This window comes from Mchenga conophoros, linkage group LG7 (assembly GCF_057382185.1).
Source record: "Mchenga conophoros isolate Kocher_MC1m ecotype Shallow Benthic linkage group LG7, M_conophoros_male_GT1.1, whole genome shotgun sequence".
NCBI classification, from domain to species: Eukaryota; Metazoa; Chordata; class Actinopteri; order Cichliformes; family Cichlidae; genus Mchenga; species Mchenga conophoros.
Window position 1 is genome coordinate 1,312,132 of NC_140532.1, and position 51,907 is coordinate 1,364,038.

Below are 51,907 nucleotides of genomic sequence, written 5' to 3' on the forward strand. Positions count from 1 at the left end.
GAATCACATCTCCTATACACCACAATGAAATCGACAGTAACTGAGAGTAAACATACATACATACACACACATATATATACATATATATGCATATACATATGCATACATACACATCCATATTCACACATCTACATAATAATAATATAAAAAGATGAATAACCAATACAAACATAAATAAGAATTAAAAAAAAAGAAAAACAAGGAACAGAAATAAAGAAGACAAGGGGGATCATAAAATCTCTAAAAGTGAGGTTCCATAAACAAGACTCATAACTTAAATAAGGGGCTAAGAAAAATCAAACTCTTCTAAAAATCTATGCAATTTGATTGCTTGGGGCTTATTTATTAGCTTAAGAGATTTACGGAACAGGGAGAGGTCGTTTTTAGGAGCAGGCCATGAAGGGGGGGATTTAGCATATCGGCATTTATGTATGTAATACTTTGTTATAATAATGAGATTGTTAATTAAAAACTCACTATTTTTGTCCTTAAGGATTACTCCAATTTGAATATTTTGAAAAGACCAAAAATCAATATATCCATACTGGGACAATATTAGGACATGGAGAGATTTCCATAAATTCTGGATTGTCACACATCCATAGAACATGTGCTCTGTTGTTTCCGAAGTTATTTTACAAATATAACAGTTGTCTAACACAAATTTAAATCTTTCTCTCATAAATTCATTGGAGGGGTAAATATTTTTTGTAGTTCTAAAATGGACTTCTTTAAATTTGGGGGGAATTGGAAATGTTAAATATTTGGTTCTGATCAACGAGATCTCAGATTTGTTATAATCTTTAAAGACGAGTGAATGTTTTGTCCTACCTGGATATAAGGTGTTAACCAAATACCTCCTCAAAAACTGATTATTGCATTTTCCATTAACCAATTCAAGACCATCTAGTTTAACTTTATGCAAATTTGGAGTCTGTATATTTGAAAAATTGTTCTTTACCGTATTTACAAGGACTGTTGGGATATTTTGTGAAACCTTTTTATAGAGCTCGAATGAGCAACTCATGTCATATTTCTCATTAAGCCTGTTTAATTCAAGTATATCTCCATTTTCATCCATTATATGTGTCACAGACCAAATTTGTTTTGTCATCCATTCTTCCACAAATATAGATTTCCCCCGATTCAATATCACCCTATTATTCCACAATGGAACATTGTGGGGACTAAAGTTATGTTTAAACATTAATTTCCAATTTAACAAAACTTGTTGATGAAATTTGGAAAGTTTTATGGGTAGTTTAGAAATTTCAAAATCACACACTAAAAGGAATTGGATCCCCCCAACTTTGTTGAAAATAAGAGATGGTATCAAGAACCAGATCTCATTATCATTTTTCAAGAAAGATCGTAGCCAATTAATCTTTAAAATGCCATTCATTATTTCAAAATCGATTGCTTTTAAACCCCCCTCTTCATAATCTTTTATCAAGTCCCTGTTACTGATATAATGATGTTTATTTTTCCATATGAAATTAAAATTCACCTTATTGATGTCTTTTATAATTCTTGGTGGGATGGCTAGGGAATAAGCTGGATAGATTAATCTGGACAAAGATTCAACCTTGGTCAACATTATCCTGCCGAACAACGTTAAATCTCTCTGTAGCCAATGGTTCAGAGTTTTTTTGCATTTGTCAATTGTATTCTGAATATTCTTTTCTTCACTATCAGCCATGCATTTAGTTATCCAGATTCCAAGATATTTGATTTCATTTTTGACAGGTATATCATACAAAGAAGAGTGAGAACAATTGTGGATACTCATGAGTTCACATTTGTCCAGGTTCAGGCGTAGTCCAGAAGCATCAGAGAAGATCTTTATTGTATCTAAGGCCAATGGAATTTGTTCTTTATTTTTTAGAAAGACTGTTGTATCATCGGCAAGCTGACTTATTATTAATTTGTGATTATTTATGTCTAATCCTTTTATGTTTGAGTTTATGACAGTAATAGCAAGTAATTCAGTGGCTACAATGAATAAAAGAGGTGAGATGCTGCAGCCCTGCCTGATACCTCTCTCCACCCTGAACCTGGGACTTGTGCCTTCTGAAAGAGAAACACAACTATTAATATCAGTGTATAACATAGTGATCATATCCAGAAATGTGTCCCAATTTGAAGTGTACTCCAAATGCGCCGTCGATTTCCCCAAATATCAAGCGTGGTCCGGTGCATGCTTCGTGGTCCCATATATCCCACAATTCATAGCGCGGCGGTGGGTGTGGATAATTTTGCCGCAAAATACGACAGAAGGGAGCGGCCGAAGAGTTTTGTTTTTTTTTTATTATTCAAAACTTTATTGAAATTACAAAGCGAACAGTCAGTCATTCCAGTTCAGTTTGTACAGTAGACATACAAGGCAAATAAGAGTAACAATATACAGTACAATGAAATAAGAAGGATAAATAAATAAAGGATAGAAAAGAAAAAAGAAAAAAAAAGGGGGGGGGGAATGTGACAGACTTCACAACAACTTTGTACTTGAAAGTTGTGACAGCTCATTCGTTAAACATTTCTGAATGAATTTCAATCAATGATAAACCTTTTTTATTGGAAGTTAATTTAAGAGAGTTTAAGTAATATTCAATTTCAATCAAAAACACATTAAATGATGGGGTTGAGTTTTGAAATTTACATTTATGTTTGTCAAAAGTACTGAATATGACGTCACTTATTTATGTGCGAATGTTTAATAATTAAAGTCAGTCATATATCCACAAACACAACAAGCTGAAAGTCAGTGATTATTTATATATATATATATATATATATATATATATATATATATATATATATAATATGATCCTGTTACCGACTACGGAACGGAGCAGTTGTCAGCCACCTCCTGTACATGGATGACATCAAGCTGTATGCCAAGAGTGAACGAGACATCGATTCACTGATCCACACTACCAGGCTATACAGCAATGACATTGGAATGTCGTTCGGACTGGAGAAGTGTAGTCGGATGGTAACAAAGAGAGGGAAGGTAGTCAGAACTGAGGGGATTGAACTACCAGAAGGCAACATTGCAGACATAGAGGACAGTTACAAGTACCTGGGGATCCCGCAGGCAAATGGGAACCATGAAGAGGCCGCTAGAAAGGCTGCAACCACCAAGTACCTGCAGAGGGTCAGGCAAGTCCTGAGGAGTCAGCTGAATGGTAAGAACAAGATCCGGGCCATCAACACATACGCCCTGCCCGTGATCAGGTACCCTGCTGGGGTAATAGGCTGGCCAAAGGAGGAGATAGAAGCCACTGACATAAAGACAAGAAAGCTCCTGACCATGCATGGAGGGTTTCACCCCAAGTCCAGCACCCTGAGGCTGTACGCTAAGCGGAAGGAAGGGGGCCGGGGACTGGTGAGTGTCAGCACCACAGTCCAGGATGAGACAACGAACATCCAAGAATACATTGGGAAGATGGCCCCAACTGACCGAGTGCTCAGTGAATACCTCAGGCAGCAGAAACCCAAGAAAGAGGAGGGAGACGAGGAACCATCATGGAAGGACAGGCCCCTGCACGGTATGTACCACCGGCAGATAGAGGAGGTGGCTGATATCCAGAAATCCTACCAGTGGCTGGACAAAGCTGGACTGAAAGACAGCACAGAGGCACTAATCATGGCAGCACAAGAACAAGCTCTGAGCACAAGATCCATAGAGGCTGGGGTCTATCACACCAGGCAAGACCCCAGGTGCAGGCTGTGTAAAGATGCCCCAGAGACAATCCAGCACATAACAGCAGGGTGCAAGATGCTAGCAGGCAAGGCATACATGGAACGCCATAACCAAGTGGCCGGCATAGTGTACAGGAACATCTGTGCCGAGTATAACCTGGAAGTCCCGAGGTCAAAATGGGAGATGCCCCCAAGGGTGGTGGAGAATGACCGAGCTAAGATCCTGTGGGACTTCCAGATACAGACGGACAAAATGGTGGTGGCTAACCAACCGGACATAGTGGTGGTAGACAAACAGAAGAAGACGGCCGTAGTGATCGATGTAGCGGTTCTGAATGACAGCAATATCAGGAAGAAGGAACACGAGAAGCTGGAGAAATACCAAGGGCTCAGAGAAGAGCTGGAGAGGATGTGGAGGGTGAAGGTAACGGTGGTCCCCGTGGTAATCGGAGCACTAGGTGCGGTGACTCCCAAGCTAGGCGAGTGGCTCCAGCAGATCCCGGGAACAACATCGGAGATCTCTGTCCAGAAGAGCGCAGTCCTGGGAACAGCTAAGATACTGCGCAGGACCCTCAAGCTCCCAGGCCTCTGGTAGAGGACCCGAGCTTGAAGGATAAACCGCCCGCAGGGGCGTGCTGGGTGTTTTTTTTTATACATATATAAACACCCAGCACGCCCCTGCGGGCGGTTTATCCTTCAAGCTCGGGTCCTCTACCAGAGGCCTGGGAGCTTGAGGGTCCTGCGCAGTATCTTAGCTGTTCCCAGGACTGCGCTCTTCTGGACAGAGATCTCCGATGTTGTTCCCGGGATCTGCTGGAGCCACTCGCCTAGCTTGGGAGTCACCGCACCTAGTGCTCCGATTACCACGGGGACCACCGTTACCTTCACCCTCCACATCCTCTCCAGCTCTTCTCTGAGCCCTTGGTATTTCTCCAGCTTCTCGTGTTCCTTCTTCCTGATATTGCTGTCATTCAGAACCGCTACATCGATCACTACGGCCGTCTTCTTCTGTTTGTCTACCACCACTATGTCCGGTTGGTTAGCCACCACCATTTTGTCCGTCTGTATCTGGAAGTCCCACAGGATCTTAGCTCGGTCATTCTCCACCACCCTTGGGGGCATCTCCCATTTTGACCTCGGGACTTCCAGGTTATACTCGGCACAGATGTTCCTGTACACTATGCCGGCCACTTGGTTATGGCGTTCCATGTATGCCTTGCCTGCTAGCATCTTGCACCCTGCTGTTATGTGCTGGATTGTCTCTGGGGCATCTTTACACAGCCTGCACCTGGTGTGATGGACCCCAGCCTCTATGGATCTTGTGCTCAGAGCTTGTTCTTGTGCTGCCATGATTAGTGCCTCTGTGCTGTCTTTCAGTCCAGCTTTGTCCAGCCATTGGTAGGATTTCTGGATATCAGCCACCTCCTCTATCTGCCGGTGGTACATACCGTGCAGGGGCCTGTCCTTCCATGATGGTTCCTCGTCTCCCTCCTCTTTCTTGGGTTTCTGCTGCCTGAGGTATTCACTGAGCACTCGGTCAGTTGGGGCCATCTTCCCAATGTATTCTTGGATGTTCGTTGTCTCATCCTGGACTGTGGTGCTGACACTCACCAGTCCCCGGCCCCCTTCCTTCCGCTTAGCGTACAGCCTCAGGGTGCTGGACTTGGGGTGAAACCCTCCATGCATGGTAAGGAGCTTTCTTGTCTTTATGTCAGTGGCTTCTATCTCCTCCTTTGGCCAGCCTATTACCCCAGCAGGGTACCTGATCACGGGCAGGGCGTACGTGTTGATGGCCCGGATCTTGTTCTTACCATTCAGCTGACTCCTCAGGACTTGCCTGACCCTCTGCAGGTACTTGGTGGTTGCAGCTTTTCTAGCGGCCTCTTCATGGTTCCCATTCGCCTGCGGGATCCCCAGGTACTTGTAACTGTCCTCTATGTCTGCAATGTTGCCTTCTGGTAGTTCAATCCCCTCAGTTCTGACTACCTTCCCTCTCTTTGTTACCATCCGACTACACTTCTCCAGTCCGAACGACATTCCAATGTCATTGCTGTATAGCCTGGTAGTGTGGATCAGTGAATCGATGTCTCGTTCACTCTTGGCATACAGCTTGATGTCATCCATGTACAGGAGGTGGCTGACAACTGCTCCATTCCGTAGTCGGTATCCGTAGCCAGTCTTGTTAATGATCTCACTGAGGGGGTTCAGGCCTATGCAGAACAGCAGTGGGGACAGAGCATCTCCTTGGTAGATCCCGCACTTGATGGTGACTTGTGCTATGGGCTTGGAGTTGGGCTCTAGTGTTGTACGCCACATCCCCACTGAGTTCCTGATGAAGGCTCTTAGGGTCCCATTGATCTTGTACAATTCTAGGCATTCCAGTATCCAGCTGTGGGGCATTGAGTCATAGGCCTTCTTGTAATCAATCCAGGCAGTGCACAGGTTGGTCAGTCTGGTCTTGCAGTCTCGGCTGATTGTTCTGTCTACCAGTAGCTGGTGTTTTGCGCCTCTGGTATTCTTGCCAATTCCTTTCTGTGTCCCGCTCATGTATTGACCCATGTGCCTGTTCATCTTAGCCGATATGATGCCTGACAGGAGCTTCCATGTAGTACTGAGGCAGGTTATTGGTCGGTAGTTGGAGGGGACCAGTCCCTTCTTGGGGTCCTTGGGGATCAGGACCGTCCGGCCTTCAGTTAGCCATTCCGGGTGTCTCTCGTTAACTAGCAGCTGGTTCATTTGTGCTGCCAGATGCTCGTGGAGTGCAGTCAGCTTCAGCTTCAGCCAGTAGGCGTGAACCATGTCGGGCCCTGGTGCTGTCCAACTCTTCATACTGGAGACCCTTTCTTGGATATCTGCCACTGTGATGGTTACTGGACCCTGTTCAGGGAGGTCGCTGTGGTCTGCCCTCAGATCCACTAGCCACTGAGCATTGCCGTTATGGGTTGCATCCTTCTCCCATATGCTCTTCCAGTATTGCTCCGTCTCCAGCCTTGGTGGTGCTGTTCTCTTATTGTTCCCTTGCCACTGAGAGTACACCTTTGCTGGTTCTGTGGAGAACAGCTGGTTTATTCTCCTGCCTTCTATCTCTCTGGTGTACCTCCTCAAGCGGCTGGCCAAGGCTGTGAGTCTTTGCTTGGCAGTTTCCAAGGCCTCAGGTATGGACAGCTTGCTGTATTTCTTATGCACCTTCTTTGTCGCACCTTTCTGCAACTCCGTTAGTTGGCTAACCTCCCTCCTGGCTACTTTGATCTTGCCCTCTAGCCTCCTTCTCCATGGAGGGTACTGCCCCTTGTCGCTGTTCAACTTGTAGCCAAGCATCTCACTGATCACTGCTGCCGTATTGTAGATCAGCTTGTTAGTGTCGGTAATCGTGGTTGTAGGTATTGTCCGTAGTGCTGCATTAACATCATCTAGCAGCCCTTCTGAGGGTACTTCACGTAATCTTGGTAACCGGCTACGGGGGATCCAGGTTTCAAGCTTGGCCATGATCCTATTTTTCAGGTCAGTTCCTCTCGCACTCAACGATCCTTCTCCTATCGCACTTGGGGCTATGTACCCAATCTCGGGTGGGGGTGATGATATCGCCCCCCTGACCTGGCGTCCTGACTCCTCCTTGCCGTAGCATTTGTGTTGTACCTCGTCAATCTCTAGCTGTGAGAGCAGTCCCTTCTTTCGAATGTTGGAACACTGAGCTACTAGTTGTTTCGCTGTCATTGTGGATGTTGGGTATCGAAGAATCCATAGGTCCCTCATCCTATTCATGTAGCCCCTTCTGCCGGGGTTACTTGCGTAGTAGCATTCCAACAACGCCCTGTTTTCGTCTCTTGCCCACCGATGCCTTCTTGTTCCAGTAGCCCACTTTTCGTCAGGGTGCCCTGGTTCCTCAACACCTGACGCGGACCTTGTTGATCCGGGCGACATCCGAGCCGGCATGCCTGCGGTATATATATATATATATATATATATATATATAAAAAACACCCAGCACGCCCCTGCGGGCGGTTTATCCTTCAAGCTCGGGTCCTCTACCAGAGGCCTGGGAGCTTGAGGGTCCTGCGCAGTATCTTAGCTGTTCCCAGGACTGCGCTCTTCTGGACAGAGATCTCCGATGTTATTCCCGGGATCTGCTGGAGCCACTCGCCTAGCTTGGGAGTCACCGCACCTAGTGCTCCGATTACCACGGGGACCACCGTTACCTTCACCCTCCACATCCTCTCGAGCTCTTCTCTGAGCCCTTGGTATTTCTCCAGCTTCTCGTGTTCCTTCTTCCTGATATTGCTGTCATTCGGAACCGCTACATCGATCACTACGGCCGTCTTCTTCTGTTTGTCTACCACCACTATGTCCGGTTGGTTAGCCACCACCATTTTGTCCGTCTGTATCTGGAAGTCCCACAGGATCTTAGCTCGGTCATTCTCCACCACCCTTGGGGGCATCTCCCATTTTGACCTCGGGACTTCTAGGTTATACTCGGCACAGATGTTCCTGTACACTATGCCGGCCACTTGGTTATGGCGTTCCATGTATGCCTTGCCTGCTAGCATCTTGCACCCTGCTGTTATGTGCTGGATTGTCTCTGGGGCATCTTTACACAGCCTGCACCTGGGGTCTTGCCTGGTGTGATAGACCCCAGCCTCTATGGATCTTGTACTCAGAGCTTGTTCTTGTGCTGCCATGATTAGTGCCTCTGTGCTGTCTTTCAGTCCAGCTTTGTCCAGCCACTGGTAGGATTTCTGGATATCAGCCACCTCCTCTATCTGCCGGTGGTACATACCGTGCAGGGGCCTGTCCTTCCATGACAGGCCCCTGCGGAAGGGGCTACATGAATAGGATGAGGGACCTATGGATATATATATATATATATATAATATTGGCCATATTATATTTACATTACCACAGTGAGATGACTTTAGTCTCATGAACAACATTAGCTAATTGTTATTTACTAGCTAATCTTAAATGACTGTTCAGCACAGAAATGAAGCCCAACAATCATGTTTTACAGTCCCGTGGTCTCAGCCTCTGATATTCAACTAATCAAAGTGATGTCATGACAGAAATGAATGACCAACAAAACATTTTTTTTCTCCTTCATTTCTGTCACACAAAGCTGTATGTAACGTGTCTCGCGGTTAGTATCATGGTTGCTAGGCAACCTGAACAGCACGACGAAGCGTATACCGTCCCATTTCACAAGCCTCTCAGTTCCGCACTTCTCGTACTTATAGTACGCACCGTACGTAGTACGCGTAGTGCGCGTACTTCAAGTGTGCAGACCCTGGCTGTGTCCCAATTCAGGGGACACAGCCTGGATGTGTCCCACTCACATCCTGGGCCATCTGACCTCAGGAATTCGCATGATAAGGTGGGACCAGGTTTCACAATGAACACACCCGAAACCCTGGCTGATTGGGACCCACACCCAGTTTCACACCTTGGCTCAGGCGATTAGAGGATCATCAGGGGGTCCTTTGTCCCTCTGTGGGGGTTACTCCCACTAGGTTTATATCTGGGACTCTCCACCATTTGACCTTAGAACTGAAGAAGCTTCTCGGATGAGAGGTGAAACGTCTTCAAGCAACTTAAAGAAGTCCAGACGCTTTTCTTTGCAAGCTCCTTTGACTACGATGACCTGGATGACTGAGAACCTTCACAGACATACTGAATATTATGTCACTTATTTATGTGCGAATGTTTAATAACAAAGAACATTAAACATTCCTGTTGGCCACATGTCGGCAAAGTTATGTGACATTAGTGACGTTTGTACTAACTTGGTTTTAGAGCTGGGCGATATGAGATTTTTTCATATCACGATATGTTTTTTTCATTTCAGGCGATAACGATATCTATCACGATATCAGCCAAATAACTATATTTGTAAGATTTAAATGTGCCGTTGCTCACAAGTAAAATGTGAAATAATCAGCAGCTTGTTTTTATTTAAATATTTATTTCCCATAATAAGTTCAACAGGGTAGATGTACTTAAGGAACATGAGACTTTTTCAGATAAATAAAGGCAAATATTGCAAACTACACAAAAGGCAGCCGCTAAAGCGTTTAAGTTTCAAAATAGAACAAACGAAACAGACTAAATTGTCAATTCCACTTAGAAACAAAATATTAATTCTAAAAATAAATCTTAGTTTGTTTTACAGAAGAACAGACAAAACTGACTAACTTTTGTCAATATCAAATAAACTGAGAACTAAAAGGAAATTCTCAATCTCTCCTTGTTGTATAGCTGAGCTTTTCAAACAGTTTTAACAGTTACTTTAGTCTGACAAAAGCCGAATGACGAATTAGCGCTTCCAGTCAGAGACTGAGGCTACGTCCACACGTACACGGGTATTTTTGAAAACGGAGATTTTCGGTTTTCGTTTTAAAAAATAATCCCGTCCACACATAAAGGCAGAAATGAAGGAAAACGCTGCTATGAACATGCCAAAGCAGCAGGTGGCGCTAGATTCCTAACCGTGCAGAAATGTTGGCCAATCAGAAGTCTAGAAGCCTCGGTGGGAAAAAGTAAACAAAGCTGGGGCATAGAAGCAGAACCGAGTCGTATGTGTGGAGGGACAGTAACTGTGTGTATATGTAAGCATTTAAACACTGCAGAGAGTAGAATTAACAGTATTGTAGAAATTCATTTCACCGAAACAATAACGTGGCGCACAGTGTGACGCATGCACCAGTTTATTGTATTTCCAGACTTGCTTTCGGCACAATTTACAGTGCACGCTACTCTGTTTTTTGTCAGACTTGAAATAGCCGAAATACCTTCACACTACGGAACTTCTATGGCTCTTCCGTTCGACAATCTCTCCGGCGTTGGAACCATCATCTGTTTTCTCTTCGGTCACGCTCGGTTGATTTTTCTAGTCGGCACACTCATTTCCTCCATTACGCGCTGGCTCCATTACCCGCTGGCTGCTTCCCAAACAAACACACATGCGGCTTGGCACTTGTGCTGTAAGTTACAAGTCACGCGACGTGACGCTGCGGCTGTGATTGGTTCGGCTCTGCGCTACTTAATTTGGATTGGCTGACCTTTTTTAAAAAAAAAAATTTATTTTAAGAGGACAAGAGCGGCGAAGTTTATCGCGATAGCTTAATTTCTCTATCGAGTAAAAGTTATATCGCGATACATATCGTTATCGTTCTATCGCCTAGCTCTACTTGGTTTTAAAGCCTTTAAAATATACGCCGTCCAATAGCTGAGCTTAATCTCACAGAGAATGATCAAAGCTCATGTAGAAACAAACAAACACATGAACAAAAGATTTTCTCCTTCATTTCTGTCAAACAAAGCTGTATGACACGTTTCCAGCTGTTAGTATCATGGTTGCTAGGCAACCTGGGCAGCGCGACGGCGGCTAGACCGCCCATTTCACAAGCCTCTCACTTCCGGCCTTAGGTCTTTGAGTACGCGGCGCTTGAGGATCGTTGAGGCTGCAGACCCTGAATTGGGATACAGCCGTAGTTACCCCACTCCCATCCTGGGCCAACAAAGCCACGGACTGTGTACAGAAAACATCATCACGGTTCTGCCAACAGTGGGTCACGTAGCTTTAAATGCAGTTGGGAGTCTGAATGCTGTACACGCACTGCAGGATGACTTTTACATTTCCTTCTATACCGTTTTATATCATCACCTTCTCTTGTATTTCCTCTGCTTCACGGTGTGGTGGCAAACCTGCATCAAAAGCTGGACACCATCAAACTTGATGCCACTGAACGTCTCCTTGAGTCTGCTCTGTAGTTGGAGCTCATCTCTAAAATCCCTGGTAGAAAAAAACAAGACCAAAACCATGAACAACACTCCAAGTTTTACTGCATTTTTAAATGTTTTATGCAGTCCCTGGTTTGAATCAGTGGTTAACTCCTCCCTACTGCCGACCAGAGCCACTGCCCACGCTGTCCTGTATTATAGCGACATTTTTACAGAGTTTATTAGGCAAAACCCCCCAAAAAACTTGCATCACTAGCCTGATGTCTTTGCATATGCCCTTTGCTTTTGCCCGGTTTATTGACATATTTCTATACATCTCCTCCCAAAGGCTGTTCGCGTTGATCGTCTACTTTAACTGCGTTTGAAAAGTATCCGTAGAGCGATACTCTACTTTTGAGCTCGTTCAGCCACGCCCACATCGAGTCAGTAACTCACACTTTAACCATTAGCGCTCCAAAAGTAAGACAGGCTAGCGTTTGCCACGGTACACAATGAACACGTGTTATTTCCTACAGCACCTTAACGCAGCATGAGGAGAGCCGTCCTGCGCCAGGTCAGAGAAACACCTTCAGGGTTTTCATCTCGTCTTTGAGCATCTTTCGTACTCATGAAAACAGCACACGGACAGAAGTGCGCTATTTTACTTCCCCTCGCGGTTTTCTACGAACTCTGGAAGTCGGTTTACTTTGTTAGAACAGAAGGAGCCCACGCTGGAGCCCAGATGGTTTTAGTTTGACCCTCTGTCTGCCTCCGCGGGTAAGTCTGAATGAATTGCTTTAACAAGAAAACACTCGATATATTTAAATATGAAAGAAATAAGCAGATGCGTGTTTCTATATTTGTAATATAGCTGATAATCTTCTGTGTTCTTGTTCTAATTTATGCCGTTATGTCTGCTTCAGGGACACAGCGTTCTTAGAAAATAGTTCTCGGTACCTTCGTGTTCCCTTACACAAGACCCAGACACTCCCACTCCTGAACCCAGTGAAGAATTTGGTGTGAGAGGGAAAAACAGTCGCATCAGCTCATAAAAAGCACGAGTGATATTGTTGCGTGGATGTTTATCGGTGATACAGTAAAAAGTGGGTGAAACAGAGGATTGGCCGTGGCATCTAGACTGCAGCTTATTTGTTTGCCCCGGGAAATCTGCTGAACTGATTCCTTCCACAGTGGAAGAAGCGATTGCATCAGATGACCGCGGGTCAGAGCTGAAATAAATATCTGGGACAGTTTAACCCAAAGGGAAGAATAACGGGGCGGTCGTTAAATGATTCTTTGTTTTTTCTTTGATGCTGTCTGTTGCTTTTGCTCCAGGATGTTCTCACGTCACAAGTTTAACAGACTAGTCAGCAAAACCAAATCGAGTCTTCCAGCTCCAAGTACCAGTCAGTCTGCCAGGCTGCTGCAGGACTGACCAATGCATCCCTGCTTGATACTTCACTACAGTCAGCGTCTTCAAACGATGCTGAGAAGGATGTTGGTGACGAGGAGGCTCCTCCATGTGAAGGGAGACGTGATGTGCACAGTTCTGCTGCTGGTGCTGTTCTGTTTCCTGCTGTATGCCCGACACGTAAGGATGGAAGTTGCTCTTTTTGCTGTTCACGTTGTTTCACTGTTGCTTTTTGGATTAAAAGAAAAATCCAACTCAGTTTTCAAACAACACTTGTGTTTCCAGGTTGTGCTCTCCACTGGATGGGATAGACCTGTGTGGAAGCTGCACATCCACGGCTCCACCAGCCCCAGTCGGACCCTGCTGGGAGCCACTGGAGCTAAAGTGGGCCAGGACTTTCAAGGGGTATGACCCGATATAGGTTACACTTGCTGATATGAAGGTGTTGGTATTATAGCAGCGAGCCTAATGGCTTTATTAAAACAGATATTGTTTAAGGGTCTATATTGCCAGCGATATATACAAAAAATCTGTTTTTTGAGATATTCAATAGAAACTGAGATTTAAATAAAAGTGGAGGAGTGGATCAGATTGTGACACAAAGTCATGAAGTTGTTGCACCATGATATTCATTTCTTAGCTCAGTCCTTATTTACAACATTAGTATGAAATACAGAGTCACAAACAAACATTATGCAGGACACTGTGTGAGTATTATATGGCTGTTAAGATTACGTGCCGCTAATGAATGATATTGTCTTCTTTACACATTTTCCCCTAATAGGCGTTCCCGTCCAGGGCTTCAGGGGTCCAGCCACCTCCATGTAAATCCCAGTCCAGGTCGAAACCTCCCCAACACAAATCCAAGTCTAAGGGCAAATCCAAGCCACGAAGGAAGAACGCTGTGCCGACCAAGACTGCGGCCAATCCCCTACCCACGATGCCACAGTTTGACTTTGAGGCTTATCTGAGAGAAAAGGACAACAGAAACTTCAAGCTGCTCATAGACCAGCCAGAAAAATGTCATATCAGAGGAGCAGAGGAACAAGGAGGAGGGTCTAACAATGCCCCTTATATGCTCATTGCAGTGAAATCCATAGCAGCAGATTTTGATAAACGTCAGGTAAAATATTCTGCAAGGACATACACTCAACAAAAATATAAACGCAACACCTTTGTTACTGCTCCCATTCCCCATGGGATGGACGTAGAGACCTAAAATTCATTCCAGATACACAATATAACCATCCCTCCCAAACAGTGGTCACAAATCAGTCCAAATGTGTGGTAGTGGGCACATCTGCTATATTGAGATAATCCATCCCACCTCACAGGTGTGCCACATCAGGATGCTGATCTGACATCATGAGTAGTGCACAGGTGTACCTCAGACTGCCCACAACAAAAGGCCACCCTGGAATGTGCAGTTTTGTCTACAGCAAAATGCCACAGATGCCACAAGCAATGAGGGAGCGTGCAATTGGCATGCTGACAGCAGGAATGTCAACCAGATCTGTCGCCCGTGCATTGAATGTTCATTTCTCAACCATAAGCCGTCTCCACAGGCGTTTCAGAGAATATGGCAGCACATCCAACCGGCCTCACAACCGCAGACCTCGTGTAACCACACCAGCCCAGGACCTCCACATCCAGCAGGTTCACCTCCAAGATCGTCTGAGACCAGCCACCCAGACAGCTGCTGGAAAAATTGGTTTGCACAACCAAACAATTTCTGCACAAACTGTCAGAAACCGTCTCAGGGACGCTCAACTGCATGCCCGTCGTCCTCATCGGGGTCTTGACCTGACTCCAGCTCGTCGCCGTAACAGACTTGTGTGGGCAAATGCTCACATTCGATGGCGTCTGGCACGTTGGAGAGGTGTGCGCTTCACGGATGAATCATGGTTCACATTGTTCAGGGCAGATGGCAGCTGAGAATGTCCCAGTTCTTGCATGGCCAGCATACTCACCGGACATGTCACCCATTGAGCATGTTCGGGATGTGCTTGACCGGCGTATACGACAGCGTGTACCAGTTCCCACGAATATCCAACAACCTCGCACAGCCATTGAAGTGGAGTGGACCAACATTCCACAGGCCACAATTGACAATCTGATAGACTCCATGCGACGATGTGTTGCACTGCATGAGGCAAATGGTGGTCACACCAGATACTGACCGGTTCTGGGTCCCCAGACCCCCAATAGCGCAAAAAACTGCACATTCCAGGGTGGCCTTTTGTTGTGGGCAGTCTGAGGTACACCTGTGCACTACTCATGATGTCAGATCAGCATCCTGATGTGGGACACCTGTGAGGTGGGATGGATTATCTCAATATAGCAGATGTGCCCACTACCACACATTTGGACTGATTTGTGACCACTGTTTGGGAGGGATGGTTATATTGTGTATCTGGAATGAATTTTAGGTCTCTACGTCCATCCCATGGGGAATGGGAGCAGTAACAAAGGTGTTGCGTTTATATTTTTGTTGAGTGTATGTCTCAGTATTTTCTGCGTCTTACTAAACTTGAGGCTCTAATAACCAATTTAGTTCCTTTTCCATGCCACGGCATCACTACTTACGTAATCTGGTTTTCCAGCACCGGTCGATACGGATCAAGCGCATCTTTAAGGCAGGAGTGGATTAAGGAACAAAACTGAGCAAAGAAAGTGACTGAATGTGGGACGCAACTCAATTTATCGACATAAACATGATTCCTAATGAAGAGTATTACCGCTCCTAGTCTATAAAGTGTCTGGGCAGCGTGTTAGGAAAACCTTTACTCTCTTAGTCAAGTTAAACAACCTTTGTGCTTCATTTTTTCTTAGGTAGTACGCCGGACGTGGGGTAAGGAAGGACATTTTGAAAATGACGTGTCCATCCGCACAGTTTTCCTCTTGGGTGTTCCCAAGAATCGAACCGCTCTGCCTCTGTGGGATCAGCTCCTGTCCTACGAGAGTCAAACCTATAAGGACGTCCTGCTGTGGGATTTCGAAGACACCTTTTTCAACCTGACGCTAAAAGAAACACACTTTCTGAACTGGATCAACAGCAGCTGTCCTCGTGTCAAGTCAGTGTCGATTAATCGAGCCGACTTAAGTTTGTTTTCCGGTGCTCAGCTTACGTTTATCTCGTCTTATCCAGGTTCATCTTCAAAGGTGATGCTGATGTGTATGTTAATGTGGAAAACATACTGGAAATGCTACGAGGCCAACAGCCAAACGAGGATCTGTTTATCGGTGATATTATTATCCGTGCTAAACCCATTCGCCGGCGCACTTCCAAATACTATGTGCCAGAGTTTTTGTACGGAGGGGGTCTGTACCCCGATTATGCTGGCGGAGGAGGGTTCGTTATGTCGGGACACACAGCTCAGAGACTGAGCTCCGCCTGTCGACAGGTACTTCAAATTAGAAAGTGAGCATTTTCACACATCTATCAAAAATGCTATGATTTCGAATGACTTTTTTTTCCAGGTGGAATTGTTCCCCATCGACGATGTCTTTCTGGGAATGTGCCTCCAGCTGATCGGCATCAAACCATCGCGACATCAGGGCTTTCGGACCTTTGGAATTCCCCGCCCGTCAGCAGCTCCTCACCTTCAGACGTTCGACCCTTGTTTTTACAGAGAACTCATGGTTGTTCACAGCCTCAGCGTCCCCCAAATCTGGCTCATGTGGAACCTCCTGCACGACCCCAAACTGAGCTGCCACAACAGGACCAACCGGACGCCCAGGCCTTTTAAATGGAGGGGGGGGCTGGGCTCGATGGTGGGGGAGGAGACGGACTACGATGAGAAACGGGTGTTCGTCTCACATTAGTGACCCTACAAAATGGTCATAGCACGAGACTGGAAAGGCTCGTGAGGCGTTCAAAAGCGCAGCTGAGTCATATGAGACTTTATACAAGCTGGCTGGCAGTCGTGGGGGAAATGAACTGACGAAGGCCAAATGTGTTCCAGATTATTGAGAAGAAAGCCCCGAGGGGATTTTAGTTTGACATCAGAGCCCCATTTGTCTTTTCACACTGTGGCTGTGAACAGTTGGGACTTTTAAACCTTAATGTATTTACATTGTTTACGTCCATACAGTTCCACGAGAACAACCAAAGAAAGTGCGGTTAGCTGGTTTAACCCCATTTGCTCGAAGCTGTCACGTTGTTAACATTCAGACTGTGGACAAGACTGGAAATGACTTTGTGTAGTGGGAAGGGAGCAGGGATTTTTAGAGATGCCCCTCTCTTCTTTGTAACGCTGCCCAGAGGCGCCAATGGAAGGTCGCATTATCTGTTCCCCGGAGGAGCAGCAAATCAAGTCTAAATAGAAACCACCTGCATGATGCAAACCAAATGGGACCAAGGCTCACTGAAACATGCACACTAACTAAACCTCTGCCGCAGTTTGGACGTATCCCGTTTCCTGAATCTCAGAGTAATCTGCCAAAGTTCACACATGTATACAGATCACATTTATGTCCGTTAAAACAAAATAAACAATTTCGTGTTCTCTGGACTTTAGTAGAATTTGCCTGTTTTTGCCATGTTGTGTAAGATTAGTCTAGAATATTATGGCTGATATGGTCCTCATAAAGACAGACAAAGCAAACATGGACGGGACAGCACTGAGGTTCAGTATTTAGTGTGGCAGACTTCAGCAAAGTGGGTTTTGTTTTGGAGGCATATTGTAACCCTGTCATTACTTGTTTGACATTTCAATGGGTCGAGATAAGACAAACAAAACCAAATGTTCAACCAGCTTCATCAGATACTTACAGCGATTGATAAACACACAACACAGATAATTACAGAACAATATGTAAATATAACATCGGCTGATCTGTCCCTCTCTCTGATAGGTCAACCTGAATGCATGGATAGGCAAGGCAGGTTTATTTCTATAGCACAATTCAACAACAAGGTGATTCAAAGTGCTTTACAGAGACATTAAAAAACAAAAACAAATAAAAAGCATGATTTAAAATTGATTAAAAAAAAAGCAAAGCAAAAAACAGTCGATAAAATCCATCCATCTTCATCCGCTTTATCCGAGGCCGGGTCGCGGGGGCAGCAGCCTAAGCAAAGAGGCCCAGACCTCCCTCTCCCCAGCCACCTCCTCCAGCTTATCCGGGGGAATACCAAGGCGTTTCCAGGCCAGCCGAGAGATATAATCTCTCCAGCGTGTCCTGGGTCTGCCCCGGGACCTCCTCCCGGTGGGACATGCCTGGAACACCTCACCCAGGAGGCGCCCAGGGGGCATCCTTGTCAGATGCCCGAACCACCTCAGCTGGCTCCTTTCGATGTGGAGCAGCAGCGGCTCTACTCTGAGCCCCTCCCGGATGGCCGAACTTCTCACCCTATCTCTAAGGGAGAGGCCAGCCACCCTTCGGAGGAAGCTCATTTCTGCCGCTTGTATCCGCGATCTCGTTCTTTCGGTCACTACCCACAGCTCGTGGCCATAGGTGAGGGTAGGGACGTAGATCGACCGGTAAATTGAGAGCTTCGCTTTTACACTCAGCTCCCTCTTCACCACGACGGACCGGTGCAGCATCCACATTACTGCAGCTGCAGCCCCAATCCGTCTGTCGATCTCCGGCTCCCTTCTCCCATCACTCGAGAACAAGACCCCGAGATACTTGAACTCCTCCACTTGGGGCAGGAACTCATCCCCGACCCGGAGTGGGCACTCTACCTTTTCCGGCTGAGAACCATGGCCTCAGATTTGGAGGTGCTGATCCTCATTCCCGCTGCTTCACACTCGGCTGCGAACTGTTCCAGTGCGAGCTGGAGGCCCTCACCCGATGAAGCCAACAGAACCACATCATCTGCAAAAATCAGAGATGAGATTCTGAGGCCACCAAAGCGAAAGCCCTCCGCCACTTGGCTGCGCCTAGAAATCCTGTCCATAAAAATTATGAACAGAACCGGAGACAAAGGGCAGCCCTGGCGGAGCCCATCACCCACCGGGAACGAGTCCGGTCGAGTCGATAAAATCAGTAGTTAAAATGTAGGTTTTGAAATTTAAGCTTAAAAGTGTGGATTTGGTGCTTTATTCAAATGCAGCTGAGAATAGGTGAGTCTTCAACCTGGATTTAAATAAACTGAGTGTTTCAGCTGATCTGAGGCTTTCTGGGAGTTTGTTCCAGATATAAGGAGCATAAAAGCTGAATGCAGCTTCTCCGTGTCTGGTTCTGACTCTGGGAACTGATAAAAGACCGGATCCAGATGACCTGAGGGATCTGGAAGGTTCATACTGGGTCAGGAGGTCACTGATGTATTTTGGTCCTAAACCATTCAGAGCTTTATAGACCAGCATCAGAACTTTAAAGTCTATCCTCTGACGGACAGGCAGCCAGTGTAAGGACCTCAGAGCTGGACTGATGTGGTCCACTTTTTTGGTCTTAGTGAGGACTCGAGCAGCAGAGTTCTGAATGAGCTGTAGTTGTCTGACTGATTTTTTGGGTAGACCTGTAAAGATGCTGTTACAGTAATCAAGCCTACTAAAGATGAATGCATGGACTAGTTTTTCCAGGTCCTGTTGAGACATCAGATCTTTTATCCTTGATATATTCTTGAGGTGATAGTAAGCTGATTTTGTTATTGTCTTAATGTGTTTTTCTAAGTTTAGGTCTGCATCCATCACTACACCCAAATTTCTCGCCTGGTTTGTGGTTTTTAGGTGTATAGATTGAAGTTCTCTGGTGACCTGTAATCGTTTTTCTTTGGCGCCAAAGACTATTACCTCAGTTTTGTTTTTGTTTAGCTGGAGAAAATTGTGGCACAACCAGTCATTGATTTCCTCAATGCATTTACCAAGAGCCTGTACAGGGCCTCGGTCTCCTGGTGACATTGTGATATATATTTGTGTGTCATCTGCATAGCTGTGATAGTTTATTTTGTTGTTCTTTATAATCTGTGCCAGTGGGAGCATGTAGATGTTAAACAGAAGGGGTCCCAAGATGGAACCTTGGGGAACTCCACATGTGATGCTTGTCTGCTCAGATGTGAAGTTACCTATTGATACAAAGTATTTCCTGTTTTCTAAGTATGTTTTGAACCAGTTTAGTACAGTTCCTGAAAGACCTGTCCAGTTCTCCAGTCGTTTGAGTAATATGTTGTGGTCAACTGTATCAAATGCTGCACTGAGATCCAGCAAAACTAAGACTGACATTGTTCCACTGTCTGTATTCAGACATATGTCATTAAACACTTTGGTCAGAGCGGTTTCAGTGCTGTGGTTCTGTCTAAAACCTGACTGGAAGGCATCATAGCAGTTATTCTGTTTTAAGAAGTAACTGAGCTGTTGAGAAACTGCTTTTTCAATGATCTTACTTAAAAATGGGAGATTTGAGATCGGCCTGTAGTTGTTCATTTGTGTCTTGTCAAGATTGTCCTTTTTCAGTATAGGTTTGATTACAGCAGTTTTTAGTGGTTCTGGAAACACACCTGATAATAAAGAAATGGATAAAGGATAGACAGCTCACCTGAAAGGGGTTTGTAGGGGAGATCCAATACGGGTGAAAATGCATGAATACAGGCTGAGTTCAAGTTCCAAACCTGGTGTGCGAGTCATCGTGCCATCACAGCGATAAATCCCGCTCTCTTGGAAATGCCGAGACTCCTAGAATTATTTTCATTATTTTCAACCTTCTTCAAAGGTTTTATTTCAGTCATCAGCAGCACTTCATAATGGTACATTATTAAGCATTAGTATGGTGTTAGTGAGTGTTTAATTCATCATCTCATGACTAGTACGTCTTTTATAAACACAGATATGTTTATCCATCTGTCACAGCATGTACAGATATCACTGCTACCACATCACTACTAGTAACAATCAAACATAGTTATAAAAATATATCTGTATTTATAAATGGCATACCGAGGATGAGTGATGAATTTAGCATTTTCTAATATCTCTATCCATCTATACAGACGGATAAAAGAAGACAGGAATTTAAATTAGGACTTCCACTGGCCAACTGGTTTTCTGTGGGACACACAAACTTTTGAATGATGTGTCATGTGCAATGAAGAGGACAAAATTCTTATTCGTAATCCATCTTTGAGTTTAAACTTGGGGAGAAAAAAAAAGTAAAAAACCTCTTGCTATTTTCCACATCCATATTTTTTTTTATTATTTTTTTCATATCCTGGTTGCACAAACAGAAAATGAACTTTGATGTCAGTCAGCAGTGAACATTCACTTTCATTCAAGTCCAAACGGTGCGTTGGAGTCTTAGGAGACGGCGCATCTCATCATCGCGAAACAGCATCAAAGTGCCAGAGCGAAGCTTTCAGTCCTTCTCGGTAACTCGCTACGTTATTGCCTTTTTTCCTGTGGACATGCTTTGTTAATCTACCGGTTTCTTCATACACAAAGTTATAGTATTCAAAATATAAAATGCCACATTGCCATGAATTTTACATGTTTAATTAAGTATACCAGCTCCATTTCCAGAAATGGGCCCCACACACACACACACACACACACACACACACACACACACACACACACACACACACACACACACACACACACACACACACACACACACACACACACACACACACACACAGAGCAGGGAGTAAAGAGGGGGGGGCAACTGAACAAATGATACCAAGGACAGACGATACAAAGCATTAAGATGAGATTATCATTACACTGAAGATGACAATTATAAATTACAACAATCTCAGTTTGATAATCACACATCTGCCCATTCAGTAAAATAAACATTTGTAAAAAGCAAGAAAAAAAAAAGGTGTAACTTAAAAGCCACACAGATCAAAGTTTCTCGTTTTTCTTCCCTAAAAACTTTGGAAAAACCAGGATGTGATATGTCCACCTGAGTTAGGGTGAGATCACCTACCCAGCACCTTACAGCTCCCCTCTCCATCTCTGAGTGACAATGCTTCATCACAGCAATGACCGTGCACGAAACTGGGCTGGGTTTACCAAAACTGGGGCCACAGGCAAATTCCCCTTTCTCTGGAGGAACAACGGGACACCCTCAGAGGTGCTTCATGCCGTGAGGGGTCACATTCGGCTCAACGAGACAAAATTAGGCAGTGCTGTGGCTGACTGATGTAATGCGGGTCTCAGATTCTCACATTACTGTGTTTAAAACAAGAAAAAAAGGATAAAGACAAAGTTACAGCAGAGCTTGGAGGGAGGAGACGTTTTGCTTCAGATGTTGATTTGTATCTGAAATCTACAGGTTTTTTCAGTTTCTGTCACTCGTGGAGAACTAAGGCCTGATTTTCTGGACCTGCATTTGCTACACTCATGTATTCCACACCATGTTAACACTGATCTGGGTGTTTCGGGTGGTTATGAACACACATGAGACCCCACCCTCCACACCCCCAACAGAAATGGAAGCCAGTACAAGAAACTCAAACAAAAATAACTAACTAGCACATTCCTCATTTTGGGGAAACCCAGCCTGCCAAACTGTGCAGGTAAATGTAAAACGAGTCAGCCATAATACCATGTTACCTTGTTGCTGGAGCTCAGTGACACACATACATACTGTACAACGCTGCAGCTCAAATGCATTCGATTTTATATACAAGGAGATTCCTTTTTACAGGGTCGATAGAGAAAGAAGTCAAAGACAGGCTCGGTGGGAGATGAGGCACGATATCCAACAGTGTTGTATCTTCTTTTTTACATTTATATTTGCTTACACAAAAGCAAGTGGTAGCAAATGGTATATAGCATTCACTAGAGTTACACCTTTCCCTTATTTGACTGAAGCTGTGGACAAACGGGAGGAGAGTAGGGAACAATCTTTCCAATTTCATCAGAGACAAAGCGGACAGCCGTCGCTCTTAAATATCTGACCCTGGGAGTCCAATAAGAAAATAGGTGTTTTTTGGATTTAAATTTTAAAATATTACTGTAGCTTGTGGTGTCCCAGTTTTGGAAAACGAGTAATGGAACGCCATGCTCATCTGGCTACAGGAAAGCTTGGAAAACTGATATTTTTCTTTGTAAACAAGTAGATGTAGATGCATCTGTAACCATCTCACAATGCTGTGATTGCAGCCAGTCCTCAACTCTCTGTGAATGGGACTCATGGGCTTTGATCAATGATCATAACAGTTTGCATATTAATGATCATAAACTGGCCTCCCAGCCCATTGTTCATTCGGTGGTGCTAGTTTCTGTCATTGTGCAGATGTTTATAAGGTTGGAAACCTGCAGTCAGCTGAGACTGAAGAAGTCACCTGATGATGACGAAACGTTTCTCCCACTGAAAACGTCCAGATGAACAGCATCAACTTTCAGGATGCAGATGTTAAATCTCGCAGCACACCAAAGCCAGACTAAAAATCCATTTTTGTCCACTGGATTAAAGACAGAGCTCTCTTCCAGGCCAACTGTGAACAAGCAGTTTAAGCAGGGCTTTACTAACTGCTGACATGTCAGCATACTTGCAGTGTTAGCATTGCACATGCAAAAATATGAATACTGAGTGGTCTAGAATAAAAACAATAATGAGCTGTGAGCAGGTGACTCCACCTGAGCTTAACTCTAATAAAAATCAATGCAGAAATGTTGAGGTGCCAAGCCACTAACACTGTAAATAAGAAGACACCAGAATAAGAGCACGCATTTATATACAGCATTCATACAACAACATTACGCATAAAGGCCTGAATACATAAAAATAGCAAATGCTTAGGAATTATAAGGAATTAGGAACATAGACAGGTAAAATTAATTAGTTTCCTTCTAATGAAAACATCGCAGTATTGGTCTTTTTGTTTGTTTTTTGCTTATTAAAGTAGAGTTAGCACAGGTTTGTACTTGTTGGCTAATGCTGGTCACAGGCTAACAGACAGGGATGCTAACCGATTGAGTCACTGATCACAAATTCAGCAACAGAGAGAAAATTAAAGGAATTGTTTGTACTGAAGAACAAGACAAGAAAATGTGTATTAAAATTAATACACAGTTTATTAATCTGCTTGGAATTAAAAATAATGTAAATTTATAAAATGGGAGTTTGATGCAAAGCTGCACGTCACACGATGGAGGAATGACTGGTTTTCTCTCCCAGTTTCCAAAATAGGTTCAAATGAACTAAACCCAGAGAAATGGTGGCGGATCTTTGAATGACAGCTCAGTGACAACAGTGACCACTCTGACACTTCTCAGCATACACACACTACTGTGAATCTGTGGAACCGAATCCAGACGACAGATGGACTGAGTGCTTTCAGAGTCAGCTCTTCGTGTCGTATAATTACCGTCAGCCGTCAGAGAAACCAGGAGCTGAGGTTTTACTACAGCAACGACGAACATGTGCAAGTCAGACACAAAAAGATCCAAAAGAACAGAGACGGCCAACGCCCGACTCTCTCTGTATGAAATGTTCAGACAGTAACACAGTGATAATGTCAGCACATCAAATAACAACATCCTGAAACCTCTTTGGCAATTCAACAAGGAAACAAATGCAGACTGTGCCATGTGTCAGTGACGTGAAGGAGGAGCAGAAGATGGAGCGACAAAGAGGACGGCACTGCGAACACTGAGCACCACGTAAGGGCCTCTTCTTTCTTTCCATATGTATACAGGACACACACACACACACACTCTCATCCAATGTACGAAAAAAAAATATCCATATCTGAAGATCAATCAAACAGTCAAGTAAAAAGGTGAGTATTAGTGCAAATGTACGGACGGATTTAAAACAGTACACGATGGAAATGGTCTCGAGGCGAACGAGTGAAAAGGGCGGCCGCGGTAAAATGAAGAAACTCTGTGGCGACTCTACACCCCTCACAACATGCAAGAAGATGCAACCAATCAGAGAAAACGGGCTGTCAGTTTGTGCTTGTAGTAAGTCTCCTCTCGCTGCACAAGAGTCCATGCAAAGATTCTCGTGTCATTCCTGCATGTCAGTCTGCTTCACGATAAAACGGATAAAACCAGCTTTCATGTATCAGGAATACATGAGTTTAGTAATGAAAGGATGCTGTGTGTGTTTGTGCAAGCTTAAAATAACACAAATTCAAACGTCATTTTTAAAAATTAGCCTCACACCACATGCAGATGCTCATTTCTGTCACCGTGTCCGTGCAGGGAGACGTAACAGCAGCCGTGCTGTTGAGTGTGCTTTGTTTGCCTGTGTGTGTGTCTGTGTGTGTTGGCGGGCGCTGCGGAGCAAAGTTGAAGGAAGAATAAGGAGACAACAGGGAGGATTTTCTTTCTGGTCACATCTGGTTCAACTGGGCGGGACATCAAGCGGGTTATGTTCAGGAGGACGTCTCCGTCCGAACCCTGAGAGCGAGCGCTTCTTCTCTTGTGTGACAAAATTGGGATTCTGGTGTTTTTGGTTCAAGTGCTCTGCAGCTTTCACTGCATTTTGGCTCTGATGGCTCTCGGTTGGACTGAACTGGTTTGGTTTTTTTGTAGTTTGGATGCCGTTCTGAAGCTGAGGCAGGAAGACTGGCGGTACTGGTTTGCTGGTTGTTTGACGTGATACACTTTGTTTCCAGACTCTGGCCACAGCAGCTTCCAGCTGCGATATTATTACACTGATGTTAAACAACTTGAGATTTGCAGCAGATGAATTCAAACGCCAACTGTCCCACCACAGCGGTACGGAGGCTGCTGATAAATAAACTGGCGCCAGCTTAGAGTCTGCACAAGCTTTTTCCCCCTGTGGTCCGGGGTGAAAGCAATTTAAGGATGGAAAGGAAACAGTCGAGCTCTACCACAACGCAGCACCACTGGGACCGTTGGACTAACCAAGATAAAACGCTCCATGCTCCAGCACAGAGACTGTGTGACTGGATCTCGGATGTCCCGGGATAGACAGAGTTGGTTTAGCTGTGCTAGGTGGGTGTGCCGGATTGGAAGAATGAGTCTTAGTATCCAACAGGAAGAGTTGGTAAATGCCGTGTCTGATTTTAGTTGTTTCTCTGTTAGCATCTGAGCTGGGTAAGAGTAACTTTGTTCGGTTAGGTCTGCTTGGTTAAGAATCTGGCTCTGGATTAGAAAGTCAGTCAGTAGAAGTACTGGATTCACGACAGGCCAAAACAGGATGTGGTTGCGGTTACTTGTTTAGTGGGAACTACTGCTGGACTCGGGTCGGGCGTGACTGGTCGTGCGTGGAGCACCGTAGAGGGTTACCGATGCTATGTGGTTATTCTGCATCACCTGGGGAGGAGGAACACAAGACAGTGAGGACTCCTGAAACACACGGGCTCGAAACTACAACACATATTTCAAAGATTAGGGGTTGAGCTGTTTCTTGATCACCTTTGCATTTCTAATACTTTTGCGAGCAAATCTCTACAAATGTCCTTTCAGAGAGAATAATTCACATTCCTGTCAGCTTTAAACGGGTTCAGCAGCTTTGCTATAATAACACTGCTGAACGTGTCAGTCTTGTGCAGCATTTTACGTAACACATGTGCTCTAAATGGAACAATCCATGTAGCCAGGTGGTTCAGATAAAATGTATGCTGCCATATAGTTTTATGTTGTAATCCCAGCTGAATCATAAAATGTGCTGACCTCAAAGATCATCCTCTGCAGTCCGAAGCAGAACGTAGAGCCGAAAGGATTTGTGTTATTGGCCGATGAAGACCTGTAAACGCAAACAAGGTCACAAGACTTGATGTCACATATGTGGGTGGTGTCTGAAACAGCTGTGTTGTCTATATTAAATGCATATATGTAGACTATATGTTACCTGTGCAGCACTACAGGTTTTTCCATTGGATGGCCGAGCAGTTCTTGGATTTGATCCCACTGAGGAAGAGTCAAAAGGTTAACAGACAATTATAACAAACACATTTCCAGGAGTCGGTCTGTTTCTCGACTGCTGACAGCTGTTTATGTCACACCTGACTCAACGCCATTTCCAGCGGCAGAAAGGACTAAGATATTCAGTTATGAATGTTTCATATCACAGGACTGTTGATTTGTTATTGGATCTGTGGTGCAACAGAAAGCATCTTATGATCAGTCACCAAATTTGTAAGCCTATGTCAGTGATGCAAAGTCACAACCTTGTAATCCGCTAAAGGTGCAGAGTCAGAACATCGAACCGAAAACTACAAGTCCTGTTAGATTTCTACTGCCTACCACAGCGCCACCCTGTGGCTAAATTGAACAGTTCCAGAACTGACCTTGCTGTATGTAGTTAAGATGCAGTCCTCAGAGTCTGCTCCCTCTAAAGCGCCGACATAAATGAACAGACATTAGAACAGAGGAGAGTCAAGTACTAGACATTAAAGCATGATTATGGAGTTATTGCTGTCGACTGAATAACTTTTACCTTTTTTGATGACAAGTGGAATCTTAAAGTCACATCGATGATATCTGTGATGACAGAGAGATTACAATAAGTGCAACAACAAAAACAAGTGTAAAAATATAATAAACATTTGGTTTATATTATAAGAAGGATAATTACATATTAAAGTTGTAATGTCCAGGGTAGTTGGTATGGAGAACAAACTTCTTAACCAGGTGAGTTGTCGAGTCAAACAGAATATCCTGAAAAATACGAAAATACAGTCATTGAGGTTACTTTAGTGTTTGCAGTAGACACCCATCTACTGCAAACAGTAGATGTGAGCAAATCAAGAAAAGTAGAACTACACCTCTGCATGCAGTGATTTATGCAGGTGCATGTGGTTTGCATCACAAGATGGTTGCAGGTTGCAAACTGCAGTTTTTGTTTTTTATTATTGCACAAACTTCAACCTTCATGTCTTTGGACCAGGAGTTTTCTCACAGTCCAAAGACATGAATCTTGACATGACTGAGTTAAAGCTGTGTTAGACTGAGCGCCTATCACGGTTTTAGCCTGCATCTCATCCATTGTAGAAACAAGCTGCAGTGCAGGTAAATGTCCCATTAATTCACAGCGAGCAGGTAGGAGTGGTCAAGGTCAACAACATTCAAACTCATCGGCGTTGCCTCGCTCGCAGGTTCTGGGCGTCCACGCCGCCCGGCCGCAGGGACTTATCCTAACGGGGGGTCACGATGCGTTGACTTTTAGCATACCACGGTCACTGAATATACTAGCCAGGCTCCTGCTGGTTCTTCATTACGTATTTAGTGGTGAGTCAACAAAATCATCGCAGATACAAATTTTGGTGACCTTTAAGTTACACGATGATGATGTGTGTCGAATGTGACACGTGAAACAAGCGTAAAGAGTGAATGTAACATCACATTTGCAGGTGATGGTAAAAATGGGATTCATTACAAATCGTTCTGAGAAACAGACTAATAATCACTGTAGGTGTGACAATGTTCATCCAAGGTTTCAGTAAGATTGGCCCACCCAATGAGGAGGAGATGGGGTACATACACTACGACCATTATAACTGTACACTGCTAGATTTGACCAACGGTTGCAGCTGGACTTTTCTTTTTGGCGTGGCTCTGACTTACATAAATATGAAAGGAGGGGGAGGTGCTGCTGATATGGGCGCTCCAGTATGACGTCCAATGGTTCTGAATGACGCATACAGTACTTTCAGACAACATTGAGTCCCCATTAAAAGGAAACGAAAACTCAAACACAGCTCAGAGGCAGACAAAGCTCTTAAAAATAACTCGGCACAGACACTGACACCAAGATTTACACACACAAGCACGGCTTCGCTTACGTACCACTCCCAGGGTAAAATAGTTGAAGAAGTAGTCGTTACATTTAGATGGGACCTGCTTATGTGGTGACGGAGAGTGGATCTTCATCTGAAACACAAAAAGAATTTGGGAAAATAGTCTTCTGACTTTTTGTCTTTAATTAAATTAATACAAATAATATTTAATACAACTTCTTAAGATGGTGAAAATATGACAAGAGAGCAGGTTTGATAAATGGATCACATCCAACAGGTTAAACACCACTTTACAGACTTAACATAATAGCAATAACACAAGAAGCAAAGATGGAGTTAAACTGAATTGCTACCTTGTCCTCAGATTTGTAGAAAACTTTATGTGGGGAGCCCAGAGCACCGAGCACATCCTGACAGGAATCTCCAAAGTAGATGCTCCTCTCTAGGGACTTGACTTTACTATCAGTCATCACACCGAGACCACAACCTGCAGTTTAGACAACAAGTCAGTAAAGCTCCACGTCACTGCACTGCTGACCTATGTGTGTGTGTGTGTGTGTGTGTGTGTGTGTGTGTGTGTGTGTGTGTGTGTGTGTGTGTGTGTGTGTGTATATATATATATATATATATATATATATATATATATATTTTTTTTTTTTATTTGTACATTTATTTTTTCTTATAATTCACAGATTTCCATTCTCATATTTTGCCTACTTCTTATGTTATTGTATTTTGCACACCTCTGTTGCTTGTGAAGCTCGCACACAAGAATTTCATTCTGATGTGCTGTACCAGTGTACCTGCACATGTGATGTGACATTAAAAGTGATTTTTGACATTAAAAAGAAAAGAAGCTCAAGTTCACACCACTGTTAATAACAACAGTAAAAATTGGTATTACTGTGTATATGTGCTCATTTATGTAGTCCCATATTAACCCTGTCATGCATGAATTATCACAACCTCAATCAGGATTTTTTTCTTAAGTATTTTTATTCATTTTTATGCAAGAAAAGATGAATAAGAAAAAATCCAGATTGAGGTTGTGATAATTCATGCATGAAACAAGTCATCCATCTATAGTAACATTAAACGACCAGTGGGTGGCAGGTATGGTTTATGTGCAAGTACACCATCAACACTGATACAAATACAAGAAAACAGCCTTTGAATAGCTGTCCACTGTAGTGACCACTATGCGTGAAAGGGTTAACATTATGGGGAAAACAAAGGTGTCAAACTTACAAATAATCACTTGCAGCCTTCAAGACACACACACACACACACACACACACACACACACAGTACTGAGCTGTGTGTTACCTGCAGTGAGAAGGCGGAGCCTGAGTCCCAGAGGGCCCGCCCGATCCCTCAGGACATCCACACACTCTGCATAAATATTACCGAGGAAACAAGCCAACGGCATTGCAGGAGCTCTGAGAACAGTGAAATAAGTTTAGCTATTTTTTCTGTAACTTTTTGTTCTTGCCGTCTCTGTGATTGATTTCCAACATTTAAAACAGTTGAAACAAACTCATATCAATATGTGAAGTAAGGACTAAAAGTAACCGTTTCCTCTGGCAGCATTGCCATTATTACGTACCTTGTTTCCTGCAGGTTGTTGCCAGTGTAGATGTGCATCCTCTTGACCATTGCCCCATGTGGAATCTGCAGGGAGGCCAAACCCATGGCAAAGTTAGGCTGCCAAGGCAAAACAGCTGGAAGTAGTACAGGACTGGTAGATACTAAAGGTCTCTGCGTCCACATGAATAAACACATTCAGAAGACTAAAAAACAGAGCTGTGACAGTACAGAGGAGTGACAACATGTGATCAAGGGAGTGAAATGTCTCATGAAGCACTGACTAAACACTGCTTTCAAAAAAAAGAAAGCACCAGTGTTTTCACTGATTGATGACACTGTTCTTTGTACTTTCATTCGTCTTGGATCTTCGGCGTAATCTGGTCCAACATCAAATCGAGACTCACTGTGACTCAGCACTTCTGACTTATTCTTATGCAGCTATCACTGCAGGAGTCCTTCCCGTGGGATGACATTTGATTTTAATTAAAAACAGCCACATCTCGTACCCACTACCCATTTAAAAAGTCATTAATCTGCAGTAAGAAGAATAAAGTCTTCTTATACACTAAGACTACCACGGGTTAATTTAGAAAATACATGAATTTTGTCATTGTGTGCCTCAAACTTCATGACAAAATCCACTGAAAGACAAAAACACTGTCAGAATCCAAGACACACACCGATTTGGTTTCATGTAAATCTGTGACAAGGCAAAAAATACAGCTTGACCTTTGAGTGTCTACATGACTGGAAACCACTCAAATCCCAAGGCTGGCCTGGCTGTCCTGGGACTGGAAATAGCGAGCACTCAGCTCTTCTTTAATTGGCTCACAGGCAAATGGACTAAAACGCTCTCACCTCATATTTTGGAGCTTCATTCCATGAGTCCAGTTGAAAAGAGAAGGACAGTCCCCGGAAGTTGAGATGGAACAACTGCTCTGCAGCATTGTAAACTAGGGAGAGACACGTGAAGAGGAGAGCATTTTATACAGGGTAACAACCAAAACCCCAAATTAGTTGTAAGTGAAAACATTCCAAGTGTGCTGGTCCTTTAGAAAGTACCTCCAGGGTGTGTAGCGCCAAATGACTGGTCTATTTGCTCTATCGTGGGGGCAATGGTCTGAGAGTTGAAATGGACTCCACTGAAACACAATCCATACATACACGGTGTCAGTATTAAACCCATTAACAAAGCGCCTGTGCTGCATTATTTCAAGAGTTAATGGCAAAGATGGGAAATGGATTATGCTTGTCAACAGATAACGTTGAATAAGAAACACATTAATGCAGGCAGACTCAAGTAAGCTGTAAGCCTACCTGTGACTTAAAGTTGAAAGTGGTGTTCGTGTTAATATAAAGAGAACCAGGCGTGCCGTGTATGCAGAACAATCCAGGATTTATGCCATTAAATGTCGCTGAGAAGCTAACATGACTCTCAAAGCAGCTACATCAGCTGCTATTTAATAGATTTACGTTTTTACTTACCAGTATTTCAACTTGACTTTGCTCAGGTCATACACTTCAATCACCTATCACGCAGAAAGTCAGAAACATCAGCGCACGGATGCCAAGAGTGTTTGGAGGAGACTGTTGGAGCTCTGCTAATTATCTTAAATTCTTACCTTGAGTCTCTGATTTGTGGCATCAAACAGCAGTTTAATCCCATCCTGAGTCAAGTTCAGTATGAGGTCATGGCTGAGTGGTGTCTACAGAGGCAGGGAGTTAAAACCGATAAATTAACATTAAGAGGCAGGAGCAGATGCTGTCACGCACAGGCAAACGGTCCTTGAATTCATTGAAACCTGAGAAACAACCACCTCGATTTATTTTTGACATGATTTTAAAAAGTTAATACTGGGTGATTATTAGAAGATTTGTGCAGATGAGTGAAAACAAAACATTAACAATATATAAGATAACAGAGGTGGGAATTATCAGACATCCCACGATACAATATTATTGTCATTGTGGTTTATCACATTTTTTCACCTGCACAGCATGTCCTCAGAGTTAAAACAGATATTGACAAGGTTTAAGAGGTAAAAATAAACTTATCTCACCTCAGTTATTTTTCTTTTAATTTTAATTCGTTATTGCACTTCCACTCAGCAACCTTCCCGTTCTACAGGAATATCACCAGAATACAACAAGCTGGCAGCCAGTTGAGTCAATCTGTCAAGTCAGTTTGTGCTCACTAACAAAGATTCAGACTGATGGCAACGTGAGCAATCTGTCTGCATTTATAAATTAGACAGCAATTATCTGTTCCAACAGTCTCTGAGAGTGACTGCAGTCAGTCCAACTGTAAATGTTTGCAGAAAGGATGCCCCCCGTCAGGCAACCTGTGCTTTGCAATCGAAAGTGCAACATCCCCAAGCTCTGAGCAACTACTTAGTCACCACAAATTGTAATCTGTTGCAAAATGTAAATATATATATTCATTTTGCAACAGATTACAATTTGTGGTGATTAAGAGCTTGGGGGTGTTTTTTTTTTTTAAATAAATGGGAGAAACAAGCTTCTCGTACTATCGTGACAAAGACAATAGCAGATAGAAATTTGAACTTTTCAGCACTATGGTGAACAAACGACCTACTGACAACAAAGTTTCGACATTTTATTCAACAAACAGATTGTTAAGCATTTGTTTATCATCAACTGATAAACTTATAAATATGGCTTTATCTGTGTTACAGTGGTCTACAGTAATTTCAGTGAAAAATAATTAGAAACCAATTTGATTTACTTCAACTGCACGGGAACGCCTGAACAACTCGAATTGCTGCCCAGAACTCTTCTGCAACCTGATTATGACTGTTTGTGGATTGTGAGCAAGCACAAGTTTATATTTTTAAACAACAGATATTTGTGCGTCTTACCTGTTCACTGTATAGCACCTGGACATTTTTGATGATGCGGCAGTGTTTCTGAAGGATAGAGATGGCCTGGGAAAATGGCATCCCTGAACACCCACACAGTGAACGCAAGACACACAATTTGTTATTGAGTCTAAACAAGTGCATATGTAAGGTAGTTGAAAAGTATCTTTTCAATTCACCGAAGATGTTTAATGCTCACCTAAGGCGAATTCCCATTGCTCATTTCCTAGTGATCTCTCAGGCACCACTTCCAGATCCAGCATTGGCAAGTAGTGGGGGGCAGCTCACCTCACCTCAAGACACGATGGGATCCTGTGAGGGACCCTCTCTCTCTCTCGCTGCTGAACACAGTACTTTCCCACAGGATTTCCGACGGCTACTTTAAATCATAACTCTTATTATTTTTCCAAAGCTATCAAATTCATGAGAATCAGAACAGCCACTCAGTCTGCGCGTTACTGTAAACGTGTCCTTTTTTTTTTATCTCATGTCATACGTCCTTGACATTAAAATGGTACCAAAGAAGAGAAAGTAAACGGGCCTTAAAATCACATACAAAGCACACAAACTTTCCTAAAACGCACAAGTTTTAACTTGGAATTTAACAAGTTGTCCAACATTGGCTGCCAGCTTGAACATAAATTACGCAACGTTTAGCAAACCTAAAACGCACAAGGCCAGCTGTCAACTAGCTGACTGCTTGTTTGTGTGTTTTTAAATAAATCGATGAGGATTAAAAAACTAATCCACTGAGTTTAATCAGAAACTTGTCCGACAGCCACAAATGTCTCCAACAGGCTTCGATTCAGTAACTAAACATGAACTTCTGTGGTGCCGTGTTTCCTAACAGAGCACCGGATCCAGTGGCAGACAGGTTAAAACACAACAAACTAATACGGAGGCACGAAAATAGCGCTTTCAAACTCAGCTGTTTCCGCCCGTTATGTTTATCATCTGTCACAGTTGGGCGGTTACGAAAGCATCAAATCTTGTCAACAAGACTGTTTTTCTTCGCGCTACGAGCTAACATTAGCGGACGAGCTAGCTGCCCTGTTGGCTTATTTTCAATCAAGTATAAATATAAATAACGTAAAAGACTCTCAAAGTCGAGACAGAAATGATGAATATCACGGTTCAAACTGACACGACATAAACAAAAGACAGCACGCCGAGCCGTCGGCTGTCTCTGCTGTTTTTCTTTTTTCGTTTCAGCGAAGCTTTAAGCTCGAGCGCTAGCTCTTCGTCGCTCGTGCGCAAATTCCCAAGTACTCGCGCGGAAACGCTTTCCGTGTCACTCATAAGCTCGCCGGCCGGTAAATGCCCACCGTGTCCCTTTCTGCGCTTTAACGTGTCTTCAATGTCAGGACCTGATAAGAGCGACACGGCGTCCAAACAACAGCAACTTCAGGCATCAACAACAGCCAGTAGGATCAGCTGATAATTCAACTTCCTGTCTTCGGCGCACATTCGAGGTCGACGTCATGACGTCATGGTCAGGTGACAGCTAGAGACGTTTTAAGTTCTCTCCTGCTTCCAAGAAGATATCGTCTCTCTCCCATATATAATATCTTATTGAAACCGATATGTTCCAGATATCAAGTGGAAGACAGTCTGGATGGTCCCCCATAAATACTTGATTGTAAATAAGGTGAAAGAAGTCTCATTTAAAATTCTACATAAATGTTATCCAGCCAGTCACTTCATGGTAAAATTTAAAAGGGACATTAATACTAATTGTACTTTCTGTGGGGATCATCCAGAAACTGTGACACATCTTTTTTGGTACTGTTCTTCTACACAGATTCTGGAAGGAATTTAGCAGGTTTGTTATTGTCCATATTTTAAGGGAGTTTTCTTTACGATGGGAAAATGTTTTATTCTGTTTCTTTAAGTTTCCCAAGAAGTATGATAAATGTTTTTTATGATAAATTTGTTAATACTTTTAGCTAAATTTTTTATCCATAAATGTAAGTTTACTAACAAAACACCATGTTTCTGTCATTATTTTAAGGATGTGAAAATGTACATACAATCAATATCAGACTCCACCAACAAAAAGGCTCTCAAAACAATGTATGTATGTGAATTTTTGCGTGTATTCTTATAATTGTTACCTTTTTCTTTTACCCTTGGCTTTGTGTGTTCATGTTCTGTTGTTTTGTATACTTCATCTGTTCGTATGTTGTATACTCATTGTTTGTTAAATAAAGTTAAAAAAAAACTCTCCTGCAAGTTTTTCAAAAGTTAGTGATGGTAAATTTGATTCTTTTTACTGAATCGAGTTTGAATAGTCACTCACCAAAGTGAATCGGGTTTCTTGAGTCATTTGAGTCACTGAGTCAGTTGACCAGAGAGTGGAAAAAATGTACATTTTCACTCAAACTTAATTTGTTTCTCTTTTCATGTAAATCCTACTGCTAAGATGAGTGATTGAAAAAGAAAAACAACTATTTTTATAGAGCAAAAAAGAGCAAAAAAAAGTTTTCTAAAGAGAACATTTATTTTATTTATTTTTATGTTATTTTATTAGTTTTTTCCTCAAATGTGTCAAATATATATTTTCTCATCTAAATGTCCGCTGAGCTGTGTGCCCCGGGTCGGTAATGCTCCTTGACATTGGTTGCCAACCAAGAAGAAGAAGAAGAAGCTGTGAGCCAGGAGGGAGGGGGTGAGATTCGTTCATGCTACGATTCAGCACAGGAAGGGAGGGGGTGAGTGAGTGAGTGATTCGTTCATGCTACGATTCAGCACAGGATGGGAGTAACTCAGATGTGCTGTTAGCATGTTAGCAGAGCGATGCTAGTGTGAACTGAGGAGCTATTGTCTTGATGTGAGCTTTCTACAGTGAGTCAGTTGGGCTTGTGAATCATGATTCAGAGTCAGTAAAGTGATTCTTGAGTATTGAACGATTCGTGCACCACTATCAAAAGTGGATAAAAGCACAAACATTCGTTTGTTTGTCCCTCCAGAGCTGTGAATGTTTTGTTTTTTTAATCCTATCAGCCACTTGAATTTAAACAATTTTCACATTTTTAAAATATACCAGAACTAAACTAAGCAACATTTAACACTCTTCTGATGCTCATGTTCCCCGTAGATGCTACATTTGAAAGCTAGTGGTCTACTCAGAACAAAGAGGAAATAAAGTTGGTGCAAGTTTTCATCCAGCTTCTTCTTTATTTTCAAGGAGTAAAACCCTGAAAATGAATGCATACTGTGCCTTTATGAGACAATCATGTGCTAAATTATTACAGTTTTTTTAAGAAACTGACCAACTCTAACTTCAAACTTTCCTAAATGCTTTAACTGGTCAGCAAAGTGTAGCCATGTCATTTTTCAGAATCAGAATCAGCATACTTTATTAATCATAAATTACATTTATTTAATCATATTATAATAATAAGATAATAAGATGACTGAGAACCTTCACAGACAATAACATGATTTGACTTAACCTCCTAGGACCTGGCGTTCACATATGTGGACATCACATTTTGGGTTGTTTAGACCAAAATACTCAATTTTGCTCTACAAGAGCCTGGTATCCGCATACGAAGACATTATACTGCTACTGTTCTATCGAAATTTTAAACGAATATCCTCATATGAATAAAAGAAAATTCTGATAATTCTTTGTTTTTACATTCATCAGGTCCCAATCTGCCCAAATATCAAAGAGATATTAAAAATGCATGCTGTGGAAGAGTTCAGATCTTAGGAGGTTAAAGCTCTTTATTTTTAAAATAATTTTATACTTCCCCTCCGTGGATTGCAAACGTATTGTGATGGAGGAGTTTGTGTGTCCCAGGATCCTAGGGGCTATGTTGCCAGGAGCAAAATCCACAGATGGGCTTTCCCAAGGCTGTGGTTCAGTGGCAAGATGAAGAGGGATTCAAAAACCCCTATGGGGCGAGGCACTTCAACAGTCATGTGGGCAGCAAGAGAGAGCTGGGGAAACGGGAACGGGAGAAATGGTGTCAAACTGAAGAGAGGAGCCAAACTTTCAACTGATCACAGCCTGATGATGAGTGGTCCAAAAAGCTTCCATTGTGGTGGTCTCAGAATCTAATCGCTGCTTTTTGTGGATGATGTGGCTTTGTCATGTGAAGGCCTCCAGTTCACACCAGAGGATTCACAGCCAAGTGTGAAGCATCAGGACTGAGAATTAGCACCCCTAAGTCTGAGGCCATGGTTCTCAGCTGGAAAAGGGCAGAATGCCCCAAGTGGAGGGATCTCGTTCACAAATGAGGTGAGGGGCAGCGGGAAATTGGCAGATGGATTGGGACCCTGCAGTGCCAATTTACCAATTGATCCATGTTTCTAGTCTCATCTATGGTTATAGAATTTGGGTAGTGACTAAAAGAATGAAAAATTAGCTTTTTTTGAAGTGTTGCTGATCTCTCCCTTAGAGACAGGGTGAGTAGTTTATAGCCTTTTTCCATTAGTACCTACTCAGGTTGGCTCGGCACGGCTCGACATGGTTTTTAGGATTTTCCATTAGGTGACAGTACCTGGTACCAGTTACTTCTTTAGTACCTACTTGACTGGTTTTCCAAGTGAACTGAAAATGTGATATCAACATGCCACTGATTGGCTAATTAGTGGCATCACTTGCACTGTAAAAAAAATCCAAAAGTACAGTACAATCTACAGTATAAATGTAAAGGAATTTTCCGTATTAGTCATTTACAGGTATTTTTCTGAATTTCTCAACTACTGCAATGCATTTTGGGAAAAAGAACCCCAAAAGGAGGGAAAAGTCAGAGTAAGAGCAGCCATTACACTTCTTTTAGACTTCATCTGGATTTTGGACTCTGGAGTTGGAGAAACTGCCTTCACATTTCTGTGGTAAATATTTAAACTCATATGTTCTTTTATTAAAATAATGTTTTTCAAAAGACTCCGTGTTTTTATTTAGAAAGAATTGTTAATTTATTTGTTAACTGGTTTCTGCTGTCTCCAGACAAGTCAGGAATATTTTGCTGACTCATTTTTAAAATAATCGTTGTTTAAGTTTAACATGACTTAAGCTTTATTAAGTCAAACACAGAAAAGTGAGAACTTCATGGTTCTACTAATGTACAGAGAGGAAGAAATTATTTTAGGATTCTAATAAGTACTATATCACCTGTGTTTTACAATTGGCTCTACTGTACACTTTAAAGGGTTTCAGGCAAAGTTACACTAACCCTAGTTTGTCTCAGACCTTCCTGGCTGACGCTAACAAATGCTAATGTTAGCCTCTGTTTTGGGCTGCTAAAGTAAAGAGTTTTAGCTAGCTGACCAGCATAGATTAATTTGGTGGTTAACAGACTGTAGTGGTAAAATTATTGAAAGTATAGTTTCACCTCAGCACATTTACAATTATGTCTATTTTGTAGCACATAAAAATGTTTAGTTAATATTTGCAGACAGACACATTTCCCCTGTAACTGTGTTTTTACTCCAACATATACTAATAATTATTACTAAAAAAATTCAATAATAAATCAATAATAACTATATCTTGACTGAAGTATATTGTAAGCGCAATGCTGGTGTGCAGGAGCTTTATGTATTTTGGGGGATGCTGACATATTATAAACTGTTATGTCTATATCAAGCTTTTAGCCAAATATAAGCAGAGATATTTGTATCTTTCTTAAAAATTCAGATCCTTAGAGATTTTTTGAGAAATGCATCAAGAGCTACTTGCTTCACTACTTGAAGCACTCTAAATCCTGCAGTGTAAAAATATCACTTATTTCACCTGTGATCACACACTTTGGTTTTCCAGTGCAGAGCAATGAAAAGGAAAGACTTCCCCCAGTGAAAAAAAGATGAAGATACAAGGTGGTGATGATCCAGAGCAGCTGGTCTCAGGAAATGAAGAAAAACCCTGATCACCTTCTCTACAGAAACAAGGTGAGTTCAATGTTGTGGTTGATTTAGTTTTTCAAGGTATTTATGTCACTTTGATTATAAACTGCATATGTTGCAACAGAATGCTGCTATGTGTATGCAATTCCACGTGAATTATTATTCTTTGTAGGGCTGTGTGATATGTCATCCCAATATAAGACATATCTCTCCTGATAACAATATATATCACAAAATAGTGCCATTTCTGTAAATTCTATGAATCTCGGGCAACTCAACTTGTGTGAAGTGTTTCCAGCTGGGCGTCGTGTACCTGGAGTCGAGTGTTTTGACCGATGCATGAAACTATACACTTTTAGACATGAGTTTAAACGGCCGCCATTCTTTGTGAGTATTTATTACACGGCGTGCTGCGAGGAAAAGCCTGTTCTAACGTTTGAGTCTAAGGTTTATTTTGAGCACCTGATGACTCTTTTTTTGCTTTTCATTCGTAAACTCTCTTGAAACTCTTTCATGTGATTCTTGTGTAGGTGGTTAAAGAGGTTTGTCATGTTTGAGTGGTGGTGGGGACCAGTTTGTGGCATAATTTGCATAGTACAGTTTTCTGGGGCGTGTCAAACTTTTCATAACCAAACCATGTCCATGCTACAGAGGTAGCCCCTCGTTTAGCAATAAGGCCCTCGATTTGTTTTGACTGGTCCTTCAGTTTGGAGCTAGCTGGTTCTGCCTCATCCTCGCTGGTCATGCTGGTATTCTCTGTGCCTGCATCCGCGTGGTGACTGTAAGCGCCATTTATAGTTACTTGATGTTTTTATTTGAGGTCATTTGTTTGATGCATATTCTGAAATTTTATGTTTGAGAATAATGTATATCATGTCAGTTTATTTTGAAAAGTCTCAACAGGATCTTGAGCTTTATTGTGAAAGGTTTATGTAGAAAATAAACAAGTGGACGGCGGAGCCACACGATGGTTTTACTGTCATTGTTGGTAACGATAGTATGCATAGAAACAGTCGCTTGTCCGTCCATAGTCTGGTTATTTTAAGTATAAGAGAAGGAGAGAACTTTAAGAAAGTAATATAGCCACTACAGTGACCATCACAACCATGAAAAAATATTGCTGTAAACAGTTTATTTTGCAACAAACGATAGGGTATAATATGAAACGATAGACATTTTAAGGTAAAAAAAAAAGAATAAATATACAAACTTTTTAAAAATATCTTTTTGTTCCTCTTTTTTTCCTCAGAATAAATTGCGACTAGTCTCAATGACTGAGATGGAGGAGCAACACAGTGACACGTTAACCCCGACTGCTGCAGTTCCTGTATGAACTGAGCAACTCTGAAAATCCAAGGAAAAGCTGAGTGTACTTTATTTAAAGCTCAGCTGGGCAGATTCTTAATCATTAAGGGCAGATTCTTAATCATTAAACTATCTATACGTGATAAAAAGCTATGTATTGTAAGTGTATATGGTCCAAATGTTGATGATCCCTCATTCTTTCACGGTTTTTTCAGTGCACTCTCTGAACACTTAGATGGCACACTTGTTCTTGGAGGTGACCTCAACCTTGGACTAAATGAAGACATGGATAGGCTCAATACAGCAGGAACTCGGCGTAATTGGCAATCCACAAATATAATCAATCAGTATATGAGCGACTTTGGTCTTTGCGATGCATGGCGCTCTCTTCACCCCACCAGTAAGGAATATACTTTTTTCTCGCATGTTCATCACTCTTACTCTCGTTTGGATTATTTTTTGGTCAGCAGCTCACTGCTGTGTGACATTTCAGACACTGAGATTCACCCTATAGCTGTCAGCGATCATGGTCCTGTATCTTTAACACTAATGCACAAGAATAATACTACGCCAAGAAAAAACTGGAGATTTAATATATCACTACTTAAAGATGAAGACTTTATTAAATATTTTAAAAAAGAGTGGACTTCATATTTGAACTATAATGACACTGCCGAAACATCAGCTTCTGTTCTATGGGAAGCAGGGAAAGCTGTGATGAGAGGTAAAATAATTTCTTTCTCATCACATAAAAAGAAAAAAGAAAACAAAAATATTCAGGAATTAGAAAAAACCATCAAATCACTAGAAGAAGCCTACGCGTCCCACCAAGATCAGGAAACATTGAACAAAATCCGCAAAACAAAACTAGAATTAAATGAGATAATTGATAAAAAAACAAAATTCTTAGTACAAAGACTACGCCTACAAAATTATGAACATGGTAATAAATCCGGTCAATTTCTAGCAAACCAGCTAAAAATAAATAAAGAAAAAACAACTACAGGTGCTGTTCAAGATTCATCTGGGAACACAATATATGATCCGATACAAATAAACAACATTTTCAGGGATTTCTATAAAACGTTGTATTCACCACAAATAAACCCATCTAAAAAAGAAATTGATCAGTTTTTGGACAACATAACTCTTCCAAAATTATTAGACACTCGAGCAATGGCACTGGATTCACCACTGACACCAGGTGAACTCCAGGAAGCCCTGATAAGTATGCCCAATAATAAGGCTCCAGGTCCAGACGGCTTTCCTGCAGAATTCTACAAAGAATTCTGGTCGATTCTAGCACCTGTTTTCTACAGAACGTTGTTGGAAATTAAAGAAAAGGGCAGACTTCCATCAAATATGAATTCTGCAAACATTAATCTCCTGCTAAAACCAGGCAAAGACCCTGTATATCCCTCAAGCTATCGTCCAATATCCCTTATAAATGTAGACCTTAAAATAATCTGCAAAGCTCTCTCAAAGAGACTGGAGAAAATAACCCCCCTCTTAATTCATCCTGACCAAACTGGTTTCGTAAAAGGTAGACTCATCAACAAATACAGGTAGATTACTTAATTTGATAGACTACTCATACAGTAAAAACCTAGAAACTACAATATTCTCTTTAGACGCAGAAAAAGCATTTGACAGAGTTAACTGGAAATTTCTATTTGCAACTTTACACAAATTTGGTTTTGGATCTTCTTTCATAAACTGGTTAAAAATATTATATAATTCCCCAACAGCTTGTGTTAGAACAAATGACCAGACATCCTCCAGCTTCTGTCTCTTGAGGGGCACCAGGCAGGGATGCCCACTTTCCCCTTCACTATTTGCAATTTTTATTGAACCACTAGCAGCAGCAATTAGACAGAATTCAGTAATTAAGGGCATAAAATGCAAGAACGTGGAACATAAAATCAGCCTTTATGCGGATGATGTGTTACTCTTTCTCCAAAATTCACAAACCAATATCTGTGGGGTGATTGAATTGATAAACTCTTTTGCAAGAATATCAGATTACTCAATTAACTGGTCAAAATCTACAGTTCTACCGATTAATTGCTCCCTCCATAATTCCTCTTCTACACCACTGCAATCGGGAAATATAAAATATTTAGGTATTAATGTTTCTCCCAAGCTTGCAGATCTAACTAAATTAAACCATATCCCACTTTTAAAGAAGGTAGAAGATGATCTGGCTAGATGGAAATCTTTACCCATATCACTCATGGGAAGGGTTGCCGCTATAAAAATGATGGTCTTACCAAAATAAATTATTTATTCTCAATGATCCCAACTAAACCGCCACAAGATTGGTTCAGATCTCTAGATTCATGTATGTCCAAATTCCTTTGGAAAAATAAACCCCCACGTATAAGCTTAAAAACACTACAAAAGACCAAGGATAAAGGAGGACTAGAACTGCCTAACTTTCAGCACTACTTCTTAGCCAACAGGCTTCAGTTTATCTCAGGATGGCTAAAACATACCCTCTTAGATGAACCTTGGCTAGATGTAGAACAAGCACTTTGCAATAATCTAGAGATCTCAGACCTACCATTTATCAGCTCAAACATCCAACGACATGAATGCTTTAAAAGCATCAACATCAGCTCTTCTCTGACAGCATGGTGGGAGTTTCTAAAATTGACGGAGTCTTCATTAATCCCATGCAAACATACACCTATCTGGAACAACCCTGACATATTACAAAACAATAATATGATAAACTTTTCAGATTGGAGTGATAAAGGAATCAAATATTTAGAACATATACTAGAAGGAACAGAATTTATTTCATTTGACGGACTAGTTACACAATATGGGATCAACAAGAAAAGATTTTTAGAATATCAACAAATTAAATCCATAGTAAAAAAGAAATTTAAACCGGGTCAAGTTGAACTACAAACACCACCAAGTGTGGTTCAATTTCTTACTCTTAAACCCCCAAAATTACTATCCAAAATATACAGAATGCTTTCTAAAACAGATGAATCAATATCCCTTCCTATTGCAAAATGGGAAGCGGATTTATCAGTTAACTTAGACCTAAACTTCTGGTCTCAGATTTGCTTAAAAACCTTTCATCTAATTAGAAATCCCAGTCTTCAATTAATTCAATACAAAATACTACATAGAGTGCACTATACAGGTCATCTGATGTTCAAGATGGGCTTTACGTCTACCAACAACTGCTCACACTGCCAAACCAATTCACGGGACAATTATATCCACGCTCTTTGGTTCTGTCCACCAGTTCAGAAGTTTTGGTGCGAGATATGTGAAGACTTATCGAAGTGTCTGAAATGTAACATTCCAACTTCCCCCTTAGTGTGTTTGTTGGGCAGCTTAGATAATGTCACTTCAGAAAAGAATATCGCCCATATGGTTTTCACTGCCCTATGCATAGCCAAGAAAACAGTCCTCATGAACTGGAAAAATAAAAATAATCTTAATTCTAACCAATATAGAAATTATCTATTAGATTACATTAGTCTTGATACAGCCTCTGCCACCACATCAGATTAATTGCTCTGGGCTCCTTTTATCAGCTCCATCACCTAGTGGGGGTGGGGGGTCATAGTTTGGTCCCGCCTTCACTGTTGTGATTGGTGTGGGGGTAGGGACAGGCTTAGGGCGTCGGGGGGTTCCCCGGAGGCATCTTCCTTGGGGGGCTCAACCCGGGGTAGCGGTCATGTCCGGTTAGGGGCTCTGTTGGCTCTCCGGTGACTGTTTCCTCGCGGCTGCGTGCAGCGGGGCTAGGGGAGGGTCTGTGCTGACGGACGTGGGTTACTGACCTGGTAGCCTGGCTGCCCCTGGGTGGGTCCGGGATGGGCGTGAGGTTCTGGGGGCGCTCCGTCTCTGGGCTGGGACCTGGACCGGGCCTCGGGGGCTTGGGTCCTGGTTGGTGTGTTGCCGGGGTTGTGGGCGGGTGGGTGCATGGGGGCCCAGCCCTGGAGCAGGGTGCCGCCGGTGCGTCGAGCCACCTGGGGGGCTCTTCAACTGGTGGGGGAGATTGTCACATCTTGCAGGAGCTTTCCTCTCCTCAGGAGCTCCCTCTGCAGGAGGGGGAGATACAGGAGAGGTGGAGGAAGATCTCAGCCTGGGTGTTTATTATCTTATGTAGTCTGGAAGATGAGTGGATGGTGGGGTGGGTGCAGTTTTCTCTGTGGTGGGGTTGGGTGGACTGTCCCGGGCTCTGTGGGGCCAGGCGGCGCTGCTGCACTGGGCCCGGTCTGGATGGGCCTGGGCCCCCTTTCCCTGGCGGGTCGCGGAGTATGGGGGTGCCTACTGGGGTCAGCGGGGGAGCTGGCCCCAGGGAGGGGTCACTTGCCCCTCCCTTCCTTCCCTCCCCGTCTCCAGCTGCCTCCCTCTTCCCGCTCCACCACAACCACCCACACATGCAGGGCCTTGGAGTAGGGGTGTGTCACCAGGGTGCAGAGGAGGCTACCCCCCCCCCCCCCCCCGTCCCCTTCTGGCTGCCTCTGCCTCAATTTTATCCCACAACTTAGACATTCACATTACTCACACTCTCATTACACATACATATAGGATCTTGGGGGTGGGCACGATACACGGAGTCCAAATCACCATCAGGGTGTACACCCCACCCCTGACGTCGTTGCCCACCTCTCAATTTTAAATACACGTAGACATTGAGGGCTAGCAGGAGGGACCATGCGCTTACCTGCTGCTCTCTGGCAGGTAGCTCCATGCCCTCCTGGGTTTTAAATGCACCTTAGAACACACATGCATCAACACTACAATGAGCGGGTGGAGGGAGGTTCGGAGTCTTCTCTCACCCCCATTCTCTGCGACCTGCTGGAGCAGGGGGGCTAGGACTAGGAGGAGGAGTTGGCCGTCCGACTGCGGTCTGGAGTGTGGAGCCTTCCTGCTGCTGCGGAGTCGGGGCGGTCTGCCTCCCCCCACCGCAGGGAAAAGGGAAACACCACCTGGGTCTGGGTGCAGTTCCCCCCTCCAGGGGCAAGGGCACCTAGACCCGGTTCGTAGAGTACGCTTGGGGAGTGTGATCGTGTGTACAATGTCTCTTTATGTCTGTCTCCACGTTGGTTGAGTGTGGAGTAAGTGCATATGAGAGCATGAGGGTGGGAATGGATGTTTGTGTCTGTGTGTGCCTGTATGTCTGTGTCTATATGTCAGGTTGGGTGTCAGGCGCCACCTCTCTGGGGACATCTCAGGCCCTCCAAGGTTTGGAGGCCTATCTCCCCCTACCACCACTTCCCCTGCCAGTGGCAGACCCCCTCAGACATCGGTGCGTTGGTGGTTCTTTGTGTCCGGGGATGGGCGTCCAGGTACACACCGGCTCACTCCTTGGCGGCCGCTTATCGGGGCCTGGAGCCTGGGGCTCGCTCGGGCCACTTCGGAGGTGGGGTGCCCCCGGCCTCTCGGCCTGGGGCTCGGTCACTCAGGCACGGCTGGCTGCCGGCGGAGCTCACGGGCGCGTCACTGCAACTCCCCCTGGCTTCTGCTCCGCGGCTGCTGAGTGAGCCCTCATCTGGGACTCTCCTCAGCTCTTTCTGGGACAGTGGCGCGGCTGCCCCTCTGTTGGTCTTCCTTGGTCTCTTGTGTTCTGGGGGCCTCTGGATGTCTGGAGTTTTGATCTCCTCCATACCTGCTTCATGCCCTGGAGGACGGGGCTGTGGCCCCCCCACACCCTCTAGCAGATCATTACATGAAGGAACCTTTTAAAAACAAGCGCGTCCATGCTCACAGGTGTACGCACGGGTGATCACACCCACAAACTACACCCTTTTTGGCTCCTACCTCAAAGCACACTGTGTTCTGTTGATCTTATGTGCTGCACAATAATGTTTAACATTTAGTATTTACTGTCATATTCCCATATATCATTGTGATGTTGTTTATTCTATTACTCTTGTTCTCTTCTGCTTGCTTTCTTTTTTCTTTCTCAGCAGGTGATCCAGGTGATCGATATATGCTTTTTTTTTTCTTTTTTTTTTTTCTGCCCGTTCTGTTGGTTTTTGTCTTTTGCCCTTCTCCCCCGTCCCTCTTCTCAGCTGTTTCTCTTTCCCTCTTTCTTTCTCCCCTTCTTTCCCCCAGTCAAGTCTGTCCCGTATTCAGTAAGTGAAAATAAAATAAACAATAAAAGGTGAATCAAATGGACCATTACGGCAAGGCTGGGATGGTCAGTTTGGTAAAGTAAATCCGTTGGGCATCTTTCTTTGCCTTTAGACAACAATTCTGATGCAAAAGAGCCAAACGGGACAGGCAAAAAAAAAAAAAAAAAAAAGCTCAGCTGGAACTTGATGAACTAACCTGCAGGCTGCATTCAGGGCTTTGTCACACTGGTATATGAAGCGTGGTACCAAGAGAAATTGTGCACACATAACATGTCACTTTATGCTTGCTCTTCTCCAGCTTCTGGTGTCACTTTGCAGTCATTTGTTTTATTATTGTCTTATTTGATGCAATTTAGGTTCTGTGCGTACAAGCAGAGGTTTTTGCTTGGGAAGTAACCGTGACCTCGTTTTCAGAGCCTTGTCTAACATTTAATTGTCATGAAATATGACTTTTTCCTCTACTTAAACAGCTAAGAGCATTTGAACTCAGTGGAGAAAAAGGTGTGCATTAAGGATTTTGAACTATGATGTTTAAGTGTTGTCACTGCTGAAGATTCGTGGACACAGATCCTTATTCACTACGCTGCTGTTTACAGTTTAACTCTTCATCAGGAAAAGCACTTCTACTTGTACTTTGCTCCTCACTGTCTTTGAAAAGCAAGAGCTGTCAAAACAATTCCAGTAAATGCACTTTTATCTTTAAGTTTGGAACAGTAATCTGTCTTAATCTATTTTGTGTTTTAGTTTTCATATGGGGAAAAGTCCTGTGGTTATCCATCCGTCCTGTTCTAATAAACCCAAATTTCAGGAACACCTTTAGATCTGTTCAGTTTTATTCATGTGGCACCACTTAAACAGTCAACAAATTTTGATTCAAAGTATGTCATGTTGTAAGGTAAAGACCCCAAAGAGTTAATCTCGGACAAATGTTCACACAAATGTGTTTGGCTATAACTGACTACATGTGTATACTCAGTGTTGGGGAGTAACGGAGTACATGTACATACATACATGACGCTCTCTCTGCGACTGTGTGTTTCCTGGTGAGAGAGCGCCTTTTTGTTGTTGTGCTAAGCTAACAGGCAGAATGCTACAGGCATTGCCCTAAAGCAGGGGTGCTCAATACGTCGATCGCGATCGACCAGTCGATCGCAAAGGTAATATTGGTAGATCGCATGGCATTAAAAAAAATAGATGCCAGCCTATCATCCATCCCGTCACTTGATTGATACAGGGAAGCCAGTCAGATGACAGCAGATTTTTTCTGACGCTTAGGTCGCTGCGCATGCGCAAACAGCGGCGCGAAGTGTAGTAAAACTGACAAGCTAGTCAGCGAGTTAACTCCAATTTTTAGCTCTCGGTTTTTTCTCTTAAACCTGGCCGTCAGCAGCTACTGTCCGGACTATGCATCCCTGGCTGATTCAATTCAGTGCAAGTCATCAGAGTAAACTCAGGTGATGACAAAAAATTTACATAGTTAATTGTGTTGTGAAATATTGGATATTGCGGTTATGCATGTATATACATTGTAGATATAAAGAATCCTCAATATATTTATAAATAAGTATATGTTTTGGATTTTTGTAGTGGGTAGATCATTTTGACTTGGTCATTTTATAAGTAGCTCACATGCGGAAAAAGTGTGAGCACCCCTGCCCTAAAGCATGCAGCCTGATGAGCAGTGTAGTCCGTGCTGCAGGGAGAATGGACTGCTATACCTGTTATGTGTCTGTGAGCGTGAGGAGGGAGAGAAAGGAAAATTACGAGTTGTCACCGATCAGAAACGGGAGCTGGAAGCATGTAAATATAATAATAACCACTGCAGCCAAGAAGAGAGCCTGACGAGCCCAGCTGTAAGTAAGCTATTAAGACTCGACTGTACACCGTGTTCGTGTTTTCCTCCAAAAACAACAAGTTCCGTTGGAGCAGCCTTTCAACGCCTCTCTCTGTCTCTCACTAGCAAAGTCGACCCAGACAACAAAGTAAAGCTATTTTTCAGCTACAAGCCCGACACGAACCCGACGTATTAGTCAGAGGTCCCTTTACTACAGTTCGGAGCCGCGGACCTTCAGTAATACTAATAAATCACACAGCAATAGTACATTCATGTAGCTGTAAACAGCATGATAATATATTAAGTAATCCAAAGCTGAATGAATGTATGTAAACACATTTACATGAGGGCAAACAGATTTCAAGGAAATAAAAATGCTCAAATTTGAAAGCTTGTGAGTTACTTTGCTCATGTATCAGCTGTTTAGTGTTTTATGACGAGATGGATTCTGTTGTTCTATCTTAGTATAGTTTTTGAGTTGAGGAGGATAAAAGAGTATCTAACATTAATTGTACCAATGTTGTTGTGTACTAAGCACAGATTAATTTAAAAAGTTTTAATTTATGAATTTTTGAGCACATGGTGCACTTGGTTGTAATTGCATAAAAATGTACGTGTAAGGATATAAAAACCATATTTAATGAGTTACAGTGAAAAGAAGTGCTATGAAATAGTAATATAAACAGAAATTTCAATTTTTCTATGAATGGAAAATATCAGTTAATGATACAGAAAATATACTGTGAACGGAATTTTCTGTTTTATAGCTGAAGGAAATGTCCGTAAATAGTACAGAGAGTATACTGTAAATCTACAGAATTTTCCGTTTTATCATTTACAGAAAACTCCGTCAAACCTCCGTAAAAACCCCCAAAATGTACTGGCAGAAAATTACGAGGACATTTTTTGTCTTTCTATGGATTTTTTTCTCCTTCAAGAAATTCAAAACGGCCCCACAGACATTAGTGTAATGGAAAACAGGTCATGCCGAGTCTGACCGCCTCGAGTCGCATTAAGCCGATCTGAGCAGGTACTAATGGAAAAAAGGCTTCAGTAACTCAGGAGGGGCACAGTGTAGAGCTGTAACTTCTCCCCATTGAAGGGAGCTAGCTGAAGTGGTTTAGGCATCTTACTAAGATGCCTCCTGGGTGAGGTGTTCCAGCGATGTCCAACCAGGAAGATGTTCTAGGGCAGATCCACACAGTAGAGAGATTACAGCCCTTTTAATCAAAGTTTCCGACATTTTGTTTCAAAAGGAATAAATGCAAAAAAGCTGCACAACTTGTCACAAAACTAATTTAAGGTTAAACTCCGTAATTCCTTTTATACTGTCTTGGCTAATTGGGATATTATTAATATTATTAGTAATAACTGTGTTTTTGCACTGTGCTAAGTGTGGAGTGAAAAGGTCCTACTTTAGTTTATTTTACAAGGTAATCTGACTGCTCATGGTAAAGGAGACCCAACCAATCACAGCAGATGGCCCCGCCCCTCCCTTAGCCTGGTTCTGTTGGAGGTTTCTTCCTGTTAAAAGGGAGTTTTTCCTTCCCACTGTCGCCAAAGTGCTTGCTCATAGGGGGTCATGTGATTGTTGGGTTTTTCTCTGTCTGTATTATTGTAGGGTCGACCTTAGTGCCTTGACTGCTGTCATGATTTGGCGCTGTGTAAATAAAATTGATTTGAATTGGATATACATATATAGTCTAGGGAAAAACTGACATGCCAGTTTCATTGATTCAAAGACATTCAACTGCTATATTTAGTTTGAAAAAAAGACATAAACAAATCAAAGAATTAATACAGGTTTATTCTGAAAAACATCCAACATTTTAAATTGAGTATCTCATATTTTCTTTGGGAGGACAAGCTCAACCCTAAAAGAGAGGGAAACATAGACCACAAGCAGGCAGGAGAAACTGAAAGTATGCCCAAGCTGTTAAATATCACAGAGCTGTTGTAAGTATAAATAAGTTAAACACTTAAGAACATAAACAGTTTAGGTAAAAAAAAAAAAGAAGAAGAAGAAGAAAAAATGTTTTATGGTTTGCCTTAATGCCTGCATTAAGAAAACTGAGGGATGGACTCCACCTGAGGCGTGCTTATAATTTGATGAGGGCTGCATGTTCACTAAATACAACCTAAATCTTTGACTTGGTTATGAAGTTCCAGTCTTATCTGGCTAATTTTTCTTTACCTGAGGACGCTGTTAAAATCCATAGATATATAATTTCAGATTTGACCATGTGGAAGAAATCCCACATTTATCACAGAATGCTTTATCCAAATTTGGTACACATGCTATCAATTTACAAAACCACAACCTAGTTGAAAATGCCTCATACCATTCTGCTTTTAACACCTACTTCTTACCCCTTCATTGTGCTGTACCGGTTCATTAATGGTTCATTAATGCTCAATTTCCACCAAAAAATGGTGAAAATGCCATTTTTACCATCACTGACACTGAATGAAATCAAATTCCTTAATCCTGAAAATTTCAAGACTGGCTACAGCCCCATTAAAACCTCAGCTAGCATTCATGTAAAAGTATGAAAACTTCAAACCAGCATCACTTTAACCCCATCTTATGGTATAACCTGCTTTATATGCACATTCACTCTGTCCCTTCGTCCACTCACCCTATTCAAAGTCTTCAGTGGCATCTGATTGCTATGTCTCAACTTTTCAACATAACACCGAGCTAAACCCAGACAACATAATCCACCACTTATCCCACTGAAGGTAACCTCAGACAGATCATATATTTTCCACGTTCTTGAACTTATCAAGCACTGAGTCACAAGGCCAGCTGACTTTGGAGGGTATGAGGAGACTAAGGTAAGCATTTCTCTGTGCTCTCAATATTCTCCAATGGGGGAGAGAAGACAAAAAAACCTTAGGTTAACGTTATTAAATCCTTTCATGTATATCTGAAAACCAGAATGTATTATTTTGTTTTACCTGAAGCAAGGGGAAACAGAGGATGGACTCTCTGTGAAGTTTTGGTTAAAAATGAGTCCTTCATCATTTTAAGTTAAGGCATCATTTGGATCCCGAGGCCTTAACTTAAAAATAACGTACGACTTCCTCAAGTCTCTTTTCGTTGTTTGAGTTTTTGTTCTTTTTATTTTAATTTAAACTATCATTTCTTAGCAACAACATTACTTCAAAACATCATGTAAAATGTTACAAACTCGTGGCTTTCAATGTACAAAAAGAAGAGTTTTCTAATTTTATGTCAATCTTGACACAACTGCTAACAATGAGAAGAAAGAAAGGCAGGAACAAAGAGTTTTCTTGGTTATAATAATTATAATGAAAACGTTGACTGTACTAATTTTAAAATACATTGGAAACTGAAATAAACTTTCAGCTGCAAAAAATAAAAAAAATATGTTGCCTGGTAACAGGACATAAGTTAATCCACAGTCAATGTATTTAACCCAGGAAGTGGATTTAAAAAAAAAAACTAAAATAAAATAACAACAAATGCAATAAAAATAATAACATTAATAAAAGAACATGTGGAAAATAAATCCATCAAAGTCCTCAAACATCCCAAATTTCTGGACACATTTTGTACTTTTAAACTCTAGAAAAGCACAGCAGCCGCTGCTGCTTCATAAGAAAGCTGAAAGCTGAACAAAAGCGAGTACATATACAGAAGTGAGAAGTAATATAAAAAGTAAACATCATGACTTTCACACAAACAAAAATGATAACAAAACAAACAAAAAACATACCATTTCATCACGCAGTAACAGGACACGGGATGCTAGACTGCATTTAGGTTTTATTGTCCTTTTCTGATAAGGAATATCTGGGTGACAGATCTGGATGGATGGGTTATATAACTGTTATGGATCAGACAGATGCTCACTGTCCGATGAAAACCACATA

General features: G+C 42.6%; 2 protein-coding genes across 5 annotated transcripts; one reads left to right on the forward strand and one right to left on the reverse strand.

Annotated features, from left to right (window-relative positions):
• The first annotated feature begins 10,240 nt into the window (after window positions 1–10,240).
• On the forward strand, window positions 10,241–20,309 carry b3gnt9 (UDP-GlcNAc:betaGal beta-1,3-N-acetylglucosaminyltransferase 9). 3 transcript variants are annotated; one of them, XM_085281429.1, is made up of 7 exons: window positions 10,241–10,301; window positions 12,751–13,006; window positions 13,112–13,231; window positions 13,611–13,949; window positions 15,659–15,900; window positions 15,975–16,230; window positions 16,307–20,309. In XM_085281429.1, exons 2-7 carry the CDS (start codon window positions 12,854–12,856, stop codon window positions 16,649–16,651), a joined length of 1,455 nt encoding a protein of 484 aa, XP_085137555.1. In that variant the 5' UTR covers window positions 10,241–10,301; window positions 12,751–12,853; the 3' UTR covers window positions 16,652–20,309. The 3 variants fall into 3 exon arrangements, with proteins under 3 accessions (XP_085137555.1, XP_085137556.1, XP_085137554.1); XM_085281430.1 differs by lacking the exon at window positions 10,241–10,301 and adding an exon at window positions 11,620–12,192 and having other exon boundaries at window positions 12,883–13,006; XM_085281428.1 differs by lacking the exon at window positions 10,241–10,301 and adding an exon at window positions 11,620–12,192 and having other exon boundaries at window positions 16,307–20,308.
• Window positions 20,310–20,936: 627 nt separating this feature from the next.
• phaf1 (phagosome assembly factor 1) lies at window positions 20,937–34,369 on the reverse strand. 2 transcript variants are annotated; one of them, XM_085281431.1, is made up of 16 exons: window positions 33,099–34,369; window positions 32,900–32,982; window positions 31,643–31,726; window positions 31,506–31,549; window positions 31,083–31,162; window positions 30,879–30,973; window positions 30,040–30,137; window positions 29,760–29,872; window positions 28,787–28,920; window positions 28,483–28,566; window positions 27,272–27,354; window positions 27,134–27,177; window positions 26,985–27,028; window positions 26,546–26,604; window positions 26,368–26,440; window positions 20,937–26,007 (listed from the first exon to the last, which is right to left on the reverse strand). In XM_085281431.1, the coding sequence occupies exons 1-16, from the start codon at window positions 33,160–33,162 to the stop codon at window positions 25,912–25,914; spliced, it is 1,278 nt and encodes a 425-aa protein (XP_085137557.1). In that variant the 5' UTR covers window positions 33,163–34,369; the 3' UTR covers window positions 20,937–25,911. The 2 variants fall into 2 exon arrangements, with proteins under 2 accessions (XP_085137557.1, XP_085137558.1); XM_085281432.1 differs by having other exon boundaries at window positions 30,040–30,104; window positions 33,099–34,368.
• Between the last annotated feature and the right edge of the window lie 17,538 nt (window positions 34,370–51,907).

What these genes read in the sequence shown, in the direction of transcription:
- b3gnt9 (XM_085281429.1), top strand. Translation starts at nt 12,854, where the DNA reads ATGCATCCCTGCTTGATACTTCACTACAGTCAGCGTCTTCAAACGATG. An exon ending in AGCAGCTGTCCTCGTGTCAA is followed by an intron (nt 15,901 to 15,974) that starts GTCAGTGTCGAT and finishes CGTCTTATCCAG; the next exon opens with GTTCATCTTCAAAGGTGATG. An exon ending in TGAGCTCCGCCTGTCGACAG is followed by an intron (nt 16,231 to 16,306) that starts GTACTTCAAATT and finishes TTTTTTTTCCAG; the next exon opens with GTGGAATTGTTCCCCATCGA.
- phaf1 (XM_085281431.1), bottom strand. Translation starts at nt 33,162, where the DNA reads ATGCTGGATCTGGAAGTGGTGCCTGAGAGATCACTAGGAAATGAGCAA. An exon ending in TGGCGCTACACACCCTGGAG is followed by an intron (nt 30,974 to 31,082) that starts GTACTTTCTAAA and finishes GTCTCTCCCTAG; the next exon opens with TTTACAATGCTGCAGAGCAG. An exon ending in ATGAAGCTCCAAAATATGAG is followed by an intron (nt 30,138 to 30,878) that starts GTGAGAGCGTTT and finishes TTGCCTTGGCAG; the next exon opens with CCTAACTTTGCCATGGGTTT.